Source organism: Halictus rubicundus, unplaced genomic scaffold (genome assembly GCF_050948215.1).
Source record: "Halictus rubicundus isolate RS-2024b unplaced genomic scaffold, iyHalRubi1_principal scaffold0151, whole genome shotgun sequence".
Classification (NCBI taxonomy): domain Eukaryota; kingdom Metazoa; phylum Arthropoda; class Insecta; order Hymenoptera; family Halictidae; genus Halictus; species Halictus rubicundus.
The window spans coordinates 414,498-486,586 of record NW_027488692.1 but is presented as its reverse complement, the minus strand read 5'-3'; the positions used below and the strand labels follow the sequence as shown (position 1 = coordinate 486,586).

Below are 72,089 nucleotides of genomic sequence, written 5' to 3'. Positions count from 1 at the left end.
TGGGATAGGATAGAGGATAGGATAGGATAGAGGATAGGATATGATAGTGGATCGGATAGGATAGAGGATTGGGTAGGATAGAGAATATGATACGGTAGACGCTAGGGGATTGGATCGGATACAGGATAGGAGGCGGTACTGGATAGGATAGGATAGGATGGAGAATAGGATAGGATAGAGGATAGGTTAGGATAGAGGATAGGATAGGATAGGATAGAGGATAGGATAGGATAGAGGATAGGATAGGATAGAGGATAGGATAGGATAGAGGATAGGATAGGATAGAGCATAAGATACGATAGAGGATATAATAGGGGATTTGATAGGATAGAGGATAGGATAGGACAGATGATATTATAGGAATGAGGATAGGATATGATAGAGGATACGATATTATAGAGGATAGGATAGGATAGAGGATAGGATAGGATAGAGGATAGGATAGGATAGAGGATAGGATATGATAGTGGATCGGATAGGATAGAGGATTGGATAGGATAGAGAATATGATACGGCAGACGCTAGGGGATTGGATCGGATACAGGATAGGAGGCGGTAGAGGATAGGATAGGATAGGATGGAGAATAGGATAGGATAGAGGATAGGTTAGGATAGAGGATAGGATAGGATAGGATAGAGGATAGGATAGGATAGAGCATAAGATACGATAGAGGATAGGATAGGGGATTGGATAGGATAGAGGATAGGATAGGATAGAGGATAGGATAGGATAGAGGATAGGATAGGATAGAGGATAGGATAGGATAGAGGATAGGATAGGATAGGATAGAGGATAGGATACGATAGAGGATACGATAGGATAGGATAGAGGATAGGATACGATAGAGGATACGATAGGATAGGATAGAGGATAGGATAGGATAGAGGATAGGATAGGATAGAGGATAGGATAGGATAGAGGATAGGATAGGATAGAGGATAGGATAGGATAGAGGATAGGATATGATAGTGGATCGGATAGGATAGAGGATTGGATAGGATAGAGAATATGATACGGTAGACGCTAGGGGATTGGATCGGATACAGGATAGGAGGCGGTAGAGGATAAGATAGGATAGAATGGAGAATAGGATAGGATAGAGGATAGGTTAGGATAGAGGATAGGATAGGATAGGATAGAGGATAGGATAGGATAGAGCATAAGATACGATAGAGGATAGGATAGGGGATTGGATAGGATAGAGGATAGGATAGGACAGATGATATTATAGGAATGAGGATAGGATATGATAGAGGATACGATATTATAGAGGATAGGATAGGATAGAGGATAGGATAGGATAGAGGATAGGATAGGATAGAGGATAGGATAGGATAGAGGATAGGATAGGATAGAGGATAGGATAGGATAGAGGATAGGATAGGATAGAGGATAGGATAGAGGATAGGATAGTATAGAGGATAGGATAGGATAGAGGATAGGATAAGATAGAGGATAGGATAGGATAGGATAGAGGATAGGATAGGATAGAGGATAGGATAGGATAGGATAGGATAGAGGATTGGATAGGATAGAGAATATGATACGGTAGACGCTAGGGGATTGGATCGGATACAGGATAGGAGGCGGTAGAGGATAAGATAGGATAGGATGGAGAATAGGATAGGATAGAGGATAGGTTAGGATAGAGGATAGGATAGGATAGGATAGAGGATAGGATAGGATAGAGCATAAGATACGATAGAGGATAGGATAGGGGATTGGATAGGATAGAGGATAGGATAGGACAGATGATATTATAGGAATGAGGATAGGATATGATAGAGGATACGATATTATAGAGGATAGGATAGGATAGAGGATAGGATAGGATAGAGGATAGGATAGGATAGAGGATAGGATAGGATAGAGGATAGGATAGGATAGAGGATAGGATAGGATAGAGGATAGGATAGGATAGAGGATAGGATAGGATAGAGGATAGGATAGAGGATAGGATAGTATAGAGGATAGGATAGGATAGAGGATAGGATAAGATAGAGGATAGGATAGGATAGGATAGGATAGGATAGGATAGAGGATAGGATACGATAGAGGATACGATAGGATAGGATAGAGGATAGGATACGATAGAGGATACGATAGGATAGGATAGAGGATAGGATAGGATAGAGGATAGGATAGGATAGGATAGAGGATAGGATATGATAGAGGATAGGATAGGATAGGATAGAGGATAGGATACGATAGAGAATACGATAGGATAGGATAGAGGATAGGATACGATAGAGGATACGATAGGATAGGATAGAGGATAGGATAGGATAGAGGATAGGATAGGATAGAGGATAGGATAGGATAGAGGATAGGATAGGATAGAGGATAGGATAGGATAGACGATAGGATAGGATAGAGGATAGGATAGGATAGAGGATAGGATAGGATAGAGGATAGGATAGGATAGAGGATAGGATATGATAGTGGATCGGATAGGATAGAGGATTGGGTAGGATAGAGAATATGATACGGTAGACGCTAGGGGATTGGATCGGATACAGGATAGGAGGCGGTACTGGATAGGATAGGATAGAGGATAGGTTAGGATAGAGGATAGGATAGGATAGGATAGAGGATAGGATAGGATAGAGGATAGGATAGGATAGAGCATAAGATACGATAGAGGATATAATAGGGGATTTGATAGGATAGAGGATAGGATAGGACAGATGATATTATAGGAATGAGGATAGGATATGATAGAGGATACGATATTATAGAGGATAGGATAGGATAGAGGATAGGATAGGATAGAGGATAGGATAGGATAGAGGATAGGATAGAGGATAGGATAGGATAGGATGGAGAATAGGATAGGATAGAGGATAGGATAGGATAGAGGATAGGATAGGATAGAGTATAGGATAGGATAGGATAGAGGATAGGATAAGATAGAGTATAGGATTGGATAGGATAGAGGATAGGATACGATAGAGGATACGATAGGATAGGATAGAGGATAGGATACGATAGAGGATACGATAGGATAGGATAGAGGATAGGATAGGATAGAGGATAGGATAGGATAGAGGATAGGATATGATAGTGGATCGGATAGGATAGAGGATTGGATAGGATAGAGAATATGATACGGCAGACGCTAGGGGATTGGATCGGATACAGGATAGGAGGCGGTAGAGGATAGGATAGGATAGGATGGAGAATAGGATAGGATAGAGGATAGGTTAGGATAGAGGATAGGATAGGATAGGATAGAGCATAAGATACGATAGAGGATAGGATAGGGGATTGGATAGGATAGAGGATAGGATAGGACAGATGATATTATAGGAATGAGGATAGGATATGATAGAGGATACGATATTATAGAGGATAGGATAGGATAGAGGATAGGATAGGATAGAGGATAGGATAGGATAGAGGATAGGATAGAGGATAGGATAGTATAGAGGATAGGATAGGATAGAGGATAGGATAAGATAGAGGATAGGATAGGATAGGATAGAGGATAGGATAGGATAGAGGATGGGATAGGATAGGATAGGATAGAGGATAGGATACGATAGAGGATACGATAGGATAGGATAGAGGATAGGATAAGATAGAGGATACGATAGGATAGGATAGAGGATAGGATAGGATAGAGGATAGGATAGGATAGAGGATAGGATAGGATAGAGGATAGGATAGGATAGAGGATAGGATAGGATAGAGGATAGGATATGATAGAGGATAGGATAGGATAGGATAGAGAATAGGATACGATAGAGGATACGATAGGATAGGATAGAGGATAGGATACGATAGAGGATACGATAGGATAGGATAGAGGATAGGATAGGATAGAGGATAGGATAGGATAGAGGATAGGATAGGATAGAGGATAGGATAGGATAGACGATAGGATAGGATAGAGGATAGGATAGGATAGAGGATAGGATAGGATAGAGGATAGGATAGGATAGAGGATAGGATATGATAGTGGATCGGATAGGATAGAGGATTGGGTAGGATAGAGAATATGATACGGTAGACGCTAGGGGATTGGATCGGATACAGGTTGGAGGCGGTACTGGATAGGATAGGATAGGATGGAGAATAGGATAGGATAGAGGATAGGTTAGTATAGAGGATAGGATAGGATAGGATAGAGGATAGGATAGGATAGAGGATAGGATAGGATAGAGCATAAGATACGATAGAGGATATAATAGGGGATTTGATAGGATAGAGGATAGGATATGATAGTGGATCGGATAGGATAGAGGATTGGATAGGATAGAGAATATGATACGGCAGACGCTAGGGGATTGGATCGGATACAGGATAGGAGGCGGTAGAGGATAGGATAGGATAGGATGGAGAATAGGATAGGATAGAGGATAGGTTAGGATAGAGGATAGGATAGGATAGGATAGAGGATAGGATAGGATAGAGCATAAGATACGATAGAGGATAGGATAGGGGATTGGATAGGATAGAGGATAGGATAGGATAGAGGATAGGATAGGATAGAGTATAGGATAGGATAGGATAGAGGATAGGATACGATAGAGGATACGATAGGATAGGATAGAGGATAGGATACGATAGAGGATACGATAGGATAGGATAGAGGATAGGATAGGATAGAGGATAGGATAGGATAGAGGATAGGATAGGATAGAGGATAGGATATGATAGTGGATCGGATAGGATAGAGGATTGGATAGGATAGAGAATATGATACGGTAGACGCTAGGGGATTGGATCGGATACAGGATAGGAGGCGGTAGAGGATAGGATAGGATAGGATGGAGAATAGGATAGGATAGAGGATAGGTTAGGATAGAGGATTGGATAGGATAGGATAGAGGATAGGATAGGATAGAGCATAAGATACGATAGAGGATAGGATAGGGGATTGGATAGGATAGAGGATAGGATAGGACAGATGATATTATAGGAATGAGGATAGGATATGATAGAGGATACGATATTATAGAGGATAGGATAGGATAGAGGATGGAATAGGATAGAGGATAGGATAGGATAGAGGATAGGATAGAGGATAGGATAGTATAGAGGATAGGATAGGATAGAGGATAGGATAACATAGAGGATAGGATAAGATAGGATAGAGGATCGGATAGGATAGAGGATAGGATAGGATAGGATAGGATAGAGGATAGGATACGATAGAGGATACGATAGGATAGGATAGAGGATAGGATACGATAGAGGATACGATAGGATAGGATAGAGGATAGGATAGGATAGAGGATAGGATAGGATAGGATAGAGGATAGGATATGATAGAGGATAGGATAGGATAGGATAGAGGATAGGATACGATAGAGGATACTATAGGATAGGATAGAGGATAGGATACGATAGAGGATACGATAGGATAGGATAGAGGATAGGATAGGATAGAGGATAGGATAGGATAGAGGATAGGATAGGATAGAGGATAGGAGAGGATAGAGGATAGGATATGATAGAGGATAGGATAGGATAGAGGATAGGATAGGATAGAGGATAGGATAGTATAGAGGATAGGATAGGATAGAGGATAGGATAGGATAGAGGATAGGATGCGATAGAGGATACGAAAGGATAGGATAGAGGGTAGGATAGGATAGAGGATAGGATAGGATAGAGGATAGGATAGGATAGAGGATAGGATAGGATAGAGGATAGGATAGTATAGAGGATAGGATAGGATAGAGGATAGGATAGGATAGAGGATAGGATGCGATAGAGGATACGAAAGGATAGGATAGAGGGTAGGATAGGATAGAGGATAGGATAGGATAGAGGATAGGAGAGGATAGAGGATAGGATATGATAGAGGATAGGATAGGATAGAGGATAGGATAGGATAGAGGATAGGATAGGATAGAGGATAGGATAGGATAGAGGATAGGATAGGATAGAGGATAGAATAGGATAGAGGATAGGATATGATAGAGGATAGGATAGGATAGAGGATAGGATAGGATAGGATAGAGGATAGGATAGTATATAGGATAGGATAGGATACAGGATAGGATAGGATAGAGGATAGGATGCGATAGAGGATACGAAAGGATAGGATAGAGGGTAGGATAATATAGAGGATAGGATAGGATAGAGGATAGGAGAGGATAGAGGATAGGATATGATAGAGGATAGGATAGGATCGAGGATAGGATAGGACAGAGGATACGATAGGATAGGATAGAGAATAGGATATGATAGAGGATAGGATAGGATAGAGGATGGGGACCGAGGGGATATGGGCTTAGTAGTGGTGACTCGGATCCACTACTAGGTATGCCACAGTGGTGGCGGCCATATCCCTAAAATCTTCTACGCTCCACCTCCTCGTGGTGGTCCCTGGGAACACACATAGTTGTGTGTTGCTAACGGAGCGAGGGGTATTCCGCGGAAAGTAGTCCCAATGATGTATGAGGCGATGCCGGCGGGATCTTCGGATCCTGGCAGGGCCTCCCTTGCCGGTAAGGCTCACACGGAGGGATAAAAAACCGCGGAATGGGTCCTGCGATAACGACCGGGGAGGTCGCCGCAGGGCCCTTGCCGTAAACCGGTGGTCATGTTTTACCGGAACGGTGGTCTTGCCTTAATCGGCCGGGCCGCGAGGATGATAACCTCTATAAAAATCCCTAATGCCCTAAGCTTAGGTGCGCGGTGAGAGGGTACGCCCTGGCTACAGGGCGTGGCTGGCGGGGTACATCAGCCACTAGCGCACCATCTCTGGATACCTGGCGAACTCCAGTTGAAATTAGCCTTACCCGGGCAAGGAGGCTCTGCCCGGGCGGACGTGTTTTTTCCTGCCAATCTCGTGGGACCAGATATGGAATCGTATAATAAAAACCTTGATGTTGTGGGGGAGGCTGCCGATACGGCAGCAGCTGTGGCGGGGGAAGAGACGGCAGCGGTCAATGACGGGGAGGGGATGGCAACGATTACTGCCGGGGAGGACGCGGTCGTGTTCATCGCGGACGAGGACTCGGATGGGGATGAAACAATCATCTCCATCTCGAGCTCCGTCGGCTTAATCGTGACGCGCGGGGGCGCGGAGAAGCGGGGCGCGACATCTGGGGTCTCTGACCCCAAGCGTGCCCGGTTAGAGGGGGGGCAGCACACCCGCGGCGGGTCGGTGTCGCGGACGGACCCCGGGGAGGGCTCGTCGGGGACGCCCACCATGGATCTGGCCCTCGGCGGCCGCGCCGAGAGGAGTCAGACGAGGAGGGTGGATGACCTCATCGAGCTGGGTGGGAGGATGCCGACAGCGCAGCTAGTAGGGGAGGTGGAGGAGGCGATGTTGAGGGTGGAGAGAGTCTCCACCGTCTCAAAGGGCCTCAAGGGGGACCTGGCTAAAGACTTGCGGGATTGTTCTGCAGTCGCCAGGGCCCACTGCACCACCTTGATGCAGCGGTGCTTTACCGGGATGGCGTGGCAGGGGAGCCAGGAGGTGGCCCGCCTCCGCGAGCAGAACGCGGCCCTCGCGGAGGAGGCGGGTGACCTCCGGGCGAGGCTCCGGTCAATGGAGGCCGGGCGGCGGGCGAACACCGACAGCGGTCGCCGGGCGGGACATGCGCCAATAGGGGAAGCGCCCCCCGCCTCCTCGACAGCGGGGGTCCGTACGCGGGGGATGGATGCGATGGGATCGTCGGGGGAGGGAGCGGGAGTTTTGGACTCCGAAGCCCTGCTTCTCCGGGTCGGCGCGCTGATAACGGCCAGGAACCGGGAGCTAGAGGCCCGGATGGAGGAGCGGTTCCGGACGATTCTGGCCGGGTTGGCCCCGGCCCTCCGGGCGGAGGGTAAGTCGGCGCGCGAGGCGACGCCGGTGGCTTCTCTGCCGGCGACGTCTGTCACCAAGGGGACTGGACCGGTGGTCGTGTCCAACGTGAGGGTGGTGCCCCCCGTTATCATTCCGCCACCGGTCGTCCCGGCCTCGTGGATGGAGGTGACGAGCAAGGCGGCGAAGAGGGCCAAGAAGAAGATGGCCGCGGAGGAGGCTGCGGCGAGAGCAGCCGCGGCCGAGGCAGCTGCCGCCGCTTCACGGCTGCAGGCTGCGAGGGAGCCGAGGGCGTCGGGCGGCGCACGAGTGCAGGGCGGCGCGAGCGCGGCGAAGCCCGCCGCCGGGAGGGACGGTGGCCTGGGACGCACCCCCAGAACGGGAGCAGTGGCCATCACCATCCCCGAGAGCTGCAAGCTCACTTATTCGGAGGTGATGGCCAGGGCAAGAGAGAGGGTGGACCTCAAGGCTATCGGGATCGAGTCGGGGGTGCTTCCCAGGCGGTCGAAAACCGGCGGGATCCTCCTGGAGGTCAGGGGCACGGGGTGCCAGGAGAAGGCACGGGCCCTCTCCGGGAGGATCGCCGAGGCGCTTGGGGGGACCGGGGTTAAGGTCTCCCAGGCGGTCAAGCGCGGCGAGGTGCGCGTGGCGGGCCTGGACGACTCGGTGTCGCCCGGGGACGTAGCGGCGTCGCTGGCGGCGGCGGGGGGGTGTTCCGCGGCGGAGTTCCGGGTCGGCGAGATCCGCAGACCCGCCTCGGAGCAGGCGCTGGGCTCCTGTTGGGCCCAGGGCCCCCTCGCGGCCGTCAAGAAAGTGTTGGCGGGAGGCCGGCTGCTGGTCGGCTGGTCCTCGGCCCGCGTCGAGGCGCTGAGGGAGCGGCCCCTCCAATGCTTCCGTTGTTTGGAGACGGGGCACACGCGGGCGACATGCAAGAGCGCGGTCGACAGAGGCGCGATGTGCTACCGCTGCGGGGAGGCGGAGCATCGGGCTTCGGCCTGTAAGGCCGCCCCCAGGTGTCCGCTCTGCGCGGACCTGGGGAGACCATCGGGCCATAGATTCGGGGCCAAAGCGTGTGCCCCGGCTCCCAAGAGGGGCCGCGCGGCGACGAAAGAGAAGGGCGCGTCTGGGGCTGCATCCGCGCAGCGGCCGCAGACGGCGCCGGGGGCCCGGACCTCCCAGGGAGGGGACTCTGCAGAGCCCATGTTAGAGTAGGTACTTTTAATCCTACTCCGGTTCTGCAGGCGAACCTCAACCACTCGCGCGCGGCACAGGACCTGTTTGTCCAAGCCGTGCGCGAGTGGGGGGCTGGGCTGGCAGTTGCGGCGGAGCCGTACGCAATCCCCGAACACCCCTTCTGGGTGGGGGACGAGATCGGCTCCGTAGTAATAGTGGCGGGAAGCCGCCCCGGGTCCCCGTCGGTCTCCCTTCTGGAGCGGGGCGAGGGATTCGTGGCGGTGCAATGGGGGGACATCGCGGTTGTCGGGATCTACATCTCGCCGAGCTGTGGCCTCGATCAATTTCGGGGGTTCCTGGGCGGGCTGAACAGCTGCATCGCGCGGTGCAGCGCCCGCCCGGTTCTCGTTTTGGGAGACTTCAATGCCCACGCGGTATCGTGGGGGAGTCCCAGGACGACCACTAGGGGTAGCGAGGTGTTAACCTGGGCGGCCGGCCTGGATCTTCGGTTGATTAACCGGGGATCCACGCCGACGTGCGTGCGTCCGCAGGGGGTCTCGATTGTCGACCTGACATGGGGGACTCCCTCGGCCGTGCGCCGGGTGTCGGGATGGAGGGTGGCCGAGGAGATAGAGATTGCGTCAGACCATACGCCCATCGTCATGGACGTGTGGCCCACCCTCCACGCGCGGGATTCCCGGCCGGGCCGGGGCGACCGACGGCCGCGATGGGCCTTGAAGCGGCTGGACGCGGACGCGTTCGGGGCCGCGGTAGCCGCGGCGACATGGACGGGGCCGGCCCTGTCCGAGCTGGCGCCTGCGCAAGGGGCGAGGCGGCTGCGGGAGGTAATGACGGCGGTGTGCGACACCGCCATGCCCCGCAGCCGGTTCGCCCCCAGGAGGGCGGCGTACTGGTGGTCCGCCGGCATTGCGGAGCTCCGGCGTGCCTGCAATGCCGCGCGGCGTCGGTACGGCCGAGCGCGTAGGAGGCGCGACGACGAGGAGGCGACGGCGAGGCTCGGCGGGGAGTACCGAGCCGCGCTCGGGGTTCTCCGCAGGGCTATCGCGCGGGCCAAGGCCGACGCGTGGTCGGAGCTCGTCGGCACGGTGGACTCCGATCCATGGGGGCGCCCGTACAAGCTTGTCATGAACAAGCTGCGCGCGTGGGCGCCTCCGGTGACGGAGTCGATGGACCCCCACCTGCTCGAGGGAGTGGTGGCGTCCCTCTTCCCGCGAGAGGGGGGACAACTGCGCCGCTCCCATTGGGAACAGGAGCCTCTCTCCTGGTCCGCAGAGTGGGAGGTGTCGGCCGGCGAGCTGGGTGAGGCGATGGCCAGGGCGCGGCGGGTGGGCCGCAAGGCCCCGGGCCCGGACGGGGTGCCGGGCCGCGCGTTGGTCTTGGCCCTGGAGGGGGGACTCGCCGCCGAACTCCGGCAGCTGTATAACGGCTGTCTGAGGGAGGGGGTGTTCCCCACGGAGTGGAAGTCGGGCAGGTTGGTCCTCCTTCCGAAGGGGGGCAAGTCCCGGGACTCGCCCTCAGGGTACCGGCCAATTTGTCTGCTGGACGAGGCGGGGAAGTTGTTCGAGCGCGTACTCGTTGGACGCCTCGTCCGGCACCTGTCGGCGGGAGGGGTCCCCGATCTGAGCGGGGTTCAATTCGGCTTCCGGGAGGGTCTCTCCACCGTCGACGCTATTCGGCGGGTGAGAGCTCTCTCGGAGGCCTGTACGAGGGGGGGCGGTGTTGCGTTGGCGATATCCTTGGATATCGCTAACGCGTTCAACACCGTCCCCTGGGATCGGATAATGGAGGCCCTGGTCTTCCACCGGGTGCCTCTGTATCTCAGAAGGGTGATCGGGAGCTATCTCTCCGACAGGGGTATAGAGTATCCCGGCCGGTACGGGATGGTGCGCAGGGGCGTCGTGCGCGGGGTTCCGCAGGGCTCGGTGTTGGGCCCGTTGCTGTGGAATCTTGCGTACGATCGCGTCCTGCGGGAGGAGATGCCTCCCGGGGTCAGCCTGACGTGTTACGCCGACGACACGCTGGTATTGGCCACCGGGAGGTATGCGAAGGAGGCCATCTGCCTGGCGGAGCGCGGCGCGTGGCGCGCGGTGCGCGCGATCCGGTCGCTGGGCCTAGAGGTGTCCGTCGAGAAAACCAGGGCCATGTGGTTTCTCCGCTCGGCCCGGTTGGCGGCGCCTCCCCAGTGCTGGATCTGCGTGGGGGAGGGGATGGTCAAGGTCGGGTCCCAGATGCGGTACCTGGGACTCGAGCTTGACGGCCGGTGGCGTTTTGACCGCCACATTGAGTCGCTGGCGCCCCGGGCGGAGAGGGCGACCGCTGCGCTCGGTCGCCTTCTCCCGAATCTCGGGGGACCCTGTGGACGGGTGCGTCGTCTGTTCGCGGTGGTGGTGCGAGTTTTGGTCCTGTACGGAGCCCCTGTATGGGCGCGCGATGTCTTGGCTAGGGGGCGCAGTGGCGGCACACGGTCGCTGCTGCGTCGCATCGAGCGCAGGCTGGCCATAGGCATCGTGCGGGGGTACCGCACCATTTCGTACGCGACGGCGATGGTGATGTCGGGGCTGATCCCCCTCGAGCTGGAGGCCCGCGTGTTGGCGGATGTGCATACGCACTCCAGGGAACTCCGGCTCCGGGGGGTGGCCCCGGATCAGGCGCGGCTCATGGTGGATGAGCTCAGGCGACATGCTCGGCGGCACGCAGCCCGGGAGTGGCGCGATAGCCTTCCCGGGACGAGGGAGGGCGAGAGGCGGGCCGTTCGGGCCATCCTCCCGGTGTTCGATCAATGGAACAGGGGATGGATGGGGCATAGGGTCTCCTACCGTGTGACGCAGGTGATGAGCGGGCACGGGTGCTTCGGCGACTACCTGTGTCGCATCGGGAGGGAGACCGAGGAGGCGTGTCACCACTGCGGCGAGCCGCGGGACACGGCGCAACACACTCTGGAGGAGTGTCCGGCATGGGGGGGAGAGCGCCGTGCCCTGCGGCGCGCGGTGGGCCACGACCTCTCGCTCCCGGCTGTCGTCGCTGCGGCAGCCGGTGGCGAGGAGGCGTGGAGGGGGTTCGCTTCCTTCTGCGAGCGGGTTATGCTGCGGAAGGAGGCTGCGGAACGGGATCGGGAGCGTAGTCACGATCCCGGCCGAAGGGGGGGGGGGAGGCGGGGCAGGGTACGCCCCGGGGGCGTACCCCCGTTGCGACGCCTCTGACGCGAGCGGGGACGCCCTTGATGATCTCGAGGCGGGGGATCGGATATCCCCTTACACTCGGTCACCAACGGCGTCCCCGGAGGCCGCCGGGCACCTCGGGCGGGGGCCCGGATGCTCATCGGGCGGCCTAACAGGGGGGGAAAGCGCCACGTCGTCCGTTGCGTGGTGCCTTCGGATAGAGTAGGTACGGGAGGGGCCGCGTCCCCCCCCCCCCTGGGTGGTATGCTAAGGCGGGGGCACACCGGATTGACATGCGCGCGCAGAGCACGGGTGCCCCCAGGAGTCTAGGGACGGACGGGGAGGAGTTAGTGGGTATACTCGGCGTTGCACCAACCAGCCGAGGAGTCCCACATAACCCGGACCACCCCCCCCCGGGGGGGATTCGGGTATCCGTAACGAGATTACCTCCTCGGAAAAAAAAAAAAAAAAAAATAGGATAGGATAGAGGATAGGACAGGCTAGAGGATAGGGTAGGATAGAGGATAGGGTAGAATAGGGGATAGGATATAATAGAGGATAGGATAGGATAAAGGATAGGATACGATAGAGGATACGATAGGATAGGATAGAGGGTAGGATAGGATAGAGGATAGGATAGGATAGAGGATAGGATAGGATAGAGGATAGCATAGGATAGAGGATAGGATAGGATAGGATAGAGGATAGGATAGTATAGAGGATAGGATAGGATAGAGGATAGGATAGGATAGAGGATAGGATAGGATAGAGGATAGGATAGGATAGAGGATAGGATAGGATAGAGGATAGGATATGATAGAGGATAGGATGGGATAGAGGATAGGATAGGATAGAGGATAGGAAAGGATAGAGGATAGGATAGGATAGAGGATAGGATTAGATAGAGGATAGGATAGGATAGAGGATAGGATGGGATAGAGGATAGGATAGGATAGAGGATAGGATAGGATAGAGGATAGGATAGGATAGAGGATAGGATAGGATAGAGGATAGGAAAGGATAGAGGATAGGATAGGATAGAGGATAGGATTAGATAGAGGATAGGATAGGATAGAGGATAGGATAGGATAGAGGATAGGATGGGATAGAGGATAGGATAGGATAGAGGATAGGATATGATAGTGGATCGGATAGGATAGAGGATTGGATAGGATAGAGAATATGATACGGTAGACGATAGGGGATTGGATCGGATACAGGATAGGAGGCGGTAGAGGATAGGATAGGATAGGATGGAGAATAGGATAGGATAGAGGATAGGTTAGGATAGAGGATAGGATAGGATAGGATAGAGGATAGGATAGGATAGAGGATAGGATAGGATAGAGCATAGGATACGATAGAGGATAGGATAGGGGATTGGATAGGATAGAGGTTAGGATAGGACTGATGATAATATAGGAATGAGGATAGGATATGATAGAGGATACGATATTATAGAGGATAGGATAGGATAGAGGATAGGATAGGATAGAGGATAGGATAGGATAGAGGATAGGATAGTATAGAGGATAGGATAGGATAGAGGATAGGATAGGATAGAGGATAGGATCGGATAGAGGATAGGATAGGATAGAGGATAGGATAGGATAGAGCATAGGATACGATAGAGGATAGGATAGGGTATTGGATAGGATAGAGGATAGGATAGGACAGATGATATTATAGGAATGAGGATAGGATATGATAGAGGATAGGATAGGATAGAGGATAGGGTAAGATAGAGGATAGGATAGGATAGAGGATAGGATAGGGTAGAGGATAGGATAGGGTAGAGGATAGGATAGGATAGAGGATAGGATAGGATAGATGATAGGATATTATAGAGGATAGGATAGGATAGAGGATAGGATAGGATAGAGGATAGGATAGGATAGAGGATAGGATATGATAGTGGATCGGATAGGATAGAGGATTGGGTAGGATAGAGAATATGATACGGTAGACGCTAGGGGATTGGATCGGATACAGGATAGGAGGCGGTAGTGGATAGGATAGGATAGGATAGAGGATAGGTTAGGATAGAGGATAGGATAGGATAGGATAGAGGATAGGATAGGATAGAGGATAGGATAGGATAGAGGATAGGATAGGATAGAGGATAGGATAGAGGATAGGATAGGATAGGATGGAGAATAGGATGGGATAGAGGATAGGATACGATAGAGGATACGATAGGATAGGATAGAGGATAGGATAGGATAGAGGATAGGATAGGATAGAGGATAGGATAGGATAGAGGATAGGATAGGATAGAGGATAGGATAGGATAGAGGATAGGATAGGATAGAGGATAGGATAGGATAGAGGATAGGATAGGATAGAGGATAGGATAGGATAGAGGATAGGATAGGATAGAGGATAGGATAGGATAGAGGATAGGATAGGATAGAGGATAGGATAGGATAGAGGATAGGATAGGATAGAGGATAGGATAGGATAGAGGATAGGATAGGATAGAGGATAGGATAGGATAGAGGATAGGATAGGATAGAGGATAGGATATGATAGTGGATCGGATAGGATAGAGGATTGGATAGGATAGAGGATAGGATATGATAGTGGATCGGATAGGATAGAGGATAGGATAGGATAGAGGATAGGATAGGATAGAGGATAGGATAGGATAGGATAGGATAGGATAGAGGATAGGATACGATAGAGGATACGATAGGATAGGATAGAGGATAGGAAACGATAGAGGATACGATAGGATAGGATAGAGGATAGGATAGGATAGAGGATAGGATAGGATAGGATAGAGGATAGGATAGGATAGAGGATAGGATGGGATAGAGGATAGGATAGGATAGAGGATAGGATAGGGTAGAAGATAGGATAGGATAGACGATAGGATAGGATAGAGGATAGGATAGGATAGAGGATAGGATAGGATAGAGGATAGGATAGGATAGAGGATAGGATATGATAGTGGATCGGATAGGATAGAGGATTGGGTAGGATAGAGAATATGATACGGTAGACGCTAGGGGATTGGATCGGATACAGGATAGGAGGCGGTACTGGATAGGATAGGATAGGATGGAGAATAGGATAGGATAGAGGATAGGTTAGGATAGAGGATAGGATAGGATAGGATAGAGGATAGGATAGGATAGAGGATAGGATAGGATAGAGGATAGGATAGGATAGAGGATAGGATAGGATAGAGCATAAGATACGATAGAGGATATAATAGGGGATTTGATAGGATAGAGGATAGGATAGGACAGATGATATTATAGGAATGAGGATAGGATATGATAGAGGATACGATATTATAGAGGATAGGATAGGATAGAGGATAGGATAGGATAGAGGATAGGATAGGATAGAGGATAGGATATGATAGTGGATCGGATAGGATAGAGGATTGGATAGGATAGAGAATATGATACGGTAGACGCTAGGGGATTGGATCGGATACAGGATAGGAGGCGGTAGAGGATAAGATAGGATAGGATGGAGAATAGGATAGGATAGAGGATAGGTTAGGATAGAGGATAGGATAGGATAGGATAGAGGATAGGATAGGATAGAGCATAAGATACGATAGAGGATAGGATAGGGGATTGGATAGGATAGAGGATAGGATAGGACAGATGATATTATAGGAATGAGGATAGGATAGGATAGGATAGGATAGGATAGAGGATAGGATACGATAGAGGATACGATAGGATAGGATAGAGGATAGGAAACGATAGAGGATACGATAGGATAGGATAGAGGATAGGATAGGATAGAGGATAGGATAGGATAGGATAGAGGATAGGATAGGATAGAGGATAGGATAGGATAGAGGATAGGATAGGATAGAGGATAGGATAGGGTAGAAGATAGGATAGGATAGACGATAGGATAGGATAGAGGATAGGATAGGATAGAGGATAGGATAGGATAGAGGATAGGATAGGATAGAGGATAGGATATGATAGTGGATCGGATAGGATAGAGGATTGGGTAGGATAGAGAATATGATACGGTAGACGCTAGGGGATTGGATCGGATACAGGATAGGAGGCGGTACTGGATAGGATAGGATAGGATGGAGAATAGGATAGGATAGAGGATAGGTTAGGATAGAGGATAGGATAGGATAGGATAGAGGATAGGATAGGATAGAGGATAGGATAGGATAGAGGATAGGATAGGATAGAGGATAGGATAGGATAGAGCATAAGATACGATAGAGGATATAATAGGGGATTTGATAGGATAGAGGATAGGATAGGACAGATGATATTATAGGAATGAGGATAGGATATGATAGAGGATACGATATTATAGAGGATAGGATAGGATAGAGGATAGGATAGGATAGAGGATAGGATAGGATAGAGGATAGGATATGATAGTGGATCGGATAGGATAGAGGATTGGATAGGATAGAGAATATGATACGGTAGACGCTAGGGGATTGGATCGGATACAGGATAGGAGGCGGTAGAGGATAAGATAGGATAGGATGGAGAATAGGATAGGATAGAGGATAGGTTAGGATAGAGGATAGGATAGGATAGGATAGAGGATAGGATAGGATAGAGCATAAGATACGATAGAGGATAGGATAGGGGATTGGATAGGATAGAGGATAGGATAGGACAGATGATATTATAGGAATGAGGATAGGATATGATACAGGATACGATATTATAGAGGATAGGATAGGATAGAGGATAGGATAGGATAGAGGATAGGATAGGATAGAGGATAGGATAGGATAGAGGATAGGATAGGATAGAGGATAGGATAGTATAGAGGATAGGATAGGATAGAGGATAGGATAAGATAGAGGATAGGATAGGATAGGATAGAGGATAGGATAGGATAGGATAGGATAGAGGATAGGATACGATAGAGGATACGATAGGATAGGATAGAGGATAGGATACGATAGAGGATACGATAGGATAGGATAGAGGATAGGATAGGATAGGATAGAGGATAGGATATGATAGAGGATAGGATAGGATAGGATAGAGGATAGGATACGATAGAGGATACGATAGGATAGGATAGAGGATAGGATACGATAGAGGATACGATAGGATAGGATAGAGGATAGGATAGGATAGAGGATAGGATAGGATAGAGGATAGGATAGGATAGAGGATAGGATAGGATAGAGGATAGGATAGGATAGAGGATAGGATAGGATAGACGATAGGATAGGATAGAGGATAGGATAGGATAGAGGATAGGATAGGATAGAGGATAGGATAGGATAGAGGATAGGATATGATAGTGGATCGGATAGGATAGAGGATTGGGTAGGATAGAGAATATGATACGGTAGACGCTAGGGGATTGGATCGGATACAGGATAGGAGGCGGTACTGGATAGGATAGGATAGGATGGAGAATAGGATAGGATAGAGGATAGGTTAGGATAGAGGATAGGATAGGATAGGATAGAGGATAGGATAGGATAGAGGATAGGATAGGATAGAGGATAGGATAGGATAGAGCATAAGATACGATAGAGGATATAATAGGGGATTTGATAGGATAGAGGATAGGATAGGACAGATGATATTATAGGAATGAGGATAGGATATGATAGAGGATACGATATTATAGAGGATAGGATAGGATAGAGGATAGGATAGGATAGAGGATAGGATAGGATAGAGGATAGGATAGAGGATAGGATAGTATAGAGGATAGGATAGGATAGAGGATAGGATAAGATAGAGGATAGGATAGGATAGGATAGAGGATAGGATAGGATAGAGGATGGGATAGGATAGGATAGGATAGAGGATAGGATACGATAGAGGATACGATAGGATAGGATAGAGGATAGGATAAGATAGAGGATACGATAGGATAGGATAGAGGATAGGATAGGATACAGGATAGGATAGGATAGAGGATAGGATAGGATAGAGGATAGGATATGATAGAGGATAGGATAGGATAGGATAGAGAATAGGATACGATAGAGGATACGATAGGATAGGATAGAGGATAGGATACGATAGAGGATACGATAGGATAGGATAGAGGATAGGATAGGATAGAGGATAGGATAGGATAGAGGATAGGATAGGATAGAGGATAGGATAGGATAGAGGATAGGATAGGATAGACGATAGGATAGGATAGAGGATAGGATAGGATAGAGGATAGGATAGGATAGAGGATAGGATAGGATAGAGGATAGGATATGATAGTGGATCGGATAGGATAGAGGATTGGGTAGGATAGAGAATATGATACGGTAGACGCTAGGGGATTGGATCGGATACAGGTTGGAGGCGGTACTGGATAGGATAGGATAGGATGGAGAATAGGATAGGATAGAGGATAGGTTAGGATAGAGGATAGGATAGGATAGGATAGAGGATAGGATAGGATAGAGGATAGGATAGGATAGAGCATAAGATACGATAGAGGATATAATAGGGGATTTGATAGGATAGAGGATAGGATATGATAGTGGATCGGATAGGATAGAGGATTGGATAGGATAGAGAATATGATACGGCAGACGCTAGGGGATTGGATCGGATACAGGATAGGAGGCGGTAGAGGATAGGATAGGATAGGATGGAGAATAGGATAGGATAGAGGATAGGTTAGGATAGAGGATAGGATAGGATAGGATAGAGGAGAGGATAGGATAGAGCATAAGATACGATAGAGGATAGGATAGGGGATTGGATAGGATAGAGGATAGGATAGGATAGAGGATAGGATAGGATAGAGGATAGGATAGGATAGAGTATAGGATAGGATAGGATAGAGGATAGGATACGATAGAGGATACGATAGGATAGGATAGAGGATAGGATACGATAGAGGATACGATACGATAGGATAGAGGATAGGATAGGATAGAGGATAGGATAGGATAGAGGATAGGATAGGATAGAGGATAGGATATGATAGTGGATCGGATAGGATAGAGGATTGGATAGGATAGAGAATATGATACGGTAGACGCTAGGGGATTGGATCGGATACAGGATAGGAGGCGGTAGAGGATAGGATAGGATAGGATGGAGAATAGGATAGGATAGAGGATAGGTTAGGATAGAGGATTGGATAGGATAGGATAGAGGATAGGATAGGATAGAGCATAAGATACGATAGAGGATAGGATAGGGGATTGGATAGGATAGAGGATAGGATAGGACAGATGATATTATAGGAATGAGGATAGGATATGATAGAGGATACGATATTATAGAGGATAGGATAGGATAGAGGATGGAATAGGATAGAGGATAGGATAGGATAGAGGATAGGATAGAGGATAGGATAGTATAGAGGATAGGATAGGATAGAGGATAGGATACGATAGAGGATACGATAGGATAGGATAGAGGATAGGATAGGATAGAGGATAGGATAGGATAGGATAGAGGATAGGATATGATAGAGGATAGGATAGGATAGGATAGAGGATATGATACGATAGAGGATACGATAGGATAGGATAGAGGATAGGATACGATAGGATAGGATAGAGGATAGGATAGGATAGAGGATAGGATAGGATAGAGGATAGGATAGGATAGAGGATAGGATAGGATAGACGATAGGATAGGATAGAGGATACGATAGGATAGAGGATAGGATAGGATAGAGGATAGGATAGGATAGAGGATAGGATATGATAGGATAGAGGATAGGATATGATAGAGGATAGGATAGGATAGAGGATAGGATAGTATAGGGGATAGGATATAATAGAGGATAGGATAGGATAGAGGATAGGTTACGATAGAGGATACGATAGGATAGGATAGAGGGTAGGATAGGATAGAGGATAGGATAGGATAGAGGATAGGATAGGATTGAGGATAGCATAGGATAGAGGATAGGATAGGATAGGATAGAGGATAGGATAGGATAGAGGATAGGGTAGGATAGAGGATAGGATAGTATAGGGGATAGGATATAATAGAGGATAGGATAGGATAGAGGATAGGTTACGATAGAGGATACGATAGGATAGGATAGAGGGTAGGATAGGATAGAGGATAGGATAGGATAGAGGATAGGATAGGATAGAGGATAGCATAGGATAGAGGATAGGATAGGATAGGATAGAGGATAGGATAGTATAGAGGATAGGATAGGATAGAGGATAGGATAGGATAGAGGATAGGATGCGATAGAGGATACGAAAGGATAGGATAGAGGGTAGGATAATATTGAGGATAGGATAGGATAGAGGATATGAGAGGATAGAGGATAGGATATGATAGTGGATAGGATAGGATAGAGGATAGGATAGGATAGATGATAGGATAGTATAGAGTATAGGATAAGATAGAGGATATGATAGGATAGACGATAGGATACGATAGAGGATAGGATAGGATCGAGGATAGGATAGGACAGAGGATACGATAGGATAGGATAGAGAATAGGATAGGATAGAGGATAGGATAGGATAGAGGATAGGATAGGATAGAGGATAGAATAGGATAGAGGATAGGATATGATAGAGGATAGGATAGGATAGAGGATAGGATAGGATAGAGGATAGGGTAGGATAGAGGATAGGATAGAATAGGGGATAGGATATAATACAGGATAGGATAGGATAGAGGATAGGATACGATAGAGGATACGATAGGATCGGATAGAGGGTAGGATAGGATAGAGGATAGGATAGGATAGAGTATAGGATAGGATTGAGGATAGCATAGGATAGAGGATAGGATAGGATAGGATAGAGGATAGGATAGGATAGATGATAGGATAGGATAGAGGATAGGATAAGATAGAGGATACGATAGGATAGATGATATTATAGGAAAGAGGAAAGGATATGATAGAGGATACGATATTGTAGAGGATAGGATAGGATAGATAATAGGATATGATAGAGGATAGGATAGGATAGAGGATAGGATAGGATAGGATAGAGTATAGGATAGTATAGAGGATAGGATAGGATAGAGGATAGGATAGGATAGAGGATAGGATCGGATAGAGGATAGGAAAGGATAGACGATAAGATCGGATAGAGAATAGGATAGAGGATAGGATAGGATAGAGGATAGGATAAGATAGAGGATATGATAAGATAGAGCATAGGATACGATAGAGGATAGGATAGGGGATTGGATAGGATAGAGGATAGGATAGGACAGATGATATTATAGGAATGAGGATAGGATATGATAGAGGATAGGATAGGATAGAGGATAGGATAGGATAGAGGATAGGATAGTATAGAGGATACGATAGGATAGGATAGAGGGTAGGATAGGATAGAGGATAGGATAGGATAGAGGATAGGATAGGATAGAGGGTAGCATAGGATAGAGGATAGGATAGGATAGGATAGAGAATAGGATAGGATAGAGGATAGGATAGGATAGAGGATAGGATAGGATAGAGGATAGAATAGGATAGAGGATAGGATATGATAGAGGATAGGATAGGATAGAGGATAGGATAGGATAGAGGATAGGGTAGGATAGAGGATAGGATAGAATAGGGGATAGGATATAATACAGGATAGGATAGGATAGAGGATAGGATACGATAGAGGATACGATAGGATCGGATAGAGGGTAGGATAGGATAGAGGATAGGATAGGATAGAGGATAGGATAGGATTGAGGATAGCATAGGATAGAGGATAGGATAGGATAGGATAGAGGATAGGATAGGATAGAGGATAGGGTAGGATAGAGGATAGGATAGTATAGGGGATAGGATATAATAGAGGATAGGATAGGATAGAGGATAGGTTACGATAGAGGATACGATAGGATAGGATAGAGGGTAGGATAGGATAGAGGATAGGATAGGATAGAGGATAGGATAGGATAGAGGATAGCATAGGATAGAGGATAGGATAGGATAGGATAGAGGATAGGATAGTATAGAGGATAGGATAGGATAGAGGATAGGATAGGATAGAGGATAGGATGCGATAGAGGATACGAAAGGATAGGATAGAGGGTAGGATAATATTGAGGATAGGATAGGATAGAGGATATGAGAGGATAGAGGATAGGATATGATAGTGGATAGGATAGGATAGAGGATAGGATAGGATAGATGATAGGATAGTATAGAGTATAGGATAAGATAGAGGATATGATAGGATAGACGATAGGATACGATAGAGGATAGGATAGGATCGAGGATAGGATAGGACAGAGGATACGATAGGATAGGATAGAGAATAGGATAGGATAGAGGATAGGATAGGATAGAGGATAGGATAGGATAGAGGATAGAATAGGATAGAGGATAGGATATGATAGAGGATAGGATAGAATAGGGGATAGGATATAATACAGGATAGGATAGGATAGAGGATAGGATACGATAGAGGATACGATAGGATCGGATAGAGGGTAGGATAGGATAGAGGATAGGATAGGATAGAGGATAGGATAGGATTGAGGATAGCATAGGATAGAGGATAGGATAGGATAGGATAGAGGATAGGATAGGATAGATGATAGGATAGGATAGGGGATTGGATAGGATAGAGGATAGGATAGGACAGATGATATTATAGGAATGAGGATAGGATATGATAGAGGATACGATATTATAGAGGATAGGATAGGATAGAGGATAGGATATGATAGAGGATAGGATAGGATAGAGGATAGGATAGGATAGGATAGAGTATAGGATAGTATAGAGGATAGGATAGGATAGAGGATAGGATAGGATAGAGGATAGGATCGGATAGAGGATAGGAAAGGATAGACGATAAGATCGGATAGAGAATAGGATAGAGGATAGGATAGGATAGAGGATAGGATAAGATAGAGGATATGATAGGATAGAGCATAGGATACGATAGAGGATAGGATAGGGGATTGGATAGGATAGAGGATAGGATAGGACAGAGGATACGATAGGATAGGATAGAGAATAGGATAGGATAGAGGATAGGATAGGATAGAGGATAGGATAGGATAGAGGATAGGATAGAGGATAGAATAGGATAGAGGATAGGATATGATAGAGGATAGGATAGAATAGGGGATAGGATATAATACAGGATAGGATAGGATAGAGGATAGGATACGATAGAGGATACGATAGGATCGGATAGAGGGTAGGATAGGATAGAGGATAGGATAGGATAGAGGATAGGATAGGATTGAGGATAGCATAGGATAGAGGATAGGATAGGATAGGATAGAGGATAGGATAGGATAGATGATAGGATAGGATAGAGGATAGGATAGGATAGAGGATAGGATAGGATAGGATAGAGGATAGGATAGTATAGAGGATAGGATAGGATAGAGGATAGGATAGGATAGAGGATAGGATAGTATAGAGGATAGGATAAGATAGAGGATAGGATAGGATAGATGATAGGATAGGATAGAGGATAGGATAAGATAGAGGATACGATAGGATAGATGATATTATAGGAAAGAGGAAAGGATATGATAGAGGATACGATATTGTAGAGGATAGGATAGGATAGAGGATAGGATAGGATAGAGGATAGGATAGGATAGAGGATAGGATAGGATAGAGGATAGGATAGGATAGAAGATAGGATAGGATAGATGATAGGATAGGATAGAGGATAGGATAAGATAGAGGATAAGATAGGATAGAGGATAGGATAGGATAGAGGATAGGATATGATAGAGGATAGGATAGAATAGAAGATAGGATCGGATAGAGGATAGGATAGAGGATTGGATAGGATAGAGGATAGGATAAGATACAGGATAGGATAGGATAGAGGATAGGATAGGATAGAGGATAGGATAGGATAGAGGATAGGATCGGATAGAGGTTAGGATACGATAGAGGATACGATAGGATAGGATAGAGGATAGGATAGAGGATAGGATAGAGGATAGGATAGGATAGAGGATAGGATAGGATAGAGGATAGGATAGGATAGAGCATAGGATACGATAGAGGATAGGATAGGGGATTGGATAGGATAGAGGATAGGATAGGATAGAGGATAGGATAGGATAGAGGATAGGATAGGATAGAGGATAGGATAGGATAGAGGATAGGATAGGATAGAGGATAGGATATGATAGAGGATAGGATAGGATAGAGGATAGGATAGAATAGAAGATAGGATCGGATAGAGGATAGGATGCGATAGAGGATACGAAAGGATAGGATAGGGGGTAGGATAGGATAGAGGATAGGATGCGATAGAGGATACGAAAGGATGGGATAGAGGGTAGGATAGGATAGAGGATAGGATAGGATAGAGGATAGGAGAGGATAGAGGATAGGATATGATAGAGGATAGGATAGGATAGAGGATAGGATAGGATAGAGGATAGGATAGTATAGAGGATAGGATAAGATAGAGGATATGATAGGATAGACGATAGGATAGGATAGAGGATAGGATATGATAGAGGATAGGATAGGATAGAGGATAGGATAGGATAGAGGATAGGATAGGATAGATGATAGGATAGGATAGAGGATAGGATAGGATAGAGGATAGGATGCGATAGAGGTTACGAAAGGATAGGATAGAGGGTAGGATAGGATAGAGGATAGGATAGGATAGAGGATAGGAGACGATAGAGGATAGGATATGATAGAGGATAGGATAGGATAGAGGATAGGATAGGATAGAGGATAGGATAGTATAGAGGATAGGATAAGATAGAGGATATGATAGGATAGACGATAGGATACGATAGAGGATAGGATAGGATCGAGGATAGGATAGGACAGAGGATACGATAGGATAGGATAGAGAATAGGATAGGATAGAGGATAGGATAGGATAGAGGATCGGATAGGATAGAGGATAGAATAGGATAGAGGATAGGATATGATAGATGATAGGATAGGATAGAGGATAGGATAGGATAGAGGATAGGGTAGGATAGAGGATAGGATAGAATAGGGGATAGGATATAATAGAGGATAGGATAGGATAGAGGATAGGATACGATAGAGGATACGATAGGATAGGATAGAGGGTAGGATAGGATAGAGGATAGGATAGGATAGAGGATAGGATAGGATAGAGGATAGCATAGGATAGAGGATAGGATAGGATAGGATAGAGGATAGGATAGTATAGAGGATAGTATAGGATAGAGGATAGGATAGGATAGAGGATAGGATGCGATAGAGGATACGAAAGGATAGGATAGATGGTAGGATAGGATAGAGGATAGGATAGGATAGAGGATAGGAGAGGATAGAGGATAGGATATGATAGAGGATAGGATAGGATAGAGGATAGGATAGGATAGAGGATAGGATAGTATAGAGGATAGGATAAGATAGAGGATATGATAGGATAGACGATAGGATAGGATAGAGGATAGGATATGATAGAGGATAGGATAGGATAGAGGATAGGATAGGATAGAGGATAGGATAGGATAGATGATAGGATAGGATAGAGGATAGGATAGATGATAGGATAGGATAGAGGATAGGATAAGATAGAGGATACGATAGGATAGATGATATTATAGGAAAGAGGAAAGGATATGATAGAGGATACGATATTGTAGAGGATAGGATAGGATAGAGGATAGGATAGGATAGAGGATAGGATAGGATAGAGAATAGGATAGGATAGAGGATAGGATATGAAAGAGGATAGGATAGGATAGAAGATAGGATAGGATAGATGATAGGATAGGATAGAGGATAGGATAAGATAGAGGATAAGATAGGATAGAGGATTGGATAGGATAGAGGATAGGATATGATAGAGGATAGGATAGGATAGAAGATAGGATCGGATAGAGGATAGGATAGAGGATTGGATAGGATAGAGGATAGGATAAGATAGAGGATAGGATAGGATAGAGGATAGGATAGGATAGAGGAATTGGATAGGATAGAGGATAGGATCGGATAGAGGATATGATAGGGGATTGGATAGGATAGAGGAAAGGATAGGATAGAGGATAGGATAGGATAGAGGATAGGAAAGGATAGAGGATAGGATAGGATAGAGGATAGGATAGGATAGAGGATAGGATGCGATAGAGGATACGAAAGGATAGGATAGAGGGTAGGATAGGACAGATGATATTATAGGAATGAGGATAGGATATGATAGAGGATACGATATTATAGAGGATAGGATAGGATAGAGGATAGGATATGATAGAGGATAGGATAGGATAGAGGATAGGATAGGATAGGATAGAGTATAGGATAGTATAGAGGATAGGATAGGATAGAGGATAGGATAGGATAGAGGATAGGATCGGATAGAGGATAGGAAAGGATAGACGATAAGATCGGATAGAGAATAGGATAGAGGATAGGATAGGATAGAGGATAGGATAAGATAGAGGATATGATAGGATAGAGCATAGGATACGATAGAGGATAGGATAGGGGATTGGATAGGATAGAGGATAGGATAGGACAGAGGATACGATAGGATAGGATAGAGAATAGGATAGGATAGAGGATAGGATAGGATAGAGGATAGGATAGGATAGAGGATAGGATAGAGGATAGAATAGGATAGAGGATAGGATATGATAGAGGATAGGATAGAATAGGGGATAGGATATAATACAGGATAGGATAGGATAGAGGATAGGATACGATAGAGGATACGATAGGATCGGATAGAGGGTAGGATAGGATAGAGGATAGGATAGGATAGAGGATAGGATAGGATTGAGGATAGCATAGGATAGAGGATAGGATAGGATAGGATAGAGGATAGGATAGGATAGATGATAGGATAGGATAGAGGATAGGATAGGATAGAGGATAGGATAGGATAGGATAGAGGATAGGATAGTATAGAGGATAGGATAGGATAGAGGATAGGATAGGATAGAGGATAGGATAGTATAGAGGATAGGATAAGATAGAGGATAGGATAGGATAGATGATAGGATAGGATAGAGGATAGGATAAGATAGAGGATACGATAGGATAGATGATATTATAGGAAAGAGGAAAGGATATGATAGAGGATACGATATTGTAGAGGATAGGATAGGATAGAGGATAGGATAGGATAGAGGATAGGATAGGATAGAGGATAGGATAGGATAGAGGATAGGATAGGATAGAAGATAGGATAGGATAGATGATAGGATAGGATAGAGGATAGGATAAGATAGAGGATAAGATAGGATAGAGGATAGGATAGGATAGAGGATAGGATATGATAGAGGATAGGATAGAATAGAAGATAGGATCGGATAGAGGATAGGATAGAGGATTGGATAGGATAGAGGATAGGATAAGATACAGGATAGGATAGGATAGAGGATAGGGTAGGATAGAGGATAGGATAGGATAGAGGATAGGATCGGATAGAGGTTAGGATACGATAGAGGATACGATAGGATAGGATAGAGGATAGGATAGAGGATAGGATAGAGGATAGGATAGGATAGAGGATAGGATAGGATAGAGGATAGGATAGGATAGAGCATAGGATACGATAGAGGATAGGATAGGGGATTGGATAGGATAGAGGATAGGATAGGATAGAGGATAGGATAGGATAGAGGATAGGATAGGATAGAGGATAGGATAGGATAGAGGATAGGATATGATAGAGGATAGGATAGGATAGAGGATAGGATAGAATAGAAGATAGGATCGGATAGAGGATAGGATGCGATAGAGGATACGAAAGGATAGGATAGGGGGTAGGATAGGATAGAGGATAGGATGCGATAGAGGATACGAAAGGATGGGATAGAGGGTAGGATAGGATAGAGGATAGGATAGGATAGAGGATAGGAGAGGATAGAGGATAGGATATGATAGAGGATAGGATAGGATAGAGGATAGGATAGGATAGAGGATAGGATAGTATAGAGGATAGGATAAGATAGAGGATATGATAGGATAGACGATAGGATAGGATAGAGGATAGGATATGATAGAGGATAGGATAGGATAGAGGATAGGATAGGATAGAGGATAGGATAGGATAGATGATAGGATAGGATAGAGGATAGGATAGGATAGAGGATAGGATGCGATAGAGGTTACGAAAGGATAGGATAGAGGGTAGGATAGGATAGAGGATAGGATAGGATAGAGGATAGGAGACGATAGAGGATAGGATATGATAGAGGATAGGATAGGATAGAGGATAGGATAGGATAGAGGATAGGATAGTATAGAGGATAGGATAAGATAGAGGATATGATAGGATAGACGATAGGATACGATAGAGGATAGGATAGGATCGAGGATAGGATAGGACAGAGGATACGATAGGATAGGATAGAGAATAGGATAGGATAGAGGATAGGATAGGATAGAGGATCGGATAGGATAGAGGATAGAATAGGATAGAGGATAGGATATGATAGATGATAGGATAGGATAGAGGATAGGATAGGATAGAGGATAGGGTAGGATAGAGGATAGGATAGAATAGGGGATAGGATATAATAGAGGATAGGATAGGATAGAGGATAGGATACGATAGAGGATACGATAGGATAGGATAGAGGGTAGGATAGGATAGAGGATAGGATAGGATAGAGGATAGGATAGGATAGAGGATAGCATAGGATAGAGGATAGGATAGGATAGGATAGAGGATAGGATAGTATAGAGGATAGTATAGGATAGAGGATAGGATAGGATAGAGGATAGGATGCGATAGAGGATACGAAAGGATAGGATAGATGGTAGGATAGGATAGAGGATAGGATAGGATAGAGGATAGGAGAGGATAGAGGATAGGATATGATAGAGGATAGGATAGGATAGAGGATAGGATAGGATAGAGGATAGGATAGTATAGAGGATAGGATAAGATAGAGGATATGATAGGATAGACGATAGGATAGGATAGAGGATAGGATATGATAGAGGATAGGATAGGATAGAGGATAGGATAGGATAGAGGATAGGATAGGATAGATGATAGGATAGGATAGAGGATAGGATAGATGATAGGATAGGATAGAGGATAGGATAAGATAGAGGATACGATAGGATAGATGATATTATAGGAAAGAGGAAAGGATATGATAGAGGATACGATATTGTAGAGGATAGGATAGGATAGAGGATAGGATAGGATAGAGGATAGGATAGGATAGAGAATAGGATAGGATAGAGGATAGGATATGAAAGAGGATAGGATAGGATAGAAGATAGGATAGGATAGATGATAGGATAGGATAGAGGATAGGATAAGATAGAGGATAAGATAGGATAGAGGATTGGATAGGATAGAGGATAGGATATGATAGAGGATAGGATAGGATAGAAGATAGGATCGGATAGAGGATAGGATAGAGGATTGGATAGGATAGAGGATAGGATAAGATAGAGGATAGGATAGGATAGAGGATAGGATAGGATAGAGGAATTGGATAGGATAGAGGATAGGATCGGATAGAGGATATGATAGGGGATTGGATAGGATAGAGGAAAGGATAGGATAGAGGATAGGATAGGATAGAGGATAGGAAAGGATAGAGGATAGGATAGGATAGAGGATAGGATAGGATAGAGGATAGGATGCGATAGAGGATACGAAAGGATAGGATAGAGGGTAGGATAGGACAGATGATATTATAGGAATGAGGATAGGATATGATAGAGGATACGATATTATAGAGGATAGAATAGGATAGAGGATAGGATAGGATAGAGGATAGGATAGGATAGAGGATAGGATAGGATAGAGGATAGGATAGTATAGAGGATAGGATAGGATAGAGGATAGGATAGGATAGAGGATAGGATGCGATAGAGGATACGAAAGGATAGGATAGAGGGTAGGATAGGATAGAGGATAGGATAGGATAGAGGATAGGAGAGGATAGAGGATAGGATATGATAGAGGATAGGATTGGATAGAGGATAGGATAGGATCGAGGATAGGATAGTATAGAGGATAGGATAAGATAGAGGATATGATAGGATAGACGATAGGATACGATAGAGGATAGGATAGGATCGAGGATAGGATAGGACAGAGGATACGATAGGATAGGATAGAGAATAGGATAGGATAGAGGATAGGATAGGATAGAGGATAGGATAGGATAGAGGATAGAATAGGATAGAGGATAGGATATGATAGAGGATAGGATAGGATAGAGGATAGGATAGGATAGAGGATAGGGTAGGATAGAGGATAGGATAGTATAGGGGATAGGATATAATAGAGGATAGGATAGGATAGAGGATAGGATACGATAGAGGATACGATAGGATAGGATAGAGGGTAGGATAGGATAGAGGATAGGATAGTATAGAGGATAGGATAGGATAGAGGATAGGATAGGATAGAGGATAGGATGCGATAGAGGATACGAAAGGATAGGATAGAGGGTAGGATAGGATAGAGGATAGGATAGGATAGAGGATAGGAGAGGATAGAGGATAGGATATGATAGAGGATAGGATAGGATAGAGGATAGGATAGGATAGAGGATAGGATAGGATAGAGGATAGGAGAGGATAGAGGATAGGATATGATAGAGGATAGCATAGGATAGAGGATAGGATAGGATAGGATAGAGGATAGGATAGTATAGAGGATAGGATAGGATAGAGGATAGGATAGGATAGAGGATAGGATGCGATAGAGGATACGAAAGGATAGGATAGAGGGTAGGATAGGATAGAGGATAGGATAGGATAGAGGATAGGAGAGGATACAGGATAGGATATGATAGAGGATAGGATAGGATAGAGGATAGGATAGGATAGAGGATAGGATAGTATAGAGGATAGGATAAGATAGAGGATATGATAGGATAGACGATAGGATAGGATAGAGGATAGGATATGATAGAGGATAGGATAGGATAGAGGATAGGATAGGATAGAGGATAGGATAGGATAGATGATAGGATAGGATAGAGGATAGGATAAGATAGAGGATACGATAGGATAGATGATATTATAGGAAAGAGGAAAGGATATGATAGAGGATACGATAATGTGTAGGATAGGATAGGATAGAGGATAGGATAGGATAGAGGATAGGATAGGATAGAGGATAGGATAGGATAGAGGATAGGATAGGATAGAGGATAGGATATGATAGAGGATAGGATAGGATAGAAGATAGGATAGGATAGATGATAGGATAGGATAGAGGATAGGATAAGATAGAGGATAATATAGGATAGAGGATAGGATAGGATAGAGGATAGGATATGATAGAGGATAGGATAGGATAGAAGATAGGATCGGATAGAGGATAGGATAGAGGATTGGATAGGATAGAGGATAGGATAAGATAGAGGATAGGATAGGATAGAGGATAGGATAGGATAGAGGATAGGATAGGATAGAGGATAGGATCGGATAGAGGATATGATAGGATAGACGATAGGATACGATAGAGGATAGGATAGGATCGAGGATAGGATAGGACAGAGGATACGATAGGATAGGATAGAGAATAGGATAGGATAGAGGATAGAATAGGATAGAGGATAGGATAGGATAGAGGATAGAATAGGATAGAGGATAGGATATGATAGAGGATAGGATAGGATAGAGGATAGGATAGGATAGAGGATAGGGTATTATAGAGGATAGGATAGAATAGGGGATAGGATATAATAGAGGATAGGATAGGATAGAGGATAGGATACGATATAGGATACGATAGGATAGGACAGAGGGTAGGATAGGATAGAGGATAGGATAAGATAGAGGATAGGATAGGATAGAGGATAGCATAGGATAGAGGATAGGATAGGATAGGATAGAGGATAGGATAGTATAGAGGATAGGATAGGATAGAGGATAGGATAGGATAGAGGATAGGATGCGATAGAGGATACGAAAGGATAGGATAGAGGATAGGATGCGATAGAGGATACGAAAGGATAGGATAGAGGGTAGGATAGGATAGAGGATAGGATAGGATAGAGGATAGGAGAGGATAGAGGATAGGATATGATAGAGGATAGGATAGGATAGAGGATAGGATAGGATAGAGGATAGGATAGTATAGAGGATAGGATAAGATAGAGGATATGATAGGATAGACGATAGGATAGGATAGAGGATAGAATATGATAGAAGATAGGATAGGATAGAGGATAGGATAGGATAGAGGATAGGATAGGATAGATGATAGGATAGGATAGAGGATAGGATAAGATAGAGGATACGATAGGATAGATGATATTATAGGAAAGAGGAAAGGATATGATAGAGGATACGATATTGTAGAGGATAGGATAGGATAGAGGATAGGATAGGATAGAGGATAGGATAGTATAGAGGATAGGATAAGATAGAGGATATGATAGGATAGACGATAGGATAGGATAGAGGATAGAATATGATAGAAGATAGGATAGGATAGAGGATAGGATAGGATAGAGGATAGGATAGGATAGATGATAGGATAGGATAGAGGATAGGATAGGATCGAGGATAGGATAGTATAGAGGATAGGATAAGATAGAGGATATGATAGGATAGACGATAGGATACGATAGAGGATAGGATAGGATCGAGGATAGGATAGGACAGAGGATACGATAGGATAGGATAGAGAATAGGATAGGATAGAGGATAGGATAGGATAGAGGATAGGATAGGATAGAGGATAGAATAGGATAGAGGATAGGATATGATAGAGGATAGGATAGGATAGAGGATAGGATAGGATAGAGGATAGGGTAGGATAGAGGATAGGATAGTATAGGGGATAGGATATAATAGAGGATAGGATAGGATAGAGGATAGGATACGATAGAGGATACGATAGGATAGGATAGAGGGTAGGATAGGATAGAGGATAGGATAGTATAGAGGATAGGATAGGATAGAGGATAGGATAGGATAGAGGATAGGATGCGATAGAGGATACGAAAGGATAGGATAGAGGGTAGGATAGGATAGAGGATAGGATAGGATAGAGGATAGGAGAGGATAGAGGATAGGATATGATAGAGGATAGGATAGGATAGAGGATAGGATAGGATAGAGGATAGGATAGGATAGAGGATAGGAGAGGATAGAGGATAGGATATGATAGAGGATAGCATAGGATAGAGGATAGGATAGGATAGGATAGAGGATAGGATAGTATAGAGGATAGGATAGGATAGAGGATAGGATAGGATAGAGGATAGGATGCGATAGAGGATACGAAAGGATAGGATAGAGGGTAGGATAGGATAGAGGATAGGATAGGATAGAGGATAGGAGAGGATACAGGATAGGATATGATAGAGGATAGGATAGGATAGAGGATAGGATAGGATAGAGGATAGGATAGTATAGAGGATAGGATAAGATAGAGGATATGATAGGATAGACGATAGGATAGGATAGAGGATAGGATATGATAGAGGATAGGATAGGATAGAGGATAGGATAGGATAGAGGATAGGATAGGATAGATGATAGGATAGGATAGAGGATAGGATAAGATAGAGGATACGATAGGATAGATGATATTATAGGAAAGAGGAAAGGATATGATAGAGGATACGATAATGTGTAGGATAGGATAGGATAGAGGATAGGATAGGATAGAGGATAGGATAGGATAGAGGATAGGATAGGATAGAGGATAGGATAGGATAGAGGATAGGATATGATAGAGGATAGGATAGGATAGAAGATAGGATAGGATAGATGATAGGATAGGATAGAGGATAGGATAAGATAGAGGATAATATAGGATAGAGGATAGGATAGGATAGAGGATAGGATATGATAGAGGATAGGATAGGATAGAAGATAGGATCGGATAGAGGATAGGATAGAGGATTGGATAGGATAGAGGATAGGATAAGATAGAGGATAGGATAGGATAGAGGATAGGATAGGATAGAGGATAGGATAGGATAGAGGATAGGATCGGATAGAGGATATGATAGGATAGACGATAGGATACGATAGAGGATAGGATAGGATCGAGGATAGGATAGGACAGAGGATACGATAGGATAGGATAGAGAATAGGATAGGATAGAGGATAGAATAGGATAGAGGATAGGATAGGATAGAGGATAGAATAGGATAGAGGATAGGATATGATAGAGGATAGGATAGGATAGAGGATAGGATAGGATAGAGGATAGGGTATTATAGAGGATAGGATAGAATAGGGGATAGGATATAATAGAGGATAGGATAGGATAGAGGATAGGATACGATATAGGATACGATAGGATAGGACAGAGGGTAGGATAGGATAGAGGATAGGATAAGATAGAGGATAGGATAGGATAGAGGATAGCATAGGATAGAGGATAGGATAGGATAGGATAGAGGATAGGATAGTATAGAGGATAGGATAGGATAGAGGATAGGATAGGATAGAGGATAGGATGCGATAGAGGATACGAAAGGATAGGATAGAGGATAGGATGCGATAGAGGATACGAAAGGATAGGATAGAGGGTAGGATAGGATAGAGGATAGGATAGGATAGAGGATAGGAGAGGATAGAGGATAGGATATGATAGAGGATAGGATAGGATAGAGGATAGGATAGGATAGAGGATAGGATAGTATAGAGGATAGGATAAGATAGAGGATATGATAGGATAGACGATAGGATAGGATAGAGGATAGAATATGATAGAAGATAGGATAGGATAGAGGATAGGATAGGATAGAGGATAGGATAGGATAGATGATAGGATAGGATAGAGGATAGGATAAGATAGAGGATACGATAGGATAGATGATATTATAGGAAAGAGGAAAGGATATGATAGAGGATACGATATTGTAGAGGATAGGATAGGATAGAGGATAGGATAGGATAGAGGATAGGATGCGATAGAGGATACGAAAGGATAGGATAGAGGATAGGATGCGATAGAGGATACGAAAGGATAGGATAGAGGGTAGGATAGGATAGAGGATAGGATAGGATAGAGGATAGGAGAGGATAGAGGATAGGATATGATAGAGGATAGGATAGGATAGAGGATAGGATAGGATAGAGGATAGGATAGTATAGAGGATAGGATAAGATAGAGGATATGATAGGATAGACGATAGGATAGGATAGAGGATAGGATATGATAGAAGATAGGATAGGATAGAGGATAGGATAGGATAGAGGATAGGATAGGATAGATGATAGGATAGGATAGAGGATAGGATAAGATAGAGGATACGATAGGATAGATGATATTATAGGAAAGAGGAAAGGATATGATAGAGGATACGATATTGTAGAGGATAGGATAGGATAGAGGATAGGATAGGATAGAGGATAGGATAGAGGATTGGATAGGATAGAGGATAGGATAAGATAGAGGATAGGATAGGATAGAGGATAGGATAGGATAGAGGATAGGATAGTATAGAGGATAGGATAAGATAGAGGATATGATAGGATAGACGATAGGATAGGATAGAGGATAGGATAGGATATAGGATAGGATAGGATAGAGGATAGGATAGGATAGAGGATGCCACGACCTCTCGCTCCCGGCTGTCGTCGCTGCGGCAGCCGGTGGCGAGGAGGCGTGGAGGGGGTTCGCTTCCTTCTGCGAGCGGGTTATGCTGCGGAAGGAGGCTGCGGAACGGGATCGGGAGCGTAATCAGGATCCCGGCCGAAGGGGGGGAGGCGGCGCAGGGTACGCCCCGGGGGCGTACCCCCGTTGCGACGCCTCTGACGCGAGCGGGGACGCCCTTGATGATCTCGAGGCGGGGGATCGGATATCCCCTTACACTCGGTCACCAACGGCGTCCCCGGAGGCCGCCGGGCATCTCGGGCGGGGGCTCGGATGCTCATCGGGCGGCCTAACAGGGGGGGAAAGCGCCACGTCGTCCGTTGCGTGGTGCCTTCGGATAGAGTAGGTACGGGAGGGGGCCGCGTCCCCCCCCCCTGGGTGGTATGCTAAGGCGGGGGCACACCGGATTGACATGCGCGCGCAGAGCACGGGTGCCCCCAGGAGTCTAGGGACGGACGGGGAGGAGTTAGTCGGTATACTCGGCGTTGCACCAACCAGCCGAGGAGTCCCACATAACCCGGACCACCCCCCCCCCCGGGGGGGTTTCGGGTATCCGTAACGAGATTACCTCCTCGGAAAAAAAAAAAAAAAAAAAAAATAGGATAGGATAGAGGATAGGATAAGATAGAGGATAGGATGGGATAGAGGATAGGATCGGATAGAGGATAGGATAGGATAGAGGATAAGATCGGACACAGGATAGGATAGGGGATTGGATAGGATAGTGGATAGGATAGGATAGAGGATAGGATAGGATAGAGGTTAGGATACGATAGAGGATACGATAGGATAGGGTAGAGGATAGGATAGGATAGAGGATAGGATAGAGGATAGGATAGGATAGGATAGAGGATAGGATAGTATAGAGGATAGGATAGGATAGAGGATAGGATAGGATAGAGGATAGGATGCGATAGAGGATACGAAAGGATAGGATAGAGGGTAGGATAGGATAGAGGATAGGATAAGATAGAGGATAGGAGAGGATAGAGGATAGGATATGATAGAGGATAGGATAGGATAGAGGATAGGATAGGATAGAGGATAGGATAGGATAGAGGATAGGATAGGATAGAGGATAGGATAGTATAGAGGATAGGATAAGATAGAGGATATGATAGGATAGACGATAGGATACGATAGAGGATAGGATAGGATCGAGGATAGGATAGGATAGAGGATAGGATAGGATAGATGATAGGATAGGATAGAGGATAGGATAAGATAGAGGATACGATAGGATAGATGATATTATAGGAAAGAGGAAAGGATATGATAGAGGATACGATATTGTAGAGGATAGGATAGGATAGAGGATAGGATAGGATAGAGGACAGGATAGGATAGAGGATAGGATAGGATAGAGGACAGGATAGGATAGAGGATAAGATCGGACACAGGATAGGATAGGGGATTGGATAGGATAGTGGATAGGATAGGATAGAGGATAGGATAGGATAGAGGTTAGGATACGATAGAGGATACGATAGGATAGGGTAGAGGATAGGATAGGATAGAGGATAGGATAGTATAGAGGATAGGATAGGATAGAGGATAGGATAGGATAGAGGATAGGATAGGATAGAGGATAGGGTAGGATAGAGGATAGGATAGAATAGGGGATAGGATATAATAGAGGAAGGGTAGGATAGAGGATAGGATACGATAGAGGATACGATAGGATAGGATAGAGGGTAGGATAGGATAGAGGATAGGATAGGATAGAGGATAGGATAGGATAGAGGATAGGATGCGATAGAGGATACGAAAGGATAGGATAGAGGGTAGGATAGGATAGAGGATAGGATAGGATAGAGGATAGGAGAGGATAGAGGATAGGATATGATAGAGGATAGGATAGGATAGAGGATAGGATAGGATAGAGGATAGGGTAGTATAGAGGATAGGATAAGATAGAGGATATGATAGGATAGACGATAGGATAGGATAGAGGATAGGATATGATAGAGGATAGGATAGGATAGAGGATAGGATAGGATAGAGGATAGGATAGGATAGATGATAGGATAGGATAGAGGATAGGATAAGATAGAGGATACGATAGGATAGATGATATTATAGGAAAGAGGAAAGGATATGATAGAGGATACGATATTGTAGAGGATAGGATAGGATAGAGGATAGGATAGGATAGAGGACAGGATAGGATAGAGGATAGGGTAGGATAGAGGACAGGATAGGATAGAGGATAGGATAGGATAGAGGATAGGATATGATAGAGGATAGGATAGGATAGAAGATAGGATAGGATAGATGATAGGATAGGATAGAGGATAGGATAAGATAGAGGATAAGATAGGATAGAGGATAGGATAGGATAGAGGATAGGATATGATAGAGGATAGGATAGGATAGAGGATAGCATAGGATAGAGGATAGGATAGGATAGGATAGAGGATAGGATAGTATAGAGGATAGGATAGGATAGAGGATAGGATAGGATAGAGGATAGGATAGGATAGAGGATAGGATAAGATAGAGGATAGGATGGGATAGAGGATAGGATCGGATAGAGGATAGGATAGGATAGAGGATAAGATCGGACACAGGATAGGATAGGGGATTGGATAGGATAGTGGATAGGATAGGATAGAGGATAGGATAGGATAGAGGATAGGATAGAGGATAGGATAGGATAGAGGATAGGATAGGATAGAGGATAGGATAGGATAGAGCATAGGATACGATAGAGGATAGGATAGGGGATTGGATAGGATAGAGGATAGGATAGGATAGAGGATAGGATAGGATAGAGGATAGGATAGGATAGAGGATAGGATAGGATAGAGGATAGGATATGATAGAGGATAGGATAGGATAGAAGATAGGATAGGATAGATGATAGGATAGGATACAGGATAGGATAGGATAGAGGTTAGGATACGATAGAGGATACGATAGGATAGGATAGAGGATAGGATAGAGGATAGGATAGGATAGAGGATAGGATAGGATAGAGGATAGGATAGGATAGAGGATAGGATAGGATAGAGGATAGGATAGGATAGAGGATAGGATAGGATAGAGGATAGGATAGGATAGAGCATAGGATGCGATAGAGGATAGGATAGGGGATTGGATAGGATAGAGGATACGATAGGATAGGATAGAGGGTAGGATAGGATAGAGGATAGGATAGGATAGAGGATAGGATGCGATAGAGGATACGAAAGGATAGGATAGAGGGTAGGATAGGATAGAGGATAGGATAGGATAGAGGATAGGAGAGGATAGAGGATAGGATATGATAGAGGATAGGATAGGATAGAGGATAGGATAGGATAGAGGATAGGGTAGTATAGAGGATAGGATAAGATAGAGGATATGATAGGATAGACGATAGGATAGGATAGAGGATAGGATATGATAGAGGATAGGATAGGATAGAGGATAGGATAGGATAGAGGATAGGATAGGATAGATGATAGGATAGGATAGAGGATAGGATAAGATAGAGGATACGATAGGATAGATGATATTATAGGAAAGAGGAAAGGATATGATAGAGGATACGATATTGTAGAGGATAGGATAGGATAGAGGATAGGATAGGATAGAGGACAGGATAGGATAGAGGATAGGGTAGGATAGAGGACAGGATAGGATAGAGGATAGGATAGGATAGAGGATAGGATATGATAGAGGATAGGATAGGATAGAAGATAGGATAGGATAGATGATAGGATAGGATAGAGGATAGGATAAGATAGAGGATAAGATAGGATAGAGGATAGGATAGGATAGAGGATAGGATATGATAGAGGATAGGATAGGATAGAGGATAGCATAGGATAGAGGATAGGATAGGATAGGATAGAGGATAGGATAGTATAGAGGATAGGATAGGATAGAGGATAGGATAGGATAGAGGATAGGATAGGATAGAGGATAGGATAAGATAGAGGATAGGATGGGATAGAGGATAGGATCGGATAGAGGATAGGATAGGATAGAGGATAAGATCGGACACAGGATAGGATAGGGGATTGGATAGGATAGTGGATAGGATAGGATAGAGGATAGGATAGGATAGAGGATAGGATAGAGGATAGGATAGGATAGAGGATAGGATAGGATAGAGGATAGGATAGGATAGAGGATAGGATAGGATAGAGCATAGGATACGATAGAGGATAGGATAGGGGATTGGATAGGATAGAGGATAGGATAGGATAGAGGATAGGATAGGATAGAGGATAGGATAGGATAGAGGATAGGATAGGATAGAGGATAGGATATGATAGAGGATAGGATAGGATAGAAGATAGGATAGGATAGATGATAGGATAGGATAGAGGATAGGATAGGATAGAGGTTAGGATACGATAGAGGATACGATAGGATAGGATAGAGGATAGGATAGAGGATAGGATAGGATAGAGGATAGGATAGGATAGAGGATAGGATAGGATAGAGGATAGGATAGGATAGAGGATAGGATAGGATAGAGGATAGGATAGGATAGAGGATAGGATAGGATAGAGCATAGGATGCGATAGAGGATAGGATAGGGGATTGGATAGGATAGAGGATACGATAGGATAGGATAGAGGGTAGGATAGGATAGAGGATAGGATAGGATAGAGGATAGGATAGGATAGAGGATAGCATAGGATAGAGGATAGGATAGGATAGGATAGAGGATAGGATAGGACAGTATAGAGGATAGGATAGGATAGAGGATAGGATAGGATAGAGGATAGGATTAGATCGAGGATAGGATAGGACAGAGGATACGATAGGATAGGATAGAGAATAGGATAGGATAGATGATATTATAGGATAAGATAGAGGATAGGATGCGATAGAGGATACGAAAGGATAGGATAGAGGGTAGGATAGGATAGAGGATAGGATAGGATAGAGGATAGGAGACTATAGAGGATAGGATAGGATAGGGGATAGGATAGGATAGAGGATAGGATAGGATAGAGGATAGGATACGACAGAGCATACGATAGGATAGGATGGAGGATAGTATACGATAGAGGATACGATAGGATAGGATAGAGGATAGGATAGGATAGAGGATAGGATAGGATAGGATAGAGGATAGGATAGGATAGAGGATAGGATATGATAGTGGATCGGATAGGATAAAGGATTGGATAGGATAGAGAATATGATACGGTAGAAGATAGGGGATTGGATCGGATACACGATAGGAGGCGGTAGAGGATAGGATAGGATAGGATGGAGAATAGGATAGGATAGAGCATATGATACGATAGAGGATAGGATAGGGGATTGGATAGGATAGAGGATAGGATAGGACAGATGATATTATAGGAATGAAGATAGGATATGATAGAGGATACGATATTATAGAGGATAGGATAGGATAGAGGATAGGATAGGATAGAGGATAGGATAGGATAGAGGATAGGATGGGATAGAGGATAGGATAGTATAGAGGATAGGATAGGATAGAGGATAGGATAGGATAGAGCATAGGATACGATAGAGGATAGGATAGGGGATTCGATAGGATAGAGGATAGGATAGGACAGATGATATTATAGGAATGAGGATAGGATATGATAGAGGATACGATATTATAGAGGATAGGATAGGATAGAGGATAGGATAGGATAGAGGATAGGATAGGATAGAGGATAGGATATGATAGAGGATAGGGTAGCATAGAGGATAGGATAGGATAGAGGATAGGATAGGATAGAGGATAGGATGCGATAGAGGATACGAAAGGATAGGATAGAGGGTAGGATAGGATAGAGGATATGATAGGATAGACGATAGGATACGATAGAGGATAGGATAGGATCGAGGATAGGATAGGACAGTGGATACGATAGGATAGGATAGAGAATATTATAGGATAGAGGATAGGATAGGATAGAGCATAGGATACGATAGAGGATAGGATAGGGGATTGGATAGGATAGAGGATAGGATAGGACAGATGCTATTATAGGATAGAGGATAGGATAGGATAGAGGATAGGATAGGATAGAGGATAGGATATGATAGTGGATCGGATATGATAGAGGATCGGATAGGATAGAGGATTGGATAGGATAGAGAATATGATACTGTAGACGATAGGGGATTGGATCTCATACAGGATAGGAGACGGTAGAGGATAGGATAGGATAGGATAGAGAATAGGATAGGATAGAGGATAGGTTAGGATAGAGCATAGGATACGATAGAGGATAGGATAGGATAGAGGATAGGATAGAGGATAGGATAGGATAGAGGATACGTTAGGATAGGATAGAGGATACGATAGGATAGGATAGAGGATAGTGTGACGTAAACTGGGTGAAAATACTTGAAAGAAGGAGAGTGGGAGTTACCCTGCTCTTTATCCCGTTGTTTACTGACAAAAAGTATAAGTTTATTTAAGACAAAGTTACAAAACGGAGGTTCAGCCAAGATTGACTGCCCTGGGAATGTTCCCATACTTATAGCTTGACCTTATTGATTAGTAATGCATTTTTTTGGGGGCTTTCGAAATCAGGCGGATGTGATTTGACTAATGCTGTTGCGTACGCGTGTATCGAGAAATGCTGTGGTGTCGAGGTGAATGCTCGGGGAATGCTGACTTGTGCAAATGACTCGGGAAATGCTGTGGTGTCGAATGGAATATGATCTGGTATAGCTCGGGGATTTTTAGGACGTTACATACCCCCCTTCTTAGATTGATTTTGGTCCTCCAAAATTTTACTTCCTCTTGAGGATGGACTTGTGGAATCTTGCTCTTCCGGATTCAAAGGTAACACGCCCGTCTCCTGTATCGGAAGAGAACTCTATTGTTGGTACCTCTGTACAAATGTTTCGCGATGCTGAAGGTACAGGTGCCGGTGTTACATTGTTAATGGTTTGCGCATTGTTCTTAGTTTTATAACATAATAAATGGATGCAAAGTTTCTTAGGTAAACAATTAAAGATTCCTATCTTATTTAATACATATACGCCTAATAGTCCAAGGGAAACATAGCCTGCTATTTGTAATGTTGTGAGTCCCCAATGTTTAATGCTTTCGATTCTATGTGAATAAGTCAATTGGTTTGTCCTGTCAGTTATCTGGTCTAGGGTATTCTGGTAGCTGTTAATGTTACTGATGATTTTTGGTGTGCTTTCTAAAGTGTCTAGTATCAAATGTAAGTCCGTGTCGTTTCCTAATGGTATGGTTTTAATCCTGGTCTCGTATGTTATGTTAATTTTTGTAGCTCCTATTTTCATATGGTTGTCACCGTATATTAAGTCGCATGTTTCAGCAGATCGTAACAATGATGGGTTTTTGAGTTTGACAGTCGTTGTTGTCTTTCCACAAATTACAATAATTTCGAATGGTTTCTCTGGAATGGCTATGTATTGATTTTCTGCCTTTAGAGGTACAAAGGTGATCTCTTCTATCTTGAATACTACATACTTGCAGGTGTTTATACTGTTTCCAAAATTTATGAGCTCCGAGGCGCAATCGTGTCTCGCTGTCCTACCATGTATACGTTGATTTTGTTTGCAAAGAGTTATACCTGCTTTAGTTCTACAATATTTTTCTAAGTATTCTGCGTCTACGTTGATATAGGTAAGCCCTGATGTGAAATAAATTGGATGTTCTACGAGCGGTGCCAAAAACGCATTGTTACGTTTACTCGGTATAGGATATATGCGGACTATATCCCATTCTGCGTTAATTATTAATGGTACTGAGATTTTGAAGAATATTTTGTTATTTAGTGTAAATACTTTTAGTGCAGCTATGTCTAGAATAAATTGAAAATTTTCTTTCTTAGGTTCTATAGCGGAATTAAGTGCCTTATGTGCCAAAGCTTTGCCAAAATTGTTTATGAAAATTTCGTGGTCTATGATCTGTGGACTAATTATCCCTTGTTTAGCCATTGTTTGGCGTCGACCGAAGGTCGGAGTCGCCGGGGGGCCGGGACCACTCAGAAATGAGCGCGCGAGGAGGCAAGGAGAGACGGGAGAATTAAACCCTTGTCCTTCGGGAAAATGCACTTTATTTTACTTTGTCACGACGCACTAGGTGCGAGGCACTCGAGAGCGCGAGAGAGAACGCGCGCACGAGAATCGCGAGCCGGCGAACGTACGGAGATCTTGCGCGTGCAAACTTCTGCCGTCGGATCGCGAAGAGGAAATCTTGAGCGGCACGAAAAGCGTGCCGCCGCGAGACGGAGATCTTCTACGCGGACGCCGGAAATCTTGTCGCGAAACAGAGTGCACGTAACGCGGCGCGGGAGATCGCGAGAATACTGCTCCCGAATGATGCGAAATCGCGAGAGTCTCAGAGCGCGAGAAATGAGAATCTCTACTTATCGAGACGAGAGCGGACAGACGAGCAAACGTGCTAGAGCGATACCTTGCGATTGATGAGCGTTCAGAACGTTAAGAGAGCGAGAAGGCATACGCAGGTGCCTTAAATAACAAAGACCGTCGAATGTGGAGCACCGTGATTGGAGCTCGTACATCGGACGATCCTTGTTTGTCTCAATTTGAAGGATTCAAGCTGTGAAATTCGGCCAATGAGAATTGAAACGGTTGCTACGCGGTGTCGAGCAACGGCGACACGCGCTCTTGCCGCGTGTTGACATACGCGACAAAAACCGTATGAAATAGCGGTCGCCAGTTCGACAATAGGCACCGAATTCCACAGCTTGAATCCTGAACATACCGCCCGCCTCGAAACACTAGTTTCGAAACGTAACGGGATCGCACGCTGATACATAGAATAGCGGGGGCGGTAGCGTTCCGACGGAACTTAAACGATAAGGGGACTGCGTGTTACAATACCCGCGACGCCAATCCCCGAGCTGCGCAAACGGCAGACCGCCCGCCGTGAGAGTCGGTAAACAGAATTCGAGATACGTAAACATTTTAAATTACAAAACGCAAGAGTAACGTGAAAACCGCCCGCCTTGCCGGAATGAAGGCGCGACGTTTGAATTTACCGCGCGAGAGCAACGGTACACGGGACGCAGACGCAGGACGACTATCGGAACACGTTTCGTCTATGCGTCGGATTTGCACGCGACGGGCAGAGGAACCAACTTGACGATTGGGCGTTTAAAACACGCAGTGGCGGTTTTTATTGTCACTACGCGGGTGTGGTCGTCGTCGCCAGGGTGCAATTGCACGATTCGGCCGAGCTCCCACTTACACGGAGGGAGAGTCGGATTGCGTAGGAGGACTAGCTGTCCTATCGATAATGAGGGGCGCGCGCGACGCCACTTACCGCGCTGTTGGAGCGTGTTGAGGTACTCATTTTGCCACAACTTCCACAATCGTTCGGTAGTGTGGCGGACGAGTTGCCATCGCGAGAGACGGTTTTCCGCGAGGTCGAGCAGAGAAGGTTGTGGAGGGGTCGTGAGCGCAGACCCTATTAAAAAATGACCCGGCGTAAGCGGCTCGTAGTCGTCGAGAGTATCCGAAAGAGGGGCGATGGGTCGCGAATTAAGACACGCCTCGATCGCGCATAGGAGCGTTGTGAACTCCTCGAAAGTCAGCGTTCGATCGCCGAGAACGCGACGAAGATGATGTTTGACGCTTTTTACCCCGGCCTCCCATAATCCGCCGAAATGCGGCGCCGAGGGGGGGATGAAATGCCAAGCGACTCCATCGCTGGCGGTACGATTTTGAAAATCGGGGTCGCGAAGCGCAGCGCGATAGGCCGAAACCAACTCCCGATTTGCTCCGACGAAGGTTGTTCCGTTGTCGGAATACATACGCTCTGGGAGACCTCGACGGGAACAGAAGCGAGTGTAAGCGTTTAAAAACGCAGAGGTGGAGTAGTCCGCGACTAGCTCCAGATGCACTGCCTTGGTGGACATGCATACGAAGAGCGCGATGTATGCTTTCCGGGATGTGATACCGCGACCAGCGGAGGCGCGGATTTGAATAGGACCAGCGTAGTCCAAGCCGCAATGCGAAAAGGGTTTTTTCGCAGGGGACACCCTCGCTGCCGGGAGATCTCCCATGATCTGAATCGGTATCGCAGCTCGTTCTCGGACGCATCGGACACATGCGTGAATCACGGCTTTTACCTGACTCCTTCCCCGGAGAAGCCAGTATTCTTGCCGAAGAATGTGTAAGGTGAGTTGCACGCCGGCATGCAGGGCGCGGGCGTGCGCTTGCTCGATAATGAGGCGCACCAACGGGTGTGGCGACAATAAAATGGGGTGCTTTGATTGATGCGGAAGGGGGGAATTTCGCAGACGACCTCCCACGCGAAGAAGCCCGGTCTCGTCGAGGAACGGGTGTAGCGACTCGATCGGGTCCTTTGGCGGTAGCGGTTCACCATTAGAAAGCGAGGAAATGCCTTTAGCGAACTGGCTCTCTTGGATGCGTCGCAACCAGAAGAGTTTGGCCGCGGTGCACTCGCTCGCTGAGAGGGCGCGTCCTGGATGTCGTTTGCGATTGTCGGAGCGACAGCTGCGAGAGTTTCGGACGAACCGTTGTATATAGGCCGTGACTCTTATTAATTTGGGCCAGCTCGAGAATCGAGAGTCTAAATCCCACGCGGGAGCGGGGACCACGCTGTGATGCACGACCTTTGACTCGGACGAGTCCTCCAGAGTGAAGTGTCGCGGTTGAGTTGGCCATTCCGAGAGATCGTAAGGAAGCCAGGCGGGGCCCTTCCACCAGAGGTGATAACGGAGCAGTTCGTCGGAGAGAAGTCCGCGCGACGCACAGTCAGCGGGATTGTCCGCGGTAGGAACGTGCCGCCAAATAGCGTGGGGAAGACGAGTTTGTACGTCAGCGACGCGATTAGCGACGAACGTCTTCCATTTTGACGGATGAGACTGCAACCACGCGAGTGCCACGGTAGAATCGGTCCAACAATAGCACGGAGCGTCGCGAAGGTCAAGGGCGGACGAAACGAAATTCATTAAACGTGCTAGAAGGACTGCGGCTTGCAACTCAAGGCGGGGAATGGTCAATGGAGTCAAGGGGGCGACCTTTGACTTGCCCGCGAGTAGAGAGACGGTAATAGTTCCGCTAGAGGAGATACAACGAGCGAAAACAACAGCGGCGTATGCGACTGTCGACGCATCCGCGAAGCCGTGAAGTTCAATCCGCGAGGCCTCTGAAATGGATCCGATCCATCGGGAAATCTGAAGACCGTTCAGGACTGGAAGGCGAGAATGAATAGATTTCCACTGCTCGAGAGACTGCGGCGGGATTTGGTCGTCCCAACCGATGCGGAGGCGCCACAATCCTTGTATAAAAATCTTGGCGCTGATTATCGCGGGAGTGACCCATCCCAAAGGATCGTACAGCTTCGCGATAGTCGAAAGAATGGCTCGTTTGGTGGACGGTAGCGGCTCGGCTAAACTAACCTTGAATTGAAAGGAGTCGCGAGAGGGGTTCCAACTTATCCCGAGGATTTTGACTCGATCGTCGGGAGCAAGGTTTTTGGAACATGCCAAACCGTGGTCTTCCGGATCAATATCGGCAAGAAAATCGACCGAATTGCTCGCCCACTTACGTAGCTTCATGTGACCACGTTGGAGAAGCTGGATTAATTGATCCCGGGAATGGCGAATAGCCAAAAGGTCGTTGCCGCCGAAGAGGACATCGTCGACGTAAATGTGTGAGCGAAGGACCGGTACCGCGAGCGGGAACTGGCCCCCGTCATCTTCGATGAGTTGTTGCAGAACGCGGAGAGCCAGGAATGGAGCACAGGTCATGCCATACGTGACGGTCAGCAATTGGAAAGCCTGCGTATCCTTGGAGGAAATGGGCCTCCAGAGGATTCTCTGATAATCGACATCGCGTTCGTCGACCAGAATCTGGCGGTACATTTTTGCAATGTCCGCCGTGTAGACGAAACGAAAGGTTCTCCACCGAAGAATTACGGTAGAAAGATCGAGCTGAAGCTTTGGGCCTGGGAGCAGGTGATCATTCAGCGTGGATCCGTTCGACGTTACACTGGAGGCGTTAAAGACAACGCGAAGGTGAGTCGTGACACTGTCGGTACGTAACACGGGATGGTGCGGAATGTAGACGCACTGAGAGGTCGAAGGCGAAATGGGAACGCGACGCATGTGTCCGAGAGCCTCATATTCTCGTAGAAACTCCTCATACTCCTCGGTCAGAGATGGTTGTAGGAGAAGTTTACGAGATATGGATTGCAGAACCTTTTCTGCGGCAGACCGAGAGTGACCGACTTCAATCGGAGGACCGGTACGGAACGGAAGACGGACTATGTATTGCCCGTCGGGGGCTCGCGATGTGTGCGTTTGGAAGTGCCGCTCGCACTGTTCTTCCTCTTGGGTGAGGGGGGAGGTCGAAGGAATTTCCTCAATCTCCCAAAATCGGCGCAGCTCGTTCGACAGAGTGTCCTGGTGGATGCAGTGATGCATCGAGATGCTGGAGCCCGAACGAGGTTGTGGGCTCGATCCGCGTGCGACGGAGAGATCGCGCGAGTGCGACGTGATAGGGCCAGAGATGACCCAACCGAAAATGGTTTTCTGGGCAATGGGTTGCCCGCTTGACCCTTTGCGCAGACCGTCCAGGATTATACTGGGGTAAATGTCTGCGCCGAGAATGAGATGAATCGCGGCCGAGCTCGAGGGATCAGCATCGGCCCAATTCAAATCTGATAAATGCTCGAGGGATCGAATATTGTGCATGCGCTTCGGCATGTATGTCGAGAGAGACGTCAGGACGAGAGCTGTGGTCACGATCGAAGGAGACGCGGAATCGCGAGGAGCAACGTGGAGGCGCACGGTGCCGGCGTGGACTCCGCCGACGGCGGATATGGATGTCGCAACGCGGGTTCGTTTTGCACGCAAGAGGTGCACCATGGTCTCGGTGACGAAGCTGGTCTCGGATCCTTGGTCAATCAGGGCTCGGACAGTGACGCAGCGGCCTGACGGGACACGGAGTTGCACCCACGCGGTGGCCAGTAGAATTCCGGAGCGCGGAGCCGCGAGGGTGGAGGCGAGGTGCGAATTGACCTCGGAGGACGGCACTGGGGGAGTAGAGGGCTCCGAATTTGGCGGAGCTGGAGGAGGCGCGTCTTCGTGCAAGAGCGAGTGGTGCCGCTTGTTGCACACGCGACACGTATTTTTGCTGTTACATTCTCGGAGGGAATGACTGCTGCTCAAACAGTTAAAACAACGTGAAAAGCGTTGAGCGAGCTCACGACGGCCGCTGGAGTTTCGTGCCAGGAAGGTGGGGCAAGCACTGAAATTATGTGATGCTCGACAGACTGGGCACGGAGTACGCGGATTCGTGGAGGGCTTGGAAGCGGTCGCAGAATGGACTCGCGAGGAACTAGACGCGAGGCGAGACGATGCGTCGGGACGCGCGGCGGGCGTGGAATTGGAAGAAATCGCGAACTCTTCTAAACCGCGAGAGCGAGAACCGATAAAGGACATCAAAGTGTCGAACGAGGGCGGAGTCACGTCGTCGCCGATTTTCAATTTCCACGCCTTCCGCGTCGGAGTGTCCAGCTTTTGGGACACCTGATGGACGAGAATGTCGTTCCACAATTCTTCTGGCTTCCGCCCGAGCCTTTTTAAAGAGTCGACAATAAAACAGACCCGATCGCAGAGAGTCTGGAGGTCTGCTGCCGATTCGCGAGAGAGCGCGGGAAGGTTCTGCAGCGACGAGAGATGCGCGGTGATTATACGCCGCGGATTATCGTACCGCGCCGAGAGCGTCTTCCACGCAATTTGGAAATTATCCGCGGTTACCGAAAGGTTTCCGATGCAGTCGAGAGCGCGACCCGTTAACGCGGAAACCAAATAATGCAGTCGGGTTACGTCATGCAACTTGGGGTTTTGAATAATAAGCGCGGAAAATTTGTCGCGGAACGCTTCCCAATCTTCGTATTTGCCATCGAACTGCGGTACATTTATTCGGGGTAGCTGTATATCGGGAACCGACGGACACGCTTGTCCGTCGCTCGGTGAATTTGACGGACTCACGGTATCGCTGTTCAGGGCGTCCAGCTGTGTCGTCATGAACGAGAGAGAGTTGAGGTAGACTTCCTCCGTGTGGGCGAAAGAGTCCTCCTTGAAGTAGGGGTTCTTCGCTCGTTCCTCCGCCGGGATGATAGAGAGAAGTCGCGCGTACCCGTGCTCGAACTTCCTCCACAGATCTTGAAGGTGGACAATTCGGGTCCTCAAGACGGATTTGGTCCAGTTGCTCTTCCCCAGTTTTTTTAAATTTTGAAGGGAACGTCCTATCGCTTGCTGCATCAACAGCTGGGTTTCGACCGTTTCTGCCATGATCGGCGAGGTTTTACACTCCCGCACTTGCCTGCGCTTCACGATCCGGCTCGAAGGACCAAAATGTTTGGCGTCGACCGAAGGTCGGAGTCGCCGGGGGGCCGGGACCACTCAGAAATGAGCGCGCGAGGAGGCAAGGAGAGACGGGAGGATTAAACCCTTGTCCTTCGGGAAAATACACTTTATTTTACTTTGTCACGACGCACTAGGTGCGAGGCACTCGAGAGCGCGAGAGAGAACGCGCGCACGAGAATCGCGAGCCGGCGAACGTACGGAGATCTTGCGCGTGCAAACTTCTGCCGTCGGATCGCGAAGAGGAAATCTTGAGCGGCACGAAAAGCGTGCCGCCGCGAGACGGAGATCTTCTACGCGGACGCCGGAAATCTTGTCGCGAAACAGAGTGCACGTAACGCGGCGCGGGAGATCGCGAGAATACTGCTCCCGAATGATGCGAAATCGCGAGAGTCTCAGAGCGCGAGAAATGAGAATCTCTACTTATCGAGACGAGAGCGGACAGACGAGCAAACGTGCTAGAGCGATACCTTGCGATTGATGAGCGTTCAGAACGTTAAGAGAGCGAGAAGGCATACGCAGGTGCCTTAAATAACAAAGACCGTCGAATGTGGAGCACCGTGATTGGAGCTCGTACATCGGACGATCCTTGTTTGTCTCAATTTGAAGGATTCAAGCTGTGAAATTCGGCCAATGAGAATTGAAACGGTTGCTACGCGGTGTCGAGCAACGGCGACACGCGCTCTTGCCGCGTGTTGACATACGCGACAAAAACCGTATGAAATAGCGGTCGCCAGTTCGACAATAGGCACCGAATTCCACAGCTTGAATCCTGAACAGCCATTAATATCACGTTAAGCGTCTCGTCAAGTTGAAATTGTAAGTCATATATAGCGCTTTCTGTTCTGATAAACAGTTCTGTGATCAATTCCTCTCGATTGGTTGCTTGTTCTAAATCCTTAAATGCTAAACTCAAATTCTCAATGCGTTTGATTCCGTCCGAGCTTATGATTTTTCTAATTAAAGCGGTCTGATTGCTTACAATGGTTTTCAGTTCGTTTCCTTCGTTGAACAGTTTGTCGATATTCGCGTTTATTAATTCTAAATCGTTATTGTCTAATGTACCGAATAAGCTCTTGGATACTGATCCTATAATATTTAATAGCCCTCTCTTATATCTACTATGTGTGATTAATTTTAGGTGTAGCGCTAAGCTATCCAATTTTTCTATTCGTTCGTTTAGTGAATCAATCTCGTTCTTTAGTCTGCAAGCTTCTTTACATTGTATCTGAATACCTTTAGTATACATCTTAACTTGATTAAACCTTATAAATACATCGTCTATGTTCAATCCTATGTAAATATCTACTTCTGAGTTATACAAGTATGCTTTATTGATTTCCTCGTGGAATATCGAGCTGTCCTCTAAGGGTACTATATCTAATCCGTATACGAGGTTCCCGGTAAAGGTGATGGTGACCGTCCTGCAAAGTAAGGTTTTAATCGGTTACCGTGTATCTTTTTAACTTGGTTGTCGACAAAAATTTCATAGTACGGTGTGTTGACTCTTTGTATCCTATATGGTCCTAACCATTCAACATCTAACTTGTCTTTTTTATGATCGTTGTGTACTAACACAAAATCTCCTTCTTTAAATATTGCCTGAGTCCTGACAATCTTTCTTCTTTGGTCCCTTTGATACCTCTTTTTACTCTTCAACAGAGTTTCTCTGGCCAGTGTCAAATATCTATTCAATTGTTTTTGCCAAAGTGAAAACATTTCATCGTAGGTGAAACCTGTGGTTCTCGCGATGGATGAGGGTAGGTTAGCTTTTCTACCGAAGGTGAGTTCGAAAGGTGTAAAGCCAGTTGCTTCATGAATAGAAGTATTGTATCCTAGACAAATAAAGTTCAGAACATCGTCCCATTCCTTGTCACTGTCATGTAAGCTAGTTCGTATTAAATCTTTTACTGTAGCATGAGTTCTTTCTAAGGATCCGTTGGATTGGGGATGGAAGGATGTAGTCTTTACGTGTTTGATTTTAAATGCTTCCTCGAATTTTGTCATTAGTTCGCTAACAAAGTTTTGTCCCTGGTCGGTGAGTATTGTTTTAGGTGCTGAAAATATGTATATGTAGTGGTCCAGTAATGCATTAAGTATCGACTCTGTCTGTTGTGTTTTTAGGGGTACTAGTATGAGGTATTTCGTTAGGTCATCGTGTATAGAGAGTATAAATTGATTTCCTTTTTTGGTCTTTGTCATTGGGCCTACGATGTCCATAGCTATTTTATCGTTCGGTTGCATTGGCGTGTCTGATATTATTGGCATTTCTTTAGGTCTAATTCTTGTTAATTTTTCCTTTTGGCAGGCGTCGCACCTCTTCACATAATCTTCTATCTTCTCCATCAGGTGTGGTATTTTGAATTTGTCCTTTATTCTCTGATAGGTCTTCTGTATTCCGAAGTGTCCGGTGGCGTCATTGTGGTTTTCTTTCAGTATCGTCTCTATTTCTTCTTCCGTCAGTTCTCGTATCGGTTCCCATGCGAAGTAGATCGTTTTATACCGGTCGTTGAAGTACATTAGTATGATCTTGATCCTATTTTTCTCCATTTCGGTTAGTGCCTTGTCTCCGATTCCAATCTTCGTACTTTTCTGCAGTATTTGGTATATTTTCTTCAGCCAGTTTATTCTGTCGTAATTGCCTAGTTCCGTTTTGGTTAACTGATAGAACGTATGGTCATTTGGTACGATCTTTAAACGCGCTGGTATTGTTTCATCCTTTTCCCATTCGTCGAAAATCTTTAAGTGGTTTTGAATTTCAGGATCTTCTTCGTCTTGTTGCCTGGTGATTGCATGTACTCTTGACAACGCGTCCGCGGCTGTGTTATCCTTTCCTTTTGTATATTCGATCTCGTATTCGTACTCTTCCAATTTCAGTCTCCATCTCATTAATCTTGAAGAAGGATCTTTACAGTTGTTTAACCATTTGATTGCTTGGTGGTCGGTGCGTATGACGAACTTCCGCCCTAACAGGTATTGTCTCAGTCTCTTTACTGCCCATACGATGGCCAATAGTTCTTTTTCTGTTGTCGTGTAGTTTCGTTCAGGTGCGTTAAGTGTTCGCGATATATAACAACATGGGTGTCCGTCTTGTGATAGTACTGCTCCTATACCTTCGTTACTGGCGTCTGTCGTTAGTGTAAATTGTCTGTTAAAGTCTGGGTATGTCAATACGGGTGCTTCACATAGCTTTTGCTTTAAGGTTTCGAAACTGTTTTGTTGTTTGTCTGTCCAGTGGAATGGTACGTCTTTTTGGGTCAAGTCTGTCAATGGTTTAGCGATCTTTGAAAAGTTCCGTATGAATTTTCGATAGTGTCCGGATAATCCTAAAAATGATTTGATTTCTGTCGGTGTTGTAGGTACTTTAAAACGTTCTACAGCTAGTATCTTTTTAGGGTTTGGTTTGACTCCTTCCGCGGTTACTAGGTGACCAAGGTATTCTAGTTCAGGTTTTAAAAATTCGCATTTGTCTGGCTGTATCTTTAGTCCAAGTTCCCTGAGTCTCTGAAGTACCATAGCTAAGTTTTCGTTGTGTTTCCCTATTGTGTCTCCGAAAATTATTATGTCATCTAAGTAAACGAAGCAGTGTTTATTAACTAGTCCTCTAAGTGCTGTGTCCATCATTCGTTGAAAGGTAGCTGGTGCATTCTTAAGTCCAAAAGGCATTCTGTTATAGTGAAAGTGTCCCTGAGGTGTACTAAAGGCTGTGTATTTTTTTGAGTCAGGATCCATAGGAATTTGGTGGAAACCAGAGGATAGGTCTAAGGCCGAAAAGAATTTAGCGTTTCCTAATTGACTAAGTATGTCGTCGATGTCTGGTAAAGGGTAAGCGTCTTGGTCTGTCAATTCGTTTAATTTCCTAAAATCGATAACTATTCTCCATTTCTGTTTTCCTGAAGCATCTGCCTTTTTAGGTACCACCCATACAGGAGAGTTGTATGGCGAATCCGATTCTTCGATAATTTTCTTATTGAGCATGTCATTCATTTGCTTCTCGATTTCGAGCTTGTGACATTCCGGAGGTCTATACGATTTAGTGTTAATGATTTTATTTTCTTTCAAAGTTATAGTGTGTTTAGCAAGGTTAGTACAGGGTAGGGTATCGGTTTCTAAGTTGAACACGTCTAAGTAATGGATTAAAATTTTCTCAATAGGTTCGCGAAGGTTTTTCTCTATATGACTTGTTCTCACTATGGCTTTGAATTTCCCAATTTGGTCTATGTCGTTTATGTTATAAATTTGGTTAGAGATATCTTTGTTTGTCTCACCAAAGTTGAAGAAGCATACTCGCGTTGGTCTGCCTTCGAGATAGATTGTCTGAACTTTGACTTCTCCTGGTTGTACTGTAGCTGGTTTCTGAAAATATAGCACATTGTCGTTAAGCTTGATTTTATCATTAGAGATTTCATATTGGTACTTTTCTAAGCAAGGTAGCCCTATGATTCCGTCTTCTATTAAAGGAAAGTCGTCTGGTATAACAAAGAATTTATGTGATTGGTCAAAGATTCGAATTTTAACGTATCTGTCTGTAGTGTAACGGTCTTGTCCCATAAAAAATGTTCGCGGTTCTGTTTTGTTCATAACGCTATTAATTTTTGATTCTTTAATTAAATTTATTCCTGCTCCTGTGTCGATGAGGTGTATCCGTCTTCCTCCTGATGTATTGAATGTGGTGGTAAGAAGTCTTCCTGTTGTTGTATTGACTCGAATTCTTGGCCGTTCTCGATCTCTACTTTGTTTACCCGTGGTGGTAGGTTTCGCTGGCTGGCTGGTGGAAAATTTCCATTCGGACACTGGTTGGCTATGTGTCCCGAGCGATTGCACTTGAAGCATTTTATTGCTGCGTGTTCAGCTAATGGTGTTCGTTCGAGGCGCCTGAAGCTGTTTGCTGCTGCTGACTGCGCGATTGTTCGTACCGTAGGTCGTCGCTCGTCGTAGCGTCTTGGTTGTTGTTGATTAGCGAAGCGGTTGGTGTTCACTGCTCGTTCCGATCGTAATGCTGCTGGTCGCTTCCATTCGTTTTGCTCTTCTCGTAGATAGCGTTCGATTTCCGCTGCTTTCTTCTCGGTTTCGGCTAAAGATTGAGGTTCGTTTGCCAAAAGCGTTCGTCCTATTTCTCTTCTGAGTCCTTTCAGATAGATTCTATTCACTTTCTTCATTGTTGCTTCCATCATTATGCGCCTGGTTATTGGTTGCGGATATTCGTTGGTAATGGCATATGTTAGCTTGTTCAATACGCGTCTGAATCGGATGTTAAAGTTCTGTACACTTTCTTCTTTTCCTTGCTTGATTTCCCGCAGTTGCTCGCTGTATTCGTCTGTGGTTACCTGAGTTGCCACGTTTGATCGTAACGCTTCGTATAGTTCACCAAAAGATTCTATTTGTAAATTTCGTATCCCTTGGGCCGCTTTCCCAATGATTTTCTCTACTTTAATGGCTTTTAATAGCAATTCTTTTTCGGTGCACATGTTGCGCATGGAACGTACTTCTTTAATAAAATCTTCTACCCCAATATCGTCATCTCCGTTTAGCGTTGGAATATACCGTATAGCATCCTTGGCTCGTAGCGTTGGAGTACAGTCTGTTGTTCGTTCAGAAGCTTCATCGTTCACATCATTATTGATTGTGACTATCGGTGGTGCTGTTCGAGTTGTGGTGGTTTGTTCAGCTCGTTCTTGTTGTATGGCTGTACTTGCACCATCGTCGCCCGTTATTAGGGATCCGAACTCGTCAGTTGTCACTGTTCTAATACTTACGCCCATCCGTTGATCAGCGAGGTTCTTGCCGAGGATCTCTATTTCCCTAATACGTTTTTTATTTTCTTCGTCAGCTTGTTTCGTTAGTAGCACGAATTGCCTTTGAACTTCCGACATTTCTTTTTCATGTCGTTCGTTTTGCTTTTGCATAGCATCTAGGATTGCTCTTAGATTGGGGTCTACACCTGTAGAGGTTGAAGCTTGTTCTCCGTTCTTTGTCATTATTGTAACCTTTTCGTCGTCTTGAATCTTGACTGCTGATGCTACTACCTCTTACGCGGTAATAAATAAATGAAGCCAGAGTTTTACCTTAGTGATTGCCGTAGCACGGGGCGGTTCCGTAGAAAGCTCCAAATCGACTGGTTCACTGGATTCGTTATAGTGCAGTTGTCTTCAGAGTTGACCGTAGTCCCAAGGAGTGGCTCTTCCGTAGTAGAGTTGTCGTTGGTTTACTTGAAGATCGATTTGCACTATCCTGGCAGGATCGCCAAAATGTGACGTAAACTGGGTGAAAATACTTGAAAGAAGGAGAGTGGGAGTTACCCAGCTCTTTATCCCGTTCTTTACTGACAAAAAGTATAAGTTTATTTAAGACAAAGTTACAAAACGGAGGTTCAGCCAAGATTGACTGCCCTGGGAATGTTCCCATACTTATAGCTTGACCTTATTGATTAGTAATGCATTTTTTTGGGGGCTTTCGAAATCAGGCGGATGTGATTTGACTAATGCTGTTGCGTACGCGTGTATCGAGAAATGCTGTGGTGTCGAGGTGAATGCTCGGGGAATGCTGACTTGTGCAAATGACTCGGGAAATGCTGTGGTGTCGAATGGAATATGATCTGGTATAGCTCGGGGATTTTTAGGACGTTACAATAGGATAGGATAGAGGATTGGATAGGATAGAGGATAGGATATGATAGAGGATAGGATAGGATAGAGGATAGGATAGGATAGAGGATAGGATAGGATAGAGGATAGGATCGGATAGAGGATAGGATAGGGGATTGGATAGAATAAAGGATAGGATAGGATAGAGGATAGAATAGGATAGAGGATAGGATAGTATAGAGGATAGGATATAATAGAGGATAGGATAGGATAGAGGATAGGATACGATAGGGGATACGATAGGATATGATAGAGGATAGGATAGGATAGATGATAGGAGACGATAGAGGATAGGATAGGATAGAGGATAGGATAGGATAGAGGATAGGATATGATAGAGGATAGGATAGGATAGAGGATAGGATAGGATAGAGGATAGGATAGAGGATAGGATAAGATAGAGGATAAAATAGGATTGAGTATAGGATAGGATAGAGGATAGGATATGATAGAGGATAGGATAGGATAGAGGATAGGATAGGATAGATGATAGGATAGGATAGAGGATAGGATAAGATAGAGGATAGGATAGGATAGAGGATAGGATAGGGGATTGGATAGGATAGAGGATAGGATAGGATAGAGGATAGGATACGATAGAGGTTACGATAGGATAGTATAGAGGATAGGATAGGATAGGGGATAGGATAGGATAGAGGATAGGATAGGATAGAGGATAGGATACGACAGAGGATACGATAGGATAGGATAGAGGATAGTATACGATAGAGGATACGATAGGATAGGATAGAGGATAGGATAGGATAGAGGATAAGATAGGATAGAGGATAGGATAGGATAGAGGATAGGATACGATAGAGGTTACGATAGGATAGTATAGAGGTTACGATAGGATAGTATAGAGGATAGGATAGGATAGGGGATAGGATAGGATAGGATAGAGGATAGGATACGACAGAGGATACGATAGGATAGGATAGAGGATAGTATACGATAGAGGATACGATAGGATAGGATAGAGGATAGGATAGGATAGAGGATAAGATAGGATAGAGGATAGGATAGGATAGAGGATAGGATAGGATAGAGGATAGGATATGATAGTGGATCGGATAGGATAGAGGATTGGATAGGATAGAGAATATGATACGGTAGAAGATAGGGGATTGGATCGGATACAGGATAGGAGGCGGTAGAGGATAGGATAGGATAGGATGGAGAATAGGATAGGATAGAGGATAGGTTACGATAGAGGATAGGATAGGATAGGATAGAGCATAGGATAGGATAGAGGATAGGATAGGATAGATCATAGGATACGATAGAGGATAGGATAGGGGATTGGATAGGATAGAGGATACGATAGGACAGATGATATTATAGGAATGAAGATAGGATATGATAGAGGATACGATATTATAGAGGATAGGATAGGATAGAGGATAGGATAGGATAGAGGATAGGATAGGATAGTGGATAGGATGGGATAGAGGATAGGATAGTATAGAGGATAGGATAGGATAGAGGATAGGATAGGATAGAGGATAGGATAGGATAGAGGATAGGATAGGATAGAGGATAGGATACGATAGAGGATACGATAGGATAGGATACAGGATAGGATAGGATAGAGGATAGGATAGGATAGAGGATAGGATAGGATAGAGGATAGGATAGGATAGAGGATAGGATAGGATAGATGATAGGATAGGATAGAGCATAGGATACGATAGAGGATAGGATAGGGGATTGGATAGGATAGAGGATAGGATAGGACAGATGATATTATAGGAATGAGGATAGGGTATGATAGAGGATACGATATTATAGAGGATAGGATAGGATAGAGGATAGGATAGGATAGAGGATAGGGTAGGATAGAGGATAGGATAGGATAGAGGATAGGATAGGATAGAGGATAGGATAGGATAGAGGATAGGATAGGATAGAGGATAGGATAGGATAGAGGATAGGATATGATAGAGGATAGGATAGCATAGAGGATAGGATAGGATAGAGGATAGGATAGGATAGAGGATAGGATGCGATAGAGGATACGAAAGGATAGGATAGAGGGTAGGATAGGATAGAGGATATGATAGGATAGACGATAGGATACGATAGAGGATAGGATAGGATCGAGGATAGGATAGGACAGAGGATACGATAGGATAGGATAGAGAATATTATAGGATAGAGGATACGATGGGATAGAGCATAGGATACGATAGAGGATAGGATAGGGGATTGGATAGGATAGAGGATAGGATAGGACAGATGATATTGTAGGATAGAGGATAGGATAGGATAGAGGATAGGATAGGACAGATGATATTATAGGAATGAGGATAGGATATGATAGAGGATACGATATTATAGAGGATAGGATAGGATAGAGGATAGGATAGGATAGAGGATGGCGGGAGGGGTCCCCGATCTGAGCGGGGTTCAATTCGGCTTCCGGGAGGGTCTCTCCACCGTCGACGCTATTCGGCGGGTGAGGGCTCTCTCGGAGGCCTGTACGAGGGGGGGCGGTGTTGCGTTGGCGATATCCTTGGATATCGCTAACGCGTTCAACACCGTCCCCTGGGATCGGATAATGGAGGCCCTGGTCTTCCACCGGGTGCCTCTGTATCTCAGAAGGGTAATCGGGAGCTATCTCTCCGACAGGGGTATAGAGTATCCCGGCCGGTACGGGATGGTGCGCAGGGGCGTCGTGCGCGGGGTTCCGCAGGGCTCGGTGTTGGGCCCGTTGCTGTGGAATCTTGCGTACGATCGCGTCCTGCGGGAGGAGATGCCTCCCGGGGTCAGCCTGACGTGTTACGCCGACGAAACGCTGGTATTGGCCACCGGGAGGTATGCGAAGGAGGCCATCTGCCTGGCGGAGCGCGGCGCGTGGCGCGCGGTGCGCGCGATCCGGTCGCTGGGCCTAGAGGTGTCCGTCGAGAAAACCAGGGCCATGTGGTTTCTCCGCTCGGCCCGGTTGGCGGCGCCTCCCCAGTGCTGGATCTGCGTGGGGGAGGGGATGGTCAAGGTCGGGTCCCAGATGCGGTACCTGAGACTCGAACTTGACGGCCGGTGGCGTTTTGACCGCCACCTTGAGTCGCTGGCGCCCCGGGCGGAGAGGGCGACCGCTGCGCTCGGTCGCCTTCTCCCGAATCTCAGGGGACCCTGTGGACGGGTGCGTCGTCTGTTCGCGGTGGTGGTGCGAGTTTTGGTCCTGAACGGAGCCCCTGTATGGGCGCACGATGTCTTGGCTAGGGGGCGCAGTGGCGGCACACGGTCGCTGCTGCGTCGCATCGAGCGCAGGCTGGCCATAGGCATCGTGCGGGGGTACCGCACCATTTCATACGCGACGGCGATGGTGATGTCGGGGCTGATCCCCCTCGAGCTGGAGGCCCGCGTGTTGGCGGATGTGCATACACACTCCAGGGAACTCCGGCTCCGGGGGGTGGCCCCGGATCAGGCGCGGCTCATGGTGGATGAGCTCAGGCGACATGCTCGGCGGCACGCAGCCCGGGAGTGGCGCGATAGCCTTCCCGGGGCGAGGGAGGGCGAGAGGCGGGCCGTTCGGGCCATCCTCCCGGTGTTCGATCAATGGAACAGGGGATGGATGGGGCATAGGGTCTCCTACCGTGTGACGCAGGTGAAGAGCGGGCACGGGTGCTTCGGCGACTACCTGTGTCGCATCGGGAGGGAGACCGAGGAGGCGTGTCACCACTGCGGCGAGCCGCGGGACACGGCGCAACACACTCTGGAGGAGTGTCCGGCATGGGGGGGAGAGCGCCGTGCCCTGCGGCGCGCGGTGGGCCACGACCTCTCGCTCCCGGCTGTCGTCGCTGCGGCAGCCGGTGGCGAGGAGGCGTGGAGGGGGTTCGCTTCCTTCTGCGAGCGGGTTATGCTGCGGAAGGAGGCTGCGGAACGGGATCGGGAGCGTAATCACGATCCCGGCCAAAGGGGGGGGGAGGCGGCGCAGGGTACGCCCCGGGGGCGTACCCCCGTTGCGACGCCTCTGACGCGAGCGGGGACGCCCTTGATGATCTCGAGGCGGGGGATCGGATATCCCCTTACACTCGGTCACCAACGGCGTCCCCGGAGGCCGCCGGGCATCTCGGGCGGGGGCTCGGATGCTCATCGGGCGGCCTAACAGGGGGGGAAGGCGCCACGTCGTCCGTTGCGTGGTGCCTTCGGATAGAGTAGGTACGGGAGGGGGCCGCGTCCCCCCCCCTGGGTGGTATGCTAAGGCGGGGGCACACCGGATTGACATGCGGGCGCAGAGCACGGGTGCCCCCAGGAGTCTAGGGACGGACGGGGAGGAGTTAGTGGGTATACTCGGCGTTGCACCAACCAGCCGAGGAGTCCCACATAACCCGGACCCCCCCCCGGGGGGGGGTTCGGGTATCCGTAACGAGATTACCTCCTCGAAAAAAAAAAAAAAAAAAATAGGATAGGATAGAGGATAGGATAGTATAGAGGATAGGATAGGATAGAGGATAGGATAGGATAGAGGATAGGATGCGATAGAGGATACGAAAGGATAGGATAGAGGGTAGGATAGGATAGAGGATATGATAGGATAGACGATAGGATACGATAGAGGATAGGATAGGATCGAGGATAGGATAGGACAGAGGATACGATAGGATAGGATAGAGAATAGGATAGGATAGAGGATAGGATAGGATAGAGGATAGGATAAGATAGAGGATATGATAGGATAGACGATAGGATAGGATAGAGGATAGGACAGGATCGAGGATAGGATAGGACAGAGGATACGATAGGATAGGATAGAGAATAGGATAGGATAGAGGATAGGATAGTATAGAGGATAGGATAGGATAGAGGATAGGATAGGATAGAGGATAGGATGCGATAGAGGATACGAAAGGATAGGATGGAGGGTAGGATAGTATAGAGGATAGGATAGGATAGAGGATAGGATAGGATAGAGGATAGGATATGATAGAGGATAGGATAGGATAGAGGATAGGATAAGATAGAGGATAAGATAGGATAGAGGATAGGATAGGATAGAGGATAGGATATGATAGAGGATAGGATAGGATACAGGATAGGATAGGATAGAGGATAGTATAGGACAGAGGATACGATAGGATAGGATAGAGAATATTGTAGGATAGAGGATAGGATGGGATAGAGCATAGGATACGATAGAGGATAGGATAGGGGATTGGATAGGATAGAGGATAGGATAGGACAGATGATATTATAGGAATGAGGATAGGGTATGATAGAGGATAGGATATTATAGAGGATAGGATAGGATAGAGGATAGGATCGGATAGAGGATAGGATAGGGGATTGGATAGAATAAAGGATAGGATAGGATAGAGGATAGAATAGGATAGAGGATAGGATAGTATAGAGGATAGGATATAATAGAGGATAGGATAGGATAGAGGATAGGATACGATAGGGGATACGATAGGATATGATAGAGGATAGGATAGGATAGAGGATAGGATGCGATAGAGGATACGAAAGGATGGGATAGACGGTAGGATAGGATAGAGGATAGGATAGGATAGAGGATAGGAGAGGATAGAGGATAGGATATGATAGAGGATAGGATAGGATAGAGGATAGGATAGGACAGATGATATTATAGGAATGAGGATAGGGTATGATAGAGGATAGGATATTATAGAGGATAGGATAGGATAGAGGATAGGATCGGATAGAGGATAGGATAGGGGATTGGATAGAATAAAGGATAGGATAGGATAGAGGATAGAATAGGATAGAGGATAGGATAGTATAGAGGATAGGATATAATAGAGGATAGGATAGGATAGAGGATAGGATACGATAGGGGATACGATAGGATATGATAGAGGATAGGATAGGATAGAGGATAGGATGCGATAGAGGATACGAAAGGATGGGATAGACGGTAGGATAGGATAGAGGATAGGATAGGATAGAGGATAGGAGAGGATAGAGGATAGGATATGATAGAGGATAGGATAGGATAGAGGATAGGATAGGATAGAGGGTAGGATAAGATAGAGGATATGATAGGATAGACGATAGGATACCATAGAGGATAGGATAGGATCGAGGATAGGATAGGACAGAGGATAGGGTAGGATAGGATAGAGAATAGGATAGGATAGAGGATAGGATAGGACAGAGGATAGGATAGGATAGAGGATAGGGTAGGATAGAGGATAGGATAGTATAGAGGATAGGATATAATAGAGGATAAGATAGGATAGAGGATAGGATACGATAGAGGATACGATAGGATAGGATAGAGGGTAGGATAGGATAGAGGATAGGATAGGATAGAGGATAGGATAGGATAGAGGATAGCATAGGATAGAGGATAGGATAGGATAGGATAGAGGATAGGATAGGATAGAGGATAGGATAGGATAGAGCATAGGATACGATAGAGGATAGGATAGGGGATTGGATAGGATAGAGGATAGGATAGGAGAGATGATATTATAGGATAGAGGATAGGATAGGATAGAGGATAGGATAGGATAGTATAGAGGATAGGATAGGATAGAGGATAGGATAGGATAGAGGATAGGATAGGATAGAGGATAGGATAGTATAGAGGATAGGATAGGATAGAGGATACGATAGGATAGAGGATAGGATAGGATAGAGGATAGGATAGGATAGAGGATAGGATGGGATAGATGATAGGATGGGATAGAGGATAGGATAGGATAGAGGATAGGATAGGGGATTGGATAGGATAGAGGATAGGATAGGATAGAGGATAGGATACGATAGAGGATAGGATATGATAGTGGATCGGATAGGATAGAGGATAGGATAGGGGATTGGATAGGATAGAGGATAGGATAGAGGATAGGGTACGATAGAGGATACGATAGGATGGGATAGAGGATAGGATAGGATAGAGGATAGGATATTATAGAGGATAGGATAGGATAGAGGATAGGATATGATAGAGGATAGGATAGGATAGAGGATAGGATAGGATAGATGATAGGATAGGATAGAGGATAGGATAAGATAGAGGATAAGATAGGATCGAGGATAGGATAGGATAGAGCATAGGATAGGATAGAGGATAGGATAGGATAGAGGATAGGATACGATAGAGGATATAATAGGATAGAGGATAGGAAAGGATAGAGGACAGGATAGGATAGAGGATAGCATAGGACAGAGGATAGGATAGGATATGATAGAGGATACGATATTATAGAGGATAGGGTAGGATACAGGATAGGATACGATAGAGGATAGGATAGGATAGAGGATAGGATAGTATAGAGGATAGGATAGGATAGACGATAGGATACGATAGAGGATAGGATAGGATCTAGGATAGGATAGGACAGAGGATACGATAGGATAGGATAGAGAATAGGATAGGATAGAGGATAGGATAGGATAGAGGATAGGATAGGATAGAGGATAGAATAGGATAGAGGATAGGATACGATAGAGGATAGGATAGGATAGAGGATAGGATAGGATAGAGGATAGGATACGATAGAGGATAGGATAGGATAGAGGATAGGATAGGATAGAGGATAGGATAGTATAGAGAAGAGGATATAATAGAGGATAGGATAGGATAGAGGATAGGATATGATAGAGGATCGGATAGGATAGAGGATTGGATAGGATAGAGAATATGATACTATAGGCGATAGGGGATTGGATCGGATACAGGATAGGAGACGGTAGAGGATAGGATAGGATAGGATAGAGAATAGGATAGGATAGAGGATAGGTTAGGATAGAGGATAGGATAGGATAGAGGATAAGATAGGGTAGAGGATAGGATAGGATAGAGGATAGGATACGATAGAGGATCGGATAGGGGATTGGATAGGATAGAGGATAGGATAGGATAGAGGATAGGATGCGATAGAGGATACGATAGGATAGGATAGAGGATAGGATATGATAGTGGATCGGATAGGATAGAGGATAGGATAGGGGATTGGATAGGATAGAGGATAGGATAGAGGATAGGGTACGATAGAGGATACGATAGGATGGGATAGAGGATAGGATAGGATAGAGGATAGGATAGGATAGAGGATAGGATAGGATAGAGGATAGGATAGGATAGAGGATAGGATATGATAGTGGATCGGATAGGATAGTGGATTGGATAGGATAGAGAATATGATACGGTAGACGATAGGGGATTGGATCGGATACAGGATAAGAGGCGGTAGAGGATAGGATAGGATAGGATACAGAATAGGATAGGATAGAGGATAGGATAGGGCAGAGGATAGGATAGGATAGAGGATAGGATAAGATAGAGGATAAGATAGGATAGAGGATAGGATAGGATAGAGGATAAGATATGATAGAGGATAGGATAGGATAGAGGATAGGATAGGATAGATGATAGGATAGGATAGAGGATAGGATAAGATAGAGGATAAGATAGGATAGGGGATAGGATAGGATAGAGCATAGGATAGGATAGAGGATAGGATAGGATAGAGGATAGGATACGATAGAGGATATAATAGGATAGAGGATAGGAAAGGATAGAGGATAGGATAGGATAGAGGATAGCATAGGACAGAGGATAGGATAGGATAGGATAGAGGATAGGATAGGATAGAGGATAGGATAGGATAGAGGATAGGATAGGATAGAGTATAGGATAGGATAGAGCATAGGATACGATAGAGGATAGGATAGGGGATTGGATAGGATAGAGGATAGGATAGGACAGATGATATTATAGGAATGAGGATAGGATATGATAGAGGATACGATACTATAGAGGATAGGATAGGATAGAGGATAGGATATTATAGAGGATAGGATAGGATAGAGGATAGGATATGATAGAGGATAGGATAGGATAGAGGATAGGATAGGATAGATGATAGGATAGGATAGAGGATAGGATAAGATAGAGGATAAGATAGGATCGAGGATAGGATAGGATAGAGCATAGGATAGGATAGAGGATAGGATAGGATAGAGGATAGGATACGATAGAGGATATAATAGGATAGAGGATAGGAAAGGATAGAGGACAGGATAGGATAGAGGATAGCATAGGACAGAGGATAGGATAGGATAGAATAGAGGATAGGATAGGATAGGATAGAGGATAGGATAGGATACAGCATAGGATACGATAGAGGATAGGATAGGGGATTGGATAGGATAGAGGATAGGATAGGACAGATGATATTATAGGAATGAGGATAGGATATGATAGAGGATACGATATTATAGAGGATAGGTTAGGATACAGGATAGGATACGATAGAGGATAGGATAGGATAGAGGATAGGATAGTATAGAGGATAGGATAGGATAGACGATAGGATACGATAGAGGATAGGATAGGATCTAGGATAGGATAGGACAGAGGATACGATAGGATAGGATAGAGAATAGGATAGGATAGAGGATAGGATAGGATAGAGGATAGGATAGGATAGAGGATAGAATAGGATAGAGGATAGGATACGATAGAGGATAGGATAGGATAGAGGATAGGATAGGATAGAGGATAGGATACGATAGAGGATAGGATAGGATAGAGGATAGGATAGGATAGAGGATAGGATAGTATAGAGAAGAGGATATAATAGAGGATAGGATAGGATAGAGGATAGGATATGATAGAGGATCGGATAGGATAGAGGATTGGATAGGATAGAGAATATGATACTATAGGCGATAGGGGATTGGATCGGATACAGGATAGGAGACGGTAGAGGATAGGATAGGATAGGATAGAGAATAGGATAGGATAGAGGATAGGTTAGGATAGAGGATAGGATAGGATAGAGGATAAGATAGGGTAGAGGATAGGATAGGATAGAGGATAGGATACGATAGAGGATAGGATAGGGGATTGGATAGGATAGAGGATAGGATAGGATAGAGGATAGGATGCGATAGAGGATACGATAGGATAGGATAGAGGATAGGATATGATAGTGGATCGGATAGGATAGAGGATAGGATAGGGGATTGGATAGGATAGAGGATAGGATAGAGGATAGGGTACGATAGAGGATACGATAGGATGGGATAGAGGATAGGATAGGATAGAGGATAGGATAGGATAGAGGATAGGATAGGATAGAGGATAGGATAGGATAGAGGATAGGATATGATAGTGGATCGGATAGGATAGTGGATTGGATAGGATAGAGAATATGATACGGTAGACGATAGGGGATTGGATCGGATACAGGATAGGAGACGGTAGAGGATAGGATAGGATAGGATAGAGAATAGGATAGGATAGAGGATAGGTTAGGATAGAGGATAGGATAGGATAGAGGATAAGATAGGGTAGAGGATAGGATAGGATAGAGGATAGGATACGATAGAGGATAGGATAGGGGATTGGATAGGATAGAGGATAGGATAGGATAGAGGATAGGATGCGATAGAGGATACGATAGGATAGGATAGAGGATAGGATATGATAGTGGATCGGATAGGATAGAGGATAGGATAGGGGATTGGATAGGATAGAGGATAGGATAGAGGATAGGGTACGATAGAGGATACGATAGGATGGGATAGAGGATAGGATAGGATAGAGGATAGGATAGGATAGAGGATAGGATAGGATAGAGGATAGGATAGGATAGAGGATAGGATATGATAGTGGATCGGATAGGATAGTGGATTGGATAGGATAGAGAATATGATACGGTAGACGATAGGGGATTGGATCGGATACAGGATAAGAGGCGGTAGAGGATAGGATAGGATAGGATACAGAATAGGATAGGATAGAGGATAGGATAGGGCAGAGGATAGGATAGGATAGAGGATAGGATAAGATAGAGGATAAGATAGGATAGAGGATAGGATAGGATAGAGGATAGGATAGGATAGAGGATAGGATGCGATAAAGGATACGAAAGGATAGGATAGAGGGTAGGATAGGATAGAGGATAGGATAGGATAGAGGATAGGATAGGATATGATAGAGGATAGGATAGGATAGAGGATAGGATAGGATAGAGGATAGGATAGGATAGAGGATAGCATAAGATAGAGGATATGATAGGATAGACGTGTGGGAGTCGGGTGAAATGACTGAGGCCGTGTTCGCGGGTATACGTCTTTATTCGTCGGTGGACCGTCAACCGTCCTATACCGACGTTCGCGAGCGAGTGTCGATCGCATGCCTTCGACCGACCGATTCTCCCTCGCGTCAGTCGATTGTTTAACAGATGGCGACCGTCCCCGAAGCCGATCTTCACGTGTTTCTCTGCGGCTTTCCGAGGACGGTCGCCGCCGCGTACACAATGTATGTTTGTCGGTGGTCGGCGTGCTCTTTGCGCGGGCCGCCACATCACCCCCCTTGGTGAAATTAGGGGTTCGCTCGCTTTTATTTATCGCTACAAGTTTACTATTTACAATACTATATACATTGTTGCTTACAAACTACTTACACTAATGACTAAATCTAAGGAGTCGCCGCATAGCGGTCGGGAAAATGAACGCGCCTTCCCGATCTTGTCGAGCGTTCGATTCGCTCGCCCGTACTGGGGACCGGAGCATCGCTGTTGACCCCCCGCGGCGAGGGCCTGTCCGGTGTACCCTGCTCGTCGTCGTTTAGCAGGTACGCGGGTTTGAGGCGATCTAACGACACCGGAACCACTCGATCTTTAACACGAATGTTAAAGTGTTTCGGGTGCCGCTCAATCACCTCGTAAGGACCGTCGTACGCAGGCTGCAAAGCACTTTTCAGTGCGCCGTGCCTCACGAACACCTGCGTCGTCGTATTGAGGTCCTTGAATACAAATGTTTTCTTTTTTCCGTGGCGCGTTACAGGCGTCGGACGCAACCCACGGAAATGTTCGCGTAATCTCGCGATGAACGCCTCGTCGTTAACGTTCGCGTCTCGCCGGTCTGAAAGAAGCTCGCCCGGTAGGCGAATCGGTTCGCCGTAAACCATCTCGGCGGAGGTCGCTTGAATGTCCTCCTTCCAGGCGGCTCGAATGCCCAGAAGGACGATCGGCAACGCGTCGGCCCAGCTGTCCGCGTGGCAAACGATTGCCGCTTTCAGCTGGCGGTGGAATCGCTCCACCATGCCGTTTGCCGCCGGGTGGTACGCGGTCGTACGGAGGTGTTTCGTACCGATAAGGTGCGACAACTGCTTGAACAACGCAGATTCAAATTGTCGCCCTTGATCGGTAGTGATTCGGTGGGGTGTACCGTATCGGGCGATCCACCCCGAAAATAACGCGTACGCCACCGTCTCGGCGGTGATGTTTTCGACGGGGAACGCCTCCGGCCAGTGCGTGTAACGATCGACGCACGTCACGCAGTATCGATATCCCCTCGACATCGGCAACGGGCCTACTATGTCCACGTGGACGTGTTCGAAACGCGCCGAAGGAGTTCGAAAAGTACCGACCGGAGCAGACACGTGTCTACCCGTTTTCGCCCGTTGGCATGGTACGCACGCTCGTGCCCAGGCTTTGCAATCTTTTTGCATACCTGGCCAAACGAATCTTTGTGCGACCAATTTCGCGGTCGCCTTGGCACCGGGGTGCGCAAGATTGTGTAGCGACGTGAACACGTGTTCTCGGAACTCCCTCGTTACGAATGGTCGTAACGCGGAAGTCGAAACGTCGCAGTACAACTCGGTGTTGTCGCTCGGTAAATCAATTTTCTTGATATTAAGAGAGGAGTCGGGTGATCGCAGGAGCGTTCGGAGCTCCTCGTCCTCTCGCTGCGATTTCGCGAGTTTCGCGTAATCTATCGCGGTAGAGATCTCCGCTATCCGGGACAGAGCATCGGCGACCACGTTGTCTCGACCGGCCACATGCCGAATGTCGGTCGTGAATTGGCCGATGAGGTCCAGATAGCGGAACTGTCGCGGCGTATGTTTTTCGGGGCGCTGCGCGAACGCGAAAGTTATGGGCTTATGGTCGGTAAAAACCGTGAATTCGCGACCCTCGACCATATGCCGAAAATACCGTACAGCCTTGTATATCGCGAGCAGTTCCCGATCATACGGACTGTATTTGCGCTCGGCCGCCGTTAACTTCTTTGTAAAGAAAGCCAACGGCTGCCATCCGTCGCGTGACCGCTGCTGCAACGCAGCGCCTACCGTGAAATCCGATGCGTCGCTGAAGATCGCAAGGGGCAGCGTGGTGTCGGGATGGGCCAGAAGAGCTGCGTGCGCCAGGCTTTCCTTGCACCTCTCGAAGGCCTCGATTCGCTCCGGAGTCCATGTCACCGGTGCTCGTCCCTTCACGTTACCCTGGAGGGCCGCGTTGAGTGGCGCCTGCATCTCGGCGGCCGTTCGCACGAATCGTCGATAAAAGTTTATTACGCCCAGAAACTGTCGAAGCTCTTTCACCGTTTCCGGGCGCGGGAAAGTTCGAATCGCTTCGACTTTCTCTGGAAGCGGTCGGGTACCGTGCGCGGACACTGCGTAGCCGAGAAACGTCACCTCCGGCGCACCGAACACACACTTCGCACAATTGACGAGCACCCCGTACTCGTTTAGGCGGGAAAAAAGTTCGCGTAGGTGCTCTTCGTGTTCCTCGACTGAGCTCGATGCGACCAGAATATCGTCTATGTAAACGTAGCACCAGTCGAGGCCGCGTAACACTTCGTCCATAAACCGCTGGAATGTCTGCGCTGCGTTTCGAAGTCCGAAAGACATCCAGGGGAATTCAAATAGACCAAACGGGGTCGTGATCGCGGTTTTCGCGATGTCCTGCGGGTTCACCGGTATCTGGTTGTATGCGCGCACCAAGTCTATCGTAGAAAACACGCTTTTTCCCCCCAAGCGCTGCGCGAAATCTTCGATGTGCGGCACCGGATATTTGTCCGCGATTGTTCTCGCGTTTAATGCGCGGTAATCCCCGCACGGTCGCCACTCGCCGCTTTTCTTCGGTGTCAGGTGTAGGGCCGATGACCAACAGCTTTCGGATCGGCGCGCTGTTCCGTCCCTCACCATCGCCTCGAATTCCGCCTTAGCGATGCGGAGTTTATCCGGGGCCAGCCGACGGGGCTTGCACGATACCGGCGGGCCTGGCGTCGTCCGGATGTGGTGCTTCGTCGCGTGTTTGGCCGTGCGGTGTCCTCCCGACGGCCGCGTGAGGTCCGGGAATCCCGCGAGGATCCTGTGGTAGGTGGACTCACCGGAAATCGCCTTCACGCTATCGGCACAACACGTCACTATACGACCAGCCGCCGACAGCGTCGTGACACCGTCTATTAGTTTTTTCGCGCGCATATCGACTCGGAGTCCGTAATGGCTCAAAAAATCGGCGCCGATTATCGGGGTTGTAACGTCCGCGATCACAAACCGCCACGAAAAGTCCCGACGCAGGCCGAAGTTCAACGCGAACCTCACGGAGCCGTACGTCGTGATCGTTGAACCGTTCGCGGCGTAAAGTTCATATGCCGTCCTTTCGCGTGCACCACTCACACGCGAACGCGGGAAAACGCACAGGTCGGATCCTGTGTCCACCATGAAGGTGATTTTCGTTGTCCGATCCGTCACGAACAGGCGGCTTGTAGCCGGCGCAGAGTCGTTCGCCGCCATCAACGACCGTCCCGCCGGTTTTCCGTCGCCTGGGAACACGGGTCGCGGCACTTCCTCGCGGCGGGACCGTGCTTCCAGTGGTACCAGCATCTGCCGTCACCAGGTGGTACCTCGTCGCTTCGGCTTCGCGACTTCGACGCCCTTCTTTCGCGAGGACCGCGCGACTTGGACCGCGCGCGGCGGGTGTCCATACCGACGCGAAGGGCCGCGATTTCGCGGCGGAGTTCCGCTATCAACGCCTGGGTCTCGTCCATTCGACTCGTCGATGCGGCGTTGACCTGCGGACGAGACGACACCTCGACGACGGCATCGGCGAGGGCCGCGAGGTCGGACAGCGGGTCCTTCCGTCTCGTCACCAGCACAGTTTGTACGTTCGTTGGCAGCCGCGCCATCCACAGCGTCTTCAGGAACTCGTCTGTCACGGCACCGGCGGCGAGGCCCTGCAGGCGTCGCAGGAAGACGGAAGGCTTCCGGTCCCCGATCTCCTCGTGTTCCAGCAGGTTTCGGATGTCCTGTTCCTTGGAATCCGCGATTCGCCGTATGAGCTCCGTCTTGAGCGTTTCGTACATATTGCCCTCCGGCGGGCTGCCGATAATGTCGACCACTACGTCAGCGTACTTGTTCTCCAAGTTCGCTGTGACGTAGTGGTACTTTGTGACGTCCTGCGTGATCCCAGACAGGACGAACTGGGATTCCAATTGCTGGAACCATATTCGTGGGTTCTTTTCCCAGAACGGTGGGATTTTTATGGCCACTCGTGCTACGCCCGCCAAGGGTACGACGTTGGCGTTACCGGGCGCTAGCGGGTCAGTCATCGCTGCGTTCCGTAATTCATTTTTTTTTTATGCACCCGAACTGCACACTACCGCGGTTCGCTCTGCCTTTGCGCGACAGATCACGTCGGGGTCACCAATTATGTGGGAGTCGGGTGAAATGACTGAGGCCGCGTTCGCGGGTATACGTCTTTATTCGTAGGTGGACCGTCAACCGTCCTATACCGACGTTCGCGAGCGAGTGTCGATCGCATGCCTTCGACCGACCGATTCTCCCTCGCGTCAGTCGATTGTTTAACAGATGGCGACCGTCCCCGAAGCCGATCTTCAC

The 72,089-nt window shown here is 46.4% G+C and overlaps 1 protein-coding gene across 1 annotated transcript; it reads right to left on the bottom strand.

Moving 5' to 3' along the window:
* Positions 1-42,193: 42,193 nt before the first annotated feature.
* Positions 42,194-54,419, bottom strand: LOC143363841 (uncharacterized; the record flags this gene model as incomplete). The annotated part of the gene is made up of 6 exons (XM_076804373.1): positions 51,370-54,419; positions 51,075-51,262; positions 49,464-49,759; positions 44,762-48,575; positions 42,481-42,740; positions 42,194-42,296 (listed from the first exon to the last, which is right to left on the bottom strand). Coding segments are annotated over exons 1-6 (7,711 nt in total), but the record flags the coding sequence as incomplete, so codon positions are not given.
* Positions 54,420-72,089: the final 17,670 nt, after the last annotated feature.